At 40.3% G+C, this 61352-nt stretch overlaps 1 long non-coding RNA gene across 1 annotated transcript; it reads right to left on the bottom strand.

Annotated features, from left to right (window-relative positions):
* Nucleotides 1-10356: 10356 nt before the first annotated feature.
* Nucleotides 10357-17975, bottom strand: LOC124231281 (uncharacterized). Its single transcript, XR_006886477.1, has 3 exons — nt 17840-17975; nt 11685-11773; nt 10357-10535 (listed from the first exon to the last, which is right to left on the bottom strand). It is a non-coding gene; the product is annotated as an uncharacterized LOC124231281 (long non-coding RNA).
* Between the last annotated feature and the right edge of the window lie 43377 nt (nt 17976-61352).

Raw genomic sequence — 61352 nt, 5'->3', positions numbered from 1 at the left:
GGAGTTAGGCCCTGGGGTGGTCTTGCCGTAGTTCCAATCCTCCCTCCACCACTTACTAATTGTGTGACTGTAGGAAAGTTACTCTTTCGGCCTGGGTTTTCTTGTCTGAAAAATGGCAACAACAATAGTACTCACCTTGTAGGGTCACTGGCATAGCTCAGAGACAAGATAGCTGAAGTTGTTAGTCAAATGTGTGCTACGGAGCAAGCGCTCAATAAATGTTAGTTGTAAGTATGTTGTCACTATTATAAATTGCTAAATCATACTACTCTAAAAATATTCATGCTTGTCGATCTAGTAATTCTGCATTTTAGAATCTGTGCTGAGGAAATAATCAGACATGGATATACAGACAAATTTATATTTAAGGCAGTTCCTTGAACTTCTATAAAAGTGAGATTTTAAGGGGCTGGCACAGTGGTGAATTGGTTAATTTGGTGCTCTCTGCTTCAGCAGCCTGGGGTTTGCAGGTTCAGATCCAGAGCACGGACCTAGCACTACTTGTCAAGCCACACTGTGGCAGCATCCCACATAAAACAGAGGAAGATTGGCACAGATGTTAGCTCAGCGACAATCTTCCTCACACACACACACACAAAAGTGAGATTTTAGAAAATTAACTGTGCAAGAAGAGGGAAATAATTAAATAAAGCCTCCATATGATGGACTTTTAGCAGACCTGAAATGTTTGAGAAAAATATTTAGTCAGGTGGGGAATAGTTTATTATATGAAATAAGTGTATAAAGGGAAACACAAATCCATAACTACTACATTATCTCAACTTAAAACCATTTGTTAATCAGTGTAAGAAGTGTTAGTTGAGTGCAAGATCTGTGCAGGTGCTGTTCTGGGCATGGAAGATACAGCAGGGAACAAATAGTCACTGTGCTTTTCAAGGAGGACGTTCATCCTCGTGGATTATATATATGATACTGGCCCTGATATCTGTTTCCCTACATTAAACCCAGCATATATGGATTTAAAACCAAAGCACTCATTCCCAGCTTACTCCCTGGCTTCCTGGCTCCAGAATCTACTACCTGCCATGGAGCCATGGAGACAAATGGCCAAGGACAACCACCTGGATTCGTTATCTCTTCCTCCTCTCTGAAAGCAGCTACAGGCTGGTGGGGAAGCTGCTGACCAGCAAGGTCAAGGGCTCCCTGCTTTCTGCAAGGAGTCTCAAGGCCAAACACAGGCTGGTGGAAAAGCTCTGACCAGCAAGGCCATATGCTCCTCCTTCTCTACCTAAAACCCCAAATAAAAACCCTTACTTTAAGGTTTTTTGGGAGTTTGAGATTTCAGCATTAGCTGCCCTTTCTCCTTGCTCAGTGCTGTGCAATAATAAAATTCCTACTTTCTTCCACTACACCCAGTGTCAGAGATTGGCTTGCTGCACAACAGGTGAGCAAACTCACTTCAGGTTCGATATCATATACAATGAGAAACCAGAAGGAAATGCTTATTCACAGGACCCACCACTGTGTACTGAAATATAGACCATTGTGATTGTTTACATCTTTTCTTTACATTAAAAAAATTTTTTTACATATTTACATTTTATATCATTTATATTTTTTTAAGAATGAGCATGTGTTGCTTCTATACTCAATGAAGCAATAAAATGTATGTAATAAAATAAATATATCAATAATTGCATGTATTTTATGGAAAATCTTTTGGAAACTTGTTGCTCTTTAAAAATTTTTTTGGTTTTTTTGGGTGAGGAAGATTAACCTTGAGCTAACATCTGTGCCAATCTTCCTCTATCTTTTGTATGTGGGATGCCTCAACAGTGTGGCTGATGAGTGGAGTAGGTTTGCGCCTGGGATCTGAACCCACAAACCTCAGCAGCTGAAACAGAGCATGTGGAATTTTAACCACTTGGCCATGGGCTGGCCCCTAAAAAAAAAATCATTTTTTATTCATTCACATCTTGAAATACAGAAAGGTACAAAGAAGAAAATCACAACCATACATATTCCCACCATCTAGAATAAATCACTAAACATATTGTCCTATTTGCTTTTAGTATTTTATCTTAATTACTATTAAAAATTACTCAATTATTATTATAAAATCAATATTTGCAGATGACAAAGAATTTATGCAATGCAGAAAAGTACAAAAACAAAAATGAAAAAATCATCAAATTCTAGCATTAAGAAATAATGCAGGGGCTGGCCCCGTCGCCGAGTGGTTAAGTTCACACACTCCGCTTTGACAGTCCAAGGTTTTGAGGGTTCGGATCCTGGGCTCAGACATGGCACTGCTCATCAGGCCATGGTGAGGCGGCATCCCACATGCCACAACCAGAAGGACCCACAACTAAATTATACAACTATTTACTGGGGGGATCTGGGGAGAAAAAAAGCAGAAAAAAAAAAAGAAAGAACACAGCAGTGAATCTCACTTGAGACATTTTCAGTGAAAGGAAGAGTGAAAGATAAGTTTCTCTACAAATGGGATAATAATACAAATCCAATTTCTAACTACAATTTAATTCAAATATATAATATAAGAAAAGAAACAAGTGAGGGGCTGGCCCCGTGGCCGAGTGGTTAAGTTTGCGCGCTCCGCTGCAGGCGGCCCAGTGTTTCGTTGGTTCGAATCCTGGGCGCGGACATGGCACTGCTCATTGAACCACACTGAGGCGGCATCCCACATGCCACAACTAGAAGGACCCACAACGAAGAATATACAACTGTGTACCGGGGGGCTTTGGGGAGAAAAAAAGGAAAAAAATAAAATCTTAAAAAATAAAAATAAAAAAAAAAAATAAAAGAAACAAGTGAAACTAAAGAAACTAAAGGAATTGTTGAAATTCAAAATCAGGAGATAGTTCTTCACCACAGATAATATTTTCTAAAAGGTTCCTCTTAACAAAGAATTTATGAAAAATACAAAGAGGTTGGAGTTGTGTTTATTTTTTAATAAAATATTTACATCTTAGCTGGTAGTAATTAACATCTTGCTAGGAAAAGATGAAAGACAATTCCTCCCCCTGTGGTTTGTTATTTACATTATTATTATAGTTTATTATTGTATGATTTTTAACATTTATTTTCCAGTCCAGAGCAAAATTTTCATAGTAACTTGGTGTCATTTCTCCATTTTAACAGAGTCAATACTCACTGTCAGTTTTTTCACCACAATTTCTGTTTTTGAATTCTTTAATCTTTTAATTGGCTGATTTTTCTTAACAAGTAGTGCTTTTAGTGGATCTTGCATTGCCTAACATTTTTCCTTTATGAAAGTAGCTACTTGTTACTTTTATTCTTGGATAACATCTTGTGTGAATCTATTATTCTTGGGTTACACTGTGTATTATTCTTGGGTCACATTCTATTTCCCTTTTTGAAGATTGTTTTAATTATCTATTGCTGGGTAACAAACTACTCGAAATTTTAGCCACTTACAACAAAGCTTTGTTATCATACACAGCTTCTGAGGGTCAGGAATCTGGGAGCGGCTCAGCTGTGTGCTTCTGGCTCAAGCTCTCTCATGCTATTGCCTCAAGCTGTGGGCTAGGGTTGTAGTCATCTCAGGGGTTGACACAGCCTGGAGGATTTACTTCCGCAATGGCTCACTCGTGTTTCTGGCTGGGAACCTCTTCCTCACTGTCATTGGCAAAAAACTTTGGTTCCTCATAGAGCTGGCCTTTGTACAGCCGCTGGCTTACCCCAGAATGCATGATCCAAGAGAGAATGCAACCAGGACAGGCGCTGCAGTGCCTTTTGGAACCAAATCTTGGAAGTTTCATAGCATCACTTCTGCAGGAGTCTATTGGTCACACAGACCAACCCTGTTGAAATGAGCAGGAGACCACACAAGTGTGTGCACACTAGGAGGCAAGATCATTGAAGATCACCTTGGAGGCTGGCTACTGTTGCTCTTTTTCTCTCTGGTGCTGAGTATTGCCATGGAGAAGTCAGAAGCCAGCCTCAATTCTCTCCCTTGCAAGTATTTTACCTATAAAACCTAGGCATCTGAAAAAGAAACAAACTTTATTTCTGAAGCTCATTCGTTTGCGAATCGAATGTTCTATATCAAATTTTCTTGGAGATGATATTTTGTTCTGCAGATTCAGTTTTTGATTTATTTCAGGGATATTTCTTGAATTATGTCTTTAAATAAAACTTTTCTTGCATTTTTGGATTCTCTTCTTCAAGAAAATCAGTTATACTTAGATTCTCTTTATCTTCCTTATCTGTTAGCTCCTCTCTAATTGCTCCAATGTTTGGCTTTTTCCTTGTGTTTCATTGTGGTTATCTCTTTTAGTAATGTAGTTTCTACCCGCATTATCACATCCTGTACCACTTATTATCAATTTGTTAGTTGTGTTTTAATATTGTTTTGATCCTCATTTTTTCCTTTAGGACTGCAATATTTCTCTCTTTTCAAAATATCATTGTGTTATTTGATCATTTTATCTGAGAGTTCTTGATTTATTCCATTCAGGTTTTTATTAAGCTATTTTATGGTATAAAATAATTGTAAGACATTTTATTCTGTTCCATTTTTTTATAACATGTGACCCTAAATATCTCCCAGTATGATTTGGTCAGACCAACAAAAGTGAGAGAATATAGAAATAATATGAAATACCTCATTGCAGCTTTTAGTTCTCTCAGGTTGGAGGCATCACGCATGAGTGATTTTTTTCTCTGCTCAGGTGAACATGAAGAGCGAATGGAAGATGCTGAAATAACTATGTGGCCCTACCAGTTCTGAGATGTCAGTAAGGATCCAGAAAATTCAACCTGAGTGCAGGTTTAGTAAAAGAAAATTGCCGGGTGTGTACACCACTTTTTTCTCCCTAAAATTATATGATCATTGATCCTTCTTACAACAAACTCCTAAAGCTCGTCCAAACTCTTTCACTGGAATTCTGCCGTAGTAAATCTTGTTTAAAATAAGGAAACCATCGGAAGGGAGGGGTTTGGGGTATCATTTTGACTCCTAAGCATTATAGATGTAATTAATTTGTCCTTTGTCCATTTTATGTCCATTCACAATTTTATGAAAATCGAAGTTAGCAGTGTGTTTAGTCAAAACACTTGAAACAGCTGTTGCCATCCACCCCCATCAGTAATTTATAATATGTATTTCCAGAATTGTTTTGTGTATATAACCCAAATATGTATATATCTTTTAAAACTCACTTGCACATAAATGAAGACATGCTAAAGAATTTTTTTTTTTTTTTTTTTGCTGAGGAAGATTTGTCCTGAGCTAACATCTCTGCCAGTCTTCCTCTATCTTGTATGTGGGTTGCCACAAAAGCATAGCTGCTGAAAGTGGTGTAGGTCCGTGGGTGGAACTGAACCCAGGCCACCAAAACAAAGCATGCCAAACTTAACCACTAGGCCACAGGACTGGCCCCCCCCAAATTTTTGGCACCTACTTTTTTTACTTATTGATATTGGAAATTTTTTCATAACAGAATATAGAGATTTAATTCAATTTTTTTGAAAAGTGCCATGATTTAGTTACCCTCTTTTCTGCAGATAAATATTTATTTCCTTTTATGCATTTATAAACACTGCTGCAATAAGCATCTTTGTTCATGTACCTATGTGCGTATATATGAAAGTATGTTCATGGGAAAAATTCCCAGGAAGAATTAATGAAATTCCTAATGTAGGTTAGATATGACCTACTAGGCCCCATTCTGTAAGAGATACTTCTCTTTACCTGTATCTTTTGAGCCTGAGCAACTCAAATTTTAGAGGAGTTTATCATATTTGAGGTCCTCCTTAACAAAGTCTGAAACTCCCTGAAAATTGTGGGTTTTTTCGCCTTTTTATCTGATAATTTTTAATTGGTACTTTAAACAGAAACAAAAATTATCATTGTATTGGAATTATGAAATTAATGAACTAGGTACAATTTATGAAAGCTCCTGGATACTTGGGTCCCCCGAGAGAGAGTCACATCTGGGCCTGTGCTGAGGCTGTTTCTGAGTGTAGCTCCGTGTCTGCCATTCGTGGTGTTCCAGGCCAGCCTAGTTTCTAAAGTGAGGGGCTGTAATGAATACTAGGTTAAAATGGGCAGAGCTATTTATCGCGTGGAATATGGAGAGTGGCATCTTCCTCTTGCTTCTTACCAATAATAGCAACGTTAGGACATTGCTTAGCTCATGCTGTGGACTGAGTGCTTGTGTCCTCTCAAAATTCCTATGGTGAAACCTTAACCTCCAATGTGATGGTTTTAGGAGGCTGGCCCTCTGAGCAGAGATTAGATCATGAGGGTGGAGCCCTCACGAATGGGACTAATGCCCTTATAGAAGAGACCCCAGAGAGCCCCCACACCTCTCTTACCCCATGAGAACACAGCGAGAAGATGGCTCTCTATGAACCAGGAAGCAGGCTCTCACCCAACACTGAATCTGCCAGCATCTTGATCTTGGTCTTCTCAGCCTTGAGAACTGTGAGAAATAAATTCACGTTGTTGCCTCTCAGTCTGTGGTATTCTGTTATAGCAGCCTGAATAAGACAGGTCATAATAAGCCCTCGATACATATTAACTAAGTACTTTTTTTCTTTTCATTTTGGTGGGGAAGATTGGACCTGAGCTAACATCCGTTGCCAATCTTCCTCTATTTTGTATGTGGGACACAGCCACAGCATGGCTTGATGAGTGGTATGTAGGTCCATGCCCAGGGTCCAAACCAGTGAATCCTGGACCACCAAAGCAGAGTGTGCAAACTTTACCACTATGCCAGCAGGCTAACCCAACTAAGTGCTTTATATGCATTATGTCGTGTGGTATGAATCATTACCACAATCGTATCAAGGAAGGGCTATTAAAAGTCCCATTTGATAAATGCACAACTGTATGTCAGTGTTGACATACCTAGTTAATGGTAAAGTTGGAACTTGAACTCAGGCCATCTGACTTCATAGATTAGACAAAAGAGATGTCGCCTTCTACATCATACATGGACCCCCAAGTGGCACACCTCTGCATGTTCAACGGTGGTAGCAGCAACTTCAGCAAACGTTGGCATCCCAGTTGCTACTCAGCAGATTGGGAGCGACCAGAGTCTTCTCTAATAACTGCAGTGAGTTGGAGTAGGAGAAAGAAAAATGGTTCCAAGCACTAGACCAAGTTGCTCATGTTCTGGAGGAACATGAGAAAACTGGAGTTCCCAAAGGAAAGAAGGAGCAAATCTCGGGAGACACAAATTTGTGGCTGACTCTGTGCATCCTTTTACCCTAGGCCCAGCTTACCTAAATGTAAATACATATACATGCACAGTTCCTGATACACGTGAGAACCAAGGTGTTTAGACCAGATATGACAACAAGGATGTTGACTCTCAACACTTTCTCAGTAGAGTGTTGGAAAAACCTGTAACTGGAAGTAAGCTAAACAGCTCTGTACTTGTTCTCCTGCTTGTTCTGGCTCTGATTCACCTGCTGATCCTTTCGAAACTTCATACCAGTCTTTATCCTAGGTTGTCCCATACAGATTCACGCCAGCTGGGAACTTCCTGGTATGGGGCTACATGTGGAGCTGTCTGGAATTCTCAGTCTCTGTCTACAGTTGTTCAAAGTTCACACTGAAATGCTCAGACTTTTCATCTACGTCATGCTAATTTTTCTAGATATTTCTGTTTCTGTTTGCTACAGTCAGCTCTGGGTATGTGGTATGATTCTCCTTTTACACTCCACAAAATGGCTTTCTTTTTGCTTCCAGTGCTGTGGTGGGAGGGTTTGATTGATGGGCTGCTTTTGGAGGGAAGTTCCAAGTGGAGCGCTTTATGAGGACTCTCCCACTATTTACAGGCAATTTACTTTGGTTATTTGGGGCATTACTCAATGCCATTGCCTTACTCCCATCCCTACCCCCTTATTTATGGTTATTACACAGCCTGAAGCAAGAAATACATTTGCATAGGAAGAGCAAATTGTTAACAGGGAGGGTTTGGAGTCTGATTGCTTTAGAGGCTGGTCTGGACTTTGTTCTTCCAAACTGGACCTTGGGCAAGATACTTAACCTCTCTAATCCTCAATTTCCTTGGCTGTAAAATGGCAATTAAATGACATCTAGCAATAATTCAAAAGCTCCCCCTGCCCTTTCTTTTGCATGTTTTAAACACTTACAAAGAGGTAGTTCTCCTTCTGTTATTTATTTTTAAAGATCTTTTAAAAAAATTATATTATTGGGGCCATGTTGGCTTATAATATTGTGTAAATTTCAGGTGTACATTATTACATATCAGTTTCTGTATAGACTGCATCGTGTTCACCACCAATAGTCTAGTTTTCATCCGTCACCATACATATGTGCCCCTTTACACCTTTCACCCTCCCCCTACTCTCTTTTCCTCTGGTAACTGCCAATCTGTTCTCCTTATCCATGTGTTTGTCATCCACATATGAGTGAAATCATTCGATATTTGTCTGTCTTTGTCTCACTTATTTTGCTTAGCATAATACCCTCAAGGGCCATCTTTGTTGCTGCTAATGGCATGATTTTGCCTTTTTTATGGCTGAGTAGTATTCCATTGTGTGTATATATATATATATATATATATATATATATATATATATATGTATATATATATACCACATCTTTTTTATCCATTCATCTGTTGATGGGCACTTGGGTTGCTTCCACATCTTGGCTGTTGTGAATAATGCTGCAGTGAACAACGAGTGCATAAATCTTAAAGATCTTTTATATTTTGAGAAAGTAGTGTTGGGAACTAACATTTTTATTTGGGATTGTGAGAAAACTTTAGCTTCTCTGAAATTTAAAGTTCTTTTTGTTCTGTGTTTACCAACTGCTTCTGACAAAGTTAAAAACAATTAAATTTGCTCAGAGATTTCACGGTCTGTCAAGTGATCTTCAGTCTGGTAATGATTTTCTCAAACTAGAATTCTTGAATTTTTTTGGAGATTTTTTTTTAACAATGAGAATGAGAAATCTATTCAAAAGGGAGAAGATGTTAGTGAATTAAGAACTAATGGCAGATTTTTCTTTTGTATTGTGGTAAAATATACATAACATGAAGTTCACCATTTTTAACCATTTTTAAGTGTACAGTGCAGGGACAGTAAGTACATTCACAGTGTCATGCAACCATCACCATCATCCATCTCTAGAACTTTTTCATCTTCCCCAACTAAAACTGTACTGGTTAAACTATAATTTCCATTCTCCCCTCCCCCAGCTCCTGGCAACCACCATTCTATTTTGTAATGGGAGATTTTTTTTTTATCCTTTTGTGAGGAAGATTGTCACTGAACTAACATCTGTGCCAATCTTCCTCTGTTTTACGTGGGATGCTGCCACAGCATGGTTTGACAAGCGATGCTAGATCTGTGCCAGGATCTGAACCCGTGAACCCTGGGTTGCCGAAGCAGAGCGTGTGAACTCAATTACTACGCCACCAAGCTGGCCCGGAAGGCAGATATTTTTAGGGAGAAAGGAAGCAGGGTGGTGCTTCCATCACCTGTGGCAGGCATTGAATTTCTGCTGCAGGTTTGTGTCATTTCTAAACTATCCCATTGAGATTTGAAACCAGCTGCTCCCCATGGACGTCGAAGAGGAACGCCCGGTTTGACCCGAGCACCTGGCTCTATGGAGCCCCAAGTCCTGGCGTCTGACAGCAGCCCCATCCTCTCCTACTGCTTTAGAAAGATGAGTCCTAGTCTCGATATCCTGTCTTAGGCCCTGCTCAGCCTCTGACTCTTCCTTCCAAGCCTTGAATTTCAGGCCAGAGACTCCAGCTGGTTTGACACCTGCCTGCCAACACCAGCTCAGTTTCCACCCCACCAGGAATTTGCCATTCAGCAACCCAACCCTGTTTCCTCCAGCCCCAATACCTGACCTAGTAAAGGCACGCTAGGCCTCCCTCGGGTGCTTATCTGTAAATTGAACAGGGTGAATTAGGTAATCTCAAAGGTATTTCGCCACTCTAAAGTTGTTACTCTCTGTTTAAGACAAACAAAAAGTAGTCCTGACTAATAGGCTAGATAAATTTCTCCCATAGAAATTCCCTCGCCTTTTGGTGTCTGCTTTATTTTGATATAAACACAAATCTTGAAAGCATTATGTTTCCTTTGAAAGTTAGGCCAATGGTCAGCAAGGGGTCAATGAATTTAAGAGAAAGGATAATCTGTTAGTCAGTACAAAGCATTTCATATCCTGAATATAATCCTGAAAATATTGGAGATCTCCTAGGGGCCTCTGGAGGGACTACGTTGTCCTTGCATAAAATGGTTTTGACTTTCAGGCTAATAGAGCCTCCATCCAGGCGAAGGCAAGGACCCTGCTATTTGATAGGGCTATTTGCATTTCAAAGCTAATCAGTATTAAATAATCGGCTGGTAAGAGAAGAGTAAGAGGGTCATTGTGTGTATTTTATTATTGTGTAAACTTGGGAAAACAAGCTGAGAGGCTGAGAGAGCTCACTCAAATTCCAGCTGATAAGAAAGGAGCTTCTGTAGAAGGTCTCTTAATGGGTGAGTTTCTCATTTCTTCCAGCAGAGACAGCCGGGAGGGTCACATGACTGCCAGGCTTTAAAAGGAAGCAACAACGAACTGTGGAGAGGACTGTATTTATTTCCAATATGGACGTCACACTTAAGGTAAAAGCACTTTTTAAATCTTCAGTTTTCATTTCCCTGTAACTGGATGGTTACTTTTCAGGATTTAACAGTTTGAATGAATAATTATAGTGTTTCATTGGTCAGTTCAGATCAAACTTGATTGTAACTCTAATTCAGTGGTTCCTAACCCGGCACATTAGAATCACCAAGGGAAAAGAAAAATACTGTTGCTGATTCCCACCCCAGAGAGTTGATATCATGGATTTGGGGTGGGGCCGGGTCATCAATATTTTTTACTAGTTCCCAGGTGGTTCTCCTGGGTTGTAGTTTGAGAACCACTGTTCTAATTTCTATCCTGAGCGTGTCTTTCTTCTCTGCAAAAAAGACTTCCTTAACTTTCCCAGTGTCTCTAGCTGTGGTCTCAATTTTTGACTGCACGTCTATTAGTTAAAAAAAATTGCAGCGCATGCCAAAGTATCTGTGTATGTGTGTATGTGTTATTTTACTAATATATTATCTATATTATGAAATGGAGAAAAGGAGACATTTATAGAACTATGAATAATAATCAATATTTTCTTCCCGCACCCCTGAGCATCCTTTCAGCCACTCCACCTTTGGAAACTATTGTTTCACAGGATAAAGTCCACATTCCCTAGCATGGCATTCAAGGTTTTCTCCAAACAGAGTTTTATCTCTCTTATCATTGTTATATACCATACTCTCTCAGGAGTTAATTGATTGATTGATTGATTGTTAATTCCCTACTGTCTTCAGTCCACTTTCCTGGGAAATAGATTCTGAGAAGGAGACTTGCATGTTGAAAGTTTATCAAAGGGTGAAGAAAGTTGGATTGGGCAGAAGATGGAGGAGATGCAGTTGCAACAAAGAGTTTTGGAACTGGGTTGACCCTTCAGAGTTGCCCCACCTTGAGGCAAAGGGGTTAGGTCTCATCTCACATTTCCATCCTCTGTCCAGCATTAAGCGTTTATCTGTGTGGGCTGCCACTGGGTAAGGTGGTTCATTTTGAGAGCTAATCCCAGAGAGTGAACCAGTAATGCTGCCATGTGTTGGGGGAATGAATGCCTCAGTCCCGAGACGGGGTCTGGGATGCTTACCTCGGCATCCGCTCCATTCCCTGCATCACGACTTAGCACAGTTGTTCCTCACACTGGAGTATTTCACCGCAGTCTCTGCCCTCAGAAACCTGTCATTCCAAGGATGCTCAACATCATTAGCTATCAGGGAAATGCAAATCAAAACTACAATGAGATATCACCTCACTCCCATCAGAATGGCTATGACTAACAAGACAGGAAACAACAAATGTTGGAGAGGATATGGAGAGAAGGGAACCCTCATACACTGCTGGTGGGAGTGCAAACTGGTGCAGCCGCTATGGAAAACAGTATGGAGATTCCTCAGAAAATTAAGGACAGAAATGACGCGGGGTCAGTGAGCCGAGGAGTCGAAAGAAAGATTTCTTGGACTCTCAAGATCTGGCAGTAGTGCTCTTTTATTTAGGGAATAGTGTGGAATAGCATGGGGACAGGACCCATGGGCAGGCAGAGCTGGTGTGTGGGGACAGGACCCACGGGCAGGAGGAGCTGCTGCTGCTGCCGCTTCTGCTGCAAACATAGGTGGAGAGTAAGGCTAAATTTAAGGCATAGGCATGTGAGCCATCTCTTTACAAGACAAAGGAAAGAACATGTAAAAAAGTTAAAATGGTATCAATGCAGGTGGGGTCTGGCCATTGGGTGGCCCCACAACTTTTAGATAAGAATCAAATCGGATTAAGTAAAGCCCAGAAGCCACCACCCTAAATCAGTTACATGAGATTGCCAGACAGTAACCAGCTTAAGTCCTTGCCTTCCCCATTAAGAGTTTCCAGAGATAAGGCCATCCCCCCTTCCTCCTGGTGCAGAGGGGGAGGCATGGAGATTTCCTTCACAAATGCAAACGTCTCTCAAAGGGCAAGCAAATTCTGCTCGTCGGAGCCTGCTTCTCATCTGCAGTTTTAAAAGTAACCAGCCTAAAATCCTCATCAATATGATCTCAATCATAAGTAGAAGACAACAGCAGGCAAACACATGGAGACAGAGATTGGATTGGTGGTTACCAGAGGGGAAGGGAGGGAGGGGGAAGGGTGAAAGGGGTGATCAGGCATGTGTGTGAGGTGATGGATGGTAATTAGTCTTTGGGTGGTGACCATGATGTAATCTACACAAAATCAAAATATAATGATGTACACCTGAAATTTATATAATGCTATAAAACCAATGTTACTACAAAAACAGCAACAAAAAGAAACATATCATTCCCTGGAGGCCCAACACAAAATATCACCAGCTCCTAGAAGTTTCTCTATACTCTCCTGCTAGGAGTAGCACCAGGAGACACAGTGGGGAGAGCAAGGCCTGTGGTGTCACAGACACCTGAGTTTGAATACTGGGTTTTAGGGACCTTGCCCGGTGTATTATTTAACCTCTCTGACTGGAGCTATTAAGACCTACTCTACAGGATTCTTATAATGATTAATTGAAATAATCACTCAACCAATGATATTTTGACATTTTCTTTGTAGCTTTTACTTTCTCATCTCGAAATTTCTGTACTTTACTTCAATGATTTAAATGGCAAAATAAAAATAATTAGGATGCTGTGGTGATTTTTCATATAAGTTTATTCAGTTAAAAATCCTAGGCTTTATTCTGAGGTAATATTTTCTACTTTTATAAAAAATTGATTTTTTTTCAGCTTTATGAAAATCTGATAACAGATTAACAGATTTTTTGTATAACAAATTCGTGGTGGTGATGAGGATTTTAGGCTGGTTACTTTTAAAACTGCACATGAGAAGCGGGCTCTGAGGACTGGAATTTTGCTTGCCCTTTTGAGAGACATTTGTGTTTGTGAAGGAAGGGGGGATGACCTTGTAGGGACCTGAAATTGGCCACCCCAGGATATGTCTCTTTGGCATCGGGATTGTTTGGGGCTGATTGCTTTTGATAAACTGGGACAGGGAAGGAGGCTCTTGGGAATGGAACTTGCCCTTGTTGGGACACATTTACATGTGTAAGGTAAATCTCTATCTGTAAAAGGTGCCTCCCTCTCTGTACCAGGAAGAAGAGAGATGACCTTGTCCTTAGAAACTCTTAATGGGGAAGGCAAGAACTTAAGTTGGTTGCTGTCTGGCAATCTCATGAAACTGATTTAGGGGGTGGCTTCTAACCTTTTAACCTTTATTTAATCCAATTTGATTCTTGTCTAAAAGTCATGGGATCACCCAATGACCAGACCCCACCTGCACTGATACCATTTTAACTTTTTTTCCTTGTTCTTTCCTTTGTCTTGTAAAGAGATGACTCACATACCCATGCCTTATAAAATTAGCCCTAACCGTCAACTCGAGGCAGCAGCAGGAGCTCTGACTGCCTGTGGGTCTTGTCCCCATGCACCAGCTCTGCCTGCCCATGGGTCCTGTCCCCATGCCAGCGGGGGCAGCAGAAGCGGCAGCAGAAGCTCTGACTGCCCATGGGCCCTGTCCCCATGCTATTCCATACTATTCTCTAAATAAAAGAGCACTACTGCCAGATCTTGAGAGTCCAAGAAATCTTTCTTTCGACTCCTCAGCTCACCGACCCCGCATCAGTGGTATAATTTATGTAAAAATAGATTTTGAAGTAATTTTAATTAGGAAAATAAGCTTTTGTCATATATATATACATATATATATTATTAACTTTTTAAAAATTATCGGTTCATGAAATTAAAAAATGTGCACTGCATCTTAACACTGGCCCCTTATGCTAATATATATTCTTATGTATATTAGCATATATAATATATATGTTATTAATAATATATGCTATTAATAATAGCATAATATATATGCTAATATAATATGTATGTTCATTAACTTCTTTCATAAAGATCAGTTATTTCTTGGGCACCTATAATATAGAAAACATTTTTTTTTTTTTGAGGAAGACTAGCCTGGAGCTAACATCTGCCAATCCTCCTCTTTTTGCTGAGGAAGACTGGCCCTGAGCTAACATCCATGCTCATCTTCCTCTATTTTATATGTGGGACACCTGCCACAGCATGGCTTGGCGAGCAGTGCCATATCCACACCTGGGATTTGAGCCAGCAAACCCCAGGCTGCCGAAGTGGAATGTGCTCACTTAACCTCTGCACCACTGGGCCGGCCCCTAGAAAACATTTTAATCAGTGTTACTCTTAGCGCCGCTTAAATAGCTTAGATAAATACAGTGGTTAACATAGGTTAGCATAAGGGAAGCCATCTTGTAGAGGGGAACTATGCTGGGACTATAACAAGACACCCCCCTTTCCTTGTTAGCAAAGCTGTAGTTTGCATGTAGCTTAGAGAAGTACACGTCTACTTGCTCTGCTATTTTTGTAGCCTTGGCTTATACATAGACCTCCTTATTCCCATAAGGCAATAACTGTGTTCTTTCAGCCTTTCTAGGGATGTAACGACCTTCGGGAAAAACCTCTGCTGACATCTGTCACCGGTGAAGAGAGAAAGGGATGCTCTGTAGTCTCAAGGACTGCAGCTCCAGATGCTCAACATCCCGAGACCCCCTTTTCAGGCCATTTGCCCTATACAACTGCTTCACAATTTTGTAGTTTTAAGATGGTTCTTTAAGACACCAGTCCACCATCTTCCCCCTTGCTGGCAGGCTGTAATAAAAGGCCCCTTTCTCTCCTACCACCTTGCCTCCTGACTGTTGGCTTGTCTTGCCGCGAGTAGAAGACCCCCTAGAGAAACAAAGATAGATGAAATGGGATCCCTATTCTCGAGGAGCTTAAAATTATTTAACTGATGAATAACTAAACAATCATAAATATTTCAAATAACATTTAAAAGGAAAAATAGAGATCTGTAGGAAACAGTTTAGATCATTTATGTAATTGGTACTGACATTTCTGAATGTACCAAAGAATTTAACAGGCCCGGCTGGTCTAGAGAACGTCTCTCAAAGGATGGATAGGATTAGGGCTATAAACTCTCTGATTAGTAGAGACGGATCTGGTATAACTTCGTATCTCACACATTGCTTAATATATACTAGGCCCTCAGTTAAAAGAAGAGTGATACACCCACACATGTATATAATTTAAATATGTGCTGAGTGTATAGATTGGGTAGCTGGAGAAGAATGGGGAAGGCTCCCAGGCCAGTGCTAGGGTTTGAGGGAAACTGCAGAGGTGACAGAGTTCAAGACATGCTGGGAGGTCAGAGAGAAAGTATTTGGTGGGAGTGGAGCAATTTTACTGGAACAGAATGGGCGAGAGGATCGGCAACAGAAGGTAGATTGAGGGAGACTTTGTAGACCTTAAATAATACATCTTAGGTTTTCCCCTGTATGAAACAGGGAGGGTGCATGAGACCTTGTGAAGGGAACACAAATCTGAGCATGAGTAACTTCCACGTCCCAAGACTTACATGGGTTAAGTCTGAATTCCTCAACCAGACTTCCATTCTTCCATTCTTCAATGCTCAAGTGTCTCTTCCTTCCTTATTCTCCATGTTTTCCCATTCCTCTGACATTCCCGTGGTCACTATACATGCTTGCAAATCCCCCACTTGGAATTAATCTTCCCATAGTCTCAAAGCTCTCCATGTAATCCATGGTTAGAGCTGTTGCTAGTTTGCCATTTGAGTCAACGTGGTCTCAGGAACACGACTGTATGCATACACAAAGGAGCACAGATAACGCATTGTTCATCTTCGGATCTGCCTCCCTCTGGCACTCAGTACAGACTAGGACTGAAGGAAGGTTATTTGAAATAGTGATCTCTTATTATTGACTAGTGAAAATTCTAAATGTCGTTTCCTCTTACAAGCTGACATTAGTACACATTACAAGGAAGCCCAACATAAAAAGCTGCTTAATGGATGGTAAGAGGCACCGTGATATAAATTCCTCTACTGGAAGTATTATTTCTACCTGAATCACAAGGTCTTTTTGAACCAACTAACATAAGTAGTTATGTCAAGTCTCATGAATGTTTGCCAGAGGTGAAAAAGAATGAAGACACAGGTCAGTTACTATTAGGAACAAAGTTTTCTTACTGAAAGAACGTTTTCACAAATGTTAAGTAAATAAACCTCTCATGATTGGATTTTATGATCTCCCTGACTTGGTTGTATTAAAGAGAAGCAATTTTTCTGTTGTTATAGCTCGATAAAAACATTAGAAGAGGGGCTGGCCTGGTGGCACAGCGGTTAAGTTCTCAAGTTCCGCTTCTTGGTGGCCCGGGGTTCGCCGGTTCGGATCCCGGGTGCAGACATGGCACCGCTTGGCAAAAGCCATGCTGTGGTAGGCATCCCACATAGAAAGTAGAGGAAGATGGGCACGGATGTTAGCTCAGGGCCAGTCTTCCTCAGAAAAAAGAGGAGGATTGGCAGATGTTAGCTCAGGGCTACTCTTCCTCAAAATAAAAAAATCAAAGATATGGTCATGATCATTGAACTTGACTTTTTGTCATTTATGAAGGTTGGGTTGTCAGCTGTGTTAGGAACAGGGCTGGACTTTATTCCACTGGTTGATAAGCGTTATCAACATTTTACAAGATAGAAACTTTATCTGAAAGCCAGCATTTTTATTGCCTCGTTCATAGTTGGTTTTGAATCTCTGCCTGTTTTGTGTTTACGCTGATTACTAAGTGTACTTTCACGTCAGGGATAGAGAGAATCATTGGATGTTGAGAAAGCCACCAGACAGAGGCCAAGAAAAACAGAAACCCGGGCTATTCATTAACAAAAAACCAGCAGCTATGAATGAATAATACAATGAATGCACAATAATCTACTTGTTTTGAAAAATGTTTATTAATCATTCCCAGAGGCCCTGGGCTAGATGACTATGTCATAGATATTTTTTTATCCCCTTAGGCAAATATACACCCATGTGGAATGCCCTGCTAGAGCTCAACTCCAGAGAGTATAAAGAGAATAGTGCCCTCTGATGTTGGGCATCATGGCAGAACTGACCACCATAGAAGGTAGTCAATAATGACACTTGAATGAAGGAATGAACAAATCAAAAGTTTCATTCAGAATGCTAAGGCAGAAGACAGTTTGACAAAAGCCATTTTTGAAACCAGGGCTGTTATTAGATTAGTCTAAACAGTGACACCTGAATAAATATGACAGTGCCATATTAGCCATACCAGACACTTAAGAAAATGTGCCTCTCCAGGAAAATCAGTTAAAAAAAGAATAATTCCACATAAAATCACTTACAGATGTGCTTCCTGCTGGAAATACCGGGGACAAATTCGACATCAATGCGAAGTTTAGAGAATTCTTTCTGAATATCGGTGCTCTCTTCACACACTGCCCTCCTCCACACTCCCATCCTTGGGGCACAAGAGCTGCCCTTCAGTCTGAGTAAGTAAGGAGTGTTAGTGAGTCATATTAGCTATTTTTAATACACAGACATGTGACAGAGCTATCTGATAGAAGATTTACTTGCCAGCCTTTGGATTCAAGAAAGTCCAGGCTTTGAGCCAGATTCTGGAGTGAGGCAGAAATGGGGACTAGAAAGAAAAGCTTGTAGGCTTTTCAGACTAGAACAGAGAGAATGCAGATATAAAACTAGGGTTTAATTTGAGTAGTAATTTAGAGTACATGTTGATTTAGGAAGATCCAAAAGATAGAGAATTAATGAAAAGATTAATCATGGGCCTCTTTTTTTTTTTTTTTGTGAGGAAGATTAGAACAGCTTGATAAGTGGTGGGTAGGTCCACACTTAGGATCGGAACCAGTGAATCCAGGGCTGCTGAAGTGGAGCGCAAGAACTGAAGTGGAGCGCATGAACTTAACTGCTGGGCCACCAGGCCAGCCTTATGAACCTAATTTTAAAAGTAAAGAAAGTTTATTTTGGAGAGGATGTGGAGAAAAGGGAACCCTCATACACTGGTAATGGGAATTCAAACTGGTGCAGCCGCTATGGTGTACAGAGTTCATTGACTACCCCCACATCTTCCAAGGACACTGGGCCTGGGCCCCACACAAAGGAAGGTGTCTGGACTTGGGTCCAAAGATGGCCACTTCGGCCTTGACTCTAAGGCACAAGTTACAAAGAATATGTCCTGTGTCATGTTCCTTGTCTGGGCTGGCCACCCCAACGGGCACCTGACAGGACTTTAAAAACATCCCATCCATGTGAACAAAAAAGATAAAAACACCCCATGCATGGGAACAAGAAGAAATAACTCGAAATATCCAAATGTCTAAAACCCTGAGTCAGAACCCAGAGAAACCTTGGGATAAAAGGGAGTCACAGGCATAGAATAATTGGAAGTCTCGCTAAGGAAAGGACGCTTTGCCTCAGACCTCCCGCCCACCGTACAAACTATTGAGACTTCCCCGGCTGATTGTGGGGTGGGTGTTGTGAGTACCGATTTGTTGTTTCCCCTTTATCCCTGCTCCTTGTTGTGTTTCCCTTCATCAATAAACTTTGATTGCTTAAACAACCAAGTAGCCTTGGCGGTACCTGTCATTCCTTGCCCTTTGCTGCTGTGGGCAACACAGGGAAAACAGTATGGGTATTTCTCAAAAAATTCAAAATAGAAATACCATACAATCCAGCTATCCCACTACTGAGTATTTATCCAAAGAACATGAAATCAATGATCCAAAGAGATTTATGTACCCCATGTTCGTTGCAGCGTTATTCACAATAACCAAGATGTGGAAGCAACCCAAGTGCCCTGCTACAGATGATTTGATAAAGAAGATGTGGTATTATATATATATATATATATATATATATATACACACACACAGTGGAATACTACTCAGCCATAAAAAAAGACAGAATCGTCCCATTTGCAACAACGTGGGTGGACCTTGAGGGTATGATGTTTAGCGAAATAAGCCAAACAGAAAAAGACAAATACTGCACAATTCCACTCATATGTGGAAGATAAAAAAATACACGGATAAAGAGAAGAGATTAGTGGTTACCAGAAGGGAAAGGGGTTGAGGAGTGGGCAAAAGGGGTAAAGGGGCACATACGTATGGTGATGGATAAAAACTAGACTACTGAGGGTAAGCACAATGAAGTGTATTCAGAAACTGATAAATAATAATGTACATCCGAAATTACACAGCATTATAAACCACTATGACCTCAATAAAACTACTTGAAAAAAAAAGTAATGAAACTTTGTGCTAAGAAGCAAAGCCGTGAGACTATATTAATCCTTCAGTGTGTGAGTAGAGAAGTGCCTATGGAGACTGGATAACTATTATTTCTGTGCTTAGTTCTGGGAATTTATTTGTGTATTTGGTGCCTTGTTCCACTGACAATTTAGGCAGAAATGGTAGGTAACTTAGAACAACACCACCCTGATGCAAACGCACCCCCTCAGCCATCTCACACATCTAGAACCCAGATAGGAAGCTAGAAAAAACCCCAGGTTTCTCAGCATGTAAATAGATGTTACAAGATTCATGCGTTAAGTCAGCACTTTCAAAAAGCCACTCAGGCCCTCCCTCATTATTTATTTACGTTAGTTTTAGACATAATTATAATAAGCTCGGCTTTATGGGTTTATCTAGCCCACAGGAGACCAGAGTGGCACACTGCTGCACATTTCTTTGGCATGAACAAGTATACAAAGGGCTTTCATATCCATTATTAGCCGCTCGAGGGAGAAACAGCAATAACATCAAGAAGTGGCAGTTGACTGCCTGACAGCTCCAAGCCGACAGAGGAATTCTAAATGGCAGGCACGTAAACCACAAGAATACACTAGTCTGCAGCCGTGATTAGAGAGAGAGAAAAAGGCAGGCATCACACTTCCCAGGAGGAATCGCCATAGTCCAGACTCGGAGCCCCAAACGAATACAGAGGTCATACAGCCCAGCCTCCCAGTCAGCACACGGCTCACCCTCGTCGTTTTCCTCTTAGGTAGTCGGATGGCCTCTGCTTATGTGTTGCCAGTGATGAGATTCACTCTAGTTAACAAGGAATCTGTTGATGATTAATCTCATGTGTCAGCTTGGCTGGGTCATGGTACACAGATATGTGGTCAAACATTATTCTGGATGTTTCTGTCAGGGTTTTTATGGATGTATTGACATGTAAATTGGTGGACTTTGAGGAAAGCAGATTGCCCTCCACAATGTGGGTGGGCCTCATCTGATCAGTTGAAGGCCTGAACTGAACAAAAGACTCACCTCCCTTGAGCAAAAAGGGATTCCACAGCCAATGGCGTTCACACTTGAACTGCAACACTGGCTCTTCTCTGAGTCTCTAGCCTGCTGGCCCGCTGCAGATTTTGGAGTTGCCAGCCTCCCTAATCACGTGAACCAATTTGTTACAATAAATCTGTTTCTATCTGTCTATCTATCTATCTATCTATCTATCTATCTATCTATCTATCTCCTCTTGGTTCTGTTTATTTAGAGACTCCTGAAGACAAATCTCTTTTAAAATTAGGACACTATACATTGCGTAGCTCTGATTGTGTCATTACTTTGTTAAAACTTCTTTTTTTAGAAAAAAATAGGCTATATTTTGGGGGGGGGAAAATTTGCTCTGAGCTAACATCTTGCCAGTCTTGCTTTCTCTCTCTCTCTTTTTCCTCCCCAAAGCCCAGGGCATAGTTGTATGTTCTAGGTGTAAGTTCTTCTATTTGAGCCTCCACAACAGTGTGGCTACTGACAGAGGAGTCATGTGGTTCTGCTCCTGGGAGCTGAACCCCGTCTGCTGAAGTGGAGCACACTGAACTTTAACCACTAGGCCAGCAGGGATGGCTCAAAAATTCTCGATAGAAAATGCATTTTTTATATAGCATTATTTAAACCAGGCCACCAAAGCAGAGTACACAAACTTAACAGCTATTCCACTGGGCCAGTCCCCCCAATTGCCTGTTTAAAACAACCTAATATCCTGAGCATAGCTCTCCAGGTCTGCCATTGTCAGGTTCCATTTGCTGTTCCACCTCTCTTTGCTTCCCACCTCACACACTCTACATTCCAGCTGCAGTCAGTTAATATCTCTTTTGGGAGGCCTGTGCTTCGGTTTGCTCATCTTTCTATTACCTGTGAAACTAAAGAGGATCTTGCACGTAAATTGTGAACCAAAGTGAATTATAGAGACGAGTTCCTTTTGTATTGAACCAAAATCTGCTTCCCTATAACAATTTTTACCCATTGGTCCTGGTTCTTTGCTCTAGGTATTCATAATTTATATCTAAGGCGTCTTACCAAGAGAACACTACCAACATTTAACTATTTATCTTCTCTAAGTTTTCTCTTTGTAAGTAGAGCCTCTCTAATTCACTCAGTCACTTCCCTGACTGGACCTTATTTCAAGACTATTTACCGTCCTAGCTGTCCTGGAATGCTCTGCTTTGCCAATATTCTTCCTAAAGTGGGGCGTGCAGTGGTACATCAGAGTTCGGGAATGAGATGAGTAGTCAGAAAGCAAGCAGCCTCGTACTCTGTGTCTTTTCTGAGTTTTGTATTTGCATGTGGCCCTTCATTGCCTTCACTTCCTCGGTGGTTGAGTCACAGCTCATCGTGATAATGAGAGGTATTTATCATGGTGCCGAGTCATCAATAAGGCATTGCGTCATATTCAGCACACCCTGCTTAAGAGGACAGGGAAGCATTTAATGAAATTTATATTTTTATGTAAAATAGGTACAAATTCTTTCTAAAATGGATGTTTCTTAAAGAGGTGCTCACACAAGAATCTGGAGCACTAAATTCCAGGAAAAAAACCCCAATTCCCCCAAAGATCTGGTGAGACAACGTTTCTTTGTGCTATGAATCAGAATGAATCCAGAGAAAGCTTTTTAGAGCACAGCAGAAATCCTGAAGATGAGAGATAGACTGTGTGTGCCAGTGATTTCAAAGCTTGTTTTTGAAATACCCTGGAAGATTTAGAATAAAAAACATTGTGTGGTTTGCCAAAGGTCATTCAAGAAGTCAGTGACACAGTCTCAAATCCCAGGGCAGGGTCTGAAATGCTCAAAATACAATGAAATTTAAGTATTTTACCTCTAAAAAATTGTGCATTTAGGAGACGGTGTGTTTGTGTGAACAAATGATTGGTGTGTACTGAGTTTGGTGTTATGTCTCTGCAAATTCTTTTTTATTTCTTTAGTTGACTTACCTATGTAACAATTCGTTTTCTATTTCCTACCAGAAGCTGTTCTTTCTACAACAATTTGAAATAAACAATAGCTACCAGTGAGCACCTTTAGCAGTAGTTCAAGTGACCACAATTTTATCCTTTACCTTCTCGGTCATCTGTTCTCTTCCAAGCAACAAGGCTGCTCTCTTCTAGTAGTATTCTGATCGCGTTACTGCCCTTCTCAAAAGCCTCAGGAACTCCCAAATGTTTCTGAAATTAAATGAAGATTTGAGTAATGGACTTTGAGACCCGCTTCCTAATTGACCTCCCTTTGTCACACAGGGTTCTAATTTTCCTCTGGTGTGGTGTTTCCACCCCAGTCAACAGAGGCTGTCTACTTTCCCCCAACAAGACTCACCACCTCTAGAGTTTGAGGACGTGCTGCTTTCTAAGAGCTCTCTCTGGGGCTATGAATTTTCCCAAATGGATTAAGTTTGATAGCTGAAGTGGGCTCATTTACTTGATTGCACTGCATTCCACTAAAAATGCAGTGGAATCAAGCTTCAGAGAAGATGGCTTGAGGACCCTGCTTTATTAGGAAGCAAGTTCTGGAATGAACACCTACGTTTTTGACTACTTTTATCAATCTATTTTTATTATTTGTTACTTCATTCTTCATTATGTCCTCCTTCTGAACCTCTTCCTGCAAGAGACAGAATAAAGAGGACATAAGAGAAAATAGTACAAATAATCGTTAACACTTGATGAGTGCTTCAGATATGTTGGGCTCTTTACCTACTTTATCCCTAATGTTCACAACAGTTGTACAAAGCAGAGATGGACACACTTATTCTAAAGTTGTAAAATTAGCTGAGAGAAGTTTAGTGATTGCTCAGGATTCCACAAGTACTAAGTGCTTAAAAGGGGAAACAAAATAAAATTTGTGACTCATTATACATTATTGTGCACCTTGTGGGGTGGGTGGAAGAGGGAGATTGGTGGGGAGATTGTGTAAAACAATCCAAGAGTCATCCATAGATTCTGTTAGGATAAGATGGAAGGATTATGGACTAAGGTGCAGAGGTGAAGGAGTGGGTGTTGGGGGTGAGTTTCCCTGACGAACACAGAGCCAGAGTTACTTTGAAATGGGAACCATTTGCATTTTTGAAACAAACTTATAGGAAAGGGAGTGGTTGGTAGACAGAGAGCTAGAAAGTCTTTTATACTTTTATTTTCTCATGGGCTTACCTTTAAGGATTATGGGAAGTCACATTTGGGTGGGGGTTTTTCTATGTGGCCGACGTTTAAACCAGAAACACATGGTTCAATAAAATAAAATACAGTGATTTGAATATTTCAGCCAACTCACAACTTTCCATTGTGAGAACATGGATGAATAATATCTACAGGTAATTTCTAAGTCTCAGGTCATTTAGTTGTCCTTCATCCAAATCTCCAACAATATCTATCAAAACTACTAATAGGAATTAGTAGGAACCAATACTCAATAGGAACCAATTGAGATGGGTTGAAGATTTACTTTCTCTTCTTTTCCAGATCTCTGGTGTTTTCTCATGGAGCAACTGGAAGGAGTTAGATACAGAAGATTATTCACAACCTACGTATTGACCAATCAGCCTTTGAAATAACTAGAAGTTACTTTAATACGGTGAAAATAAAGGTTACAGCTTATCCGTGATGTATGTCACATTTGCCAATAACAGTCCTTATTTTACAGTGTTTTATTTTTCTATTTGTCATATCTAACTATCAGCCTTAACACCAGTTTAGTGCACATGATAAGAAACCAATGGCATTTCTCCCCTTGCTATCCTTTCTGGACTTTAGCCACATTTTTAAAGAGTTTCCTGATAGCAACACTAATCCGGGCCTTTTACCATGTATCCTTAGGCACAAAATTCAACTTGAAATGAAAAATGGAAATTCATGTGTATGTGTGTGTGTTAAAAAATGAAGCTAAGACAAATATTCTGAAAGTTAGTATGAGTTGCAAAATTATGTTACTTGCTGTATGATCAGGATCATAAACTAAGACAGGATGACTATATATTGAAAGATGAATCTATATGTTAAAAAAAGTTGAGAAGTAGTATAAAACGACTATTATATAAAAATAAAAGTCAAATAACAAGGGAAGCAGTTTTTATCTTAGATAAGACTGTATTTCTTTAAGTCTTGGAAACTAAAGACCATCTGGAAAGAGTTGACTCGGAGGGAGGATGAAGAGATTGGAGCTGTTGGTAAAACAGAACGACAGAAAATTCTTCCTTCGTCCCTAGTTCCTCTGTCAATGATTATTGATTGACCTACTACGTTGACCTTCCTCATTGTTATCCCCAATTTAATTTTTTAAGTATTCTGAATTTGCAAGATAAATCTGAGAAAAATTTTACCTCTTGCACCGGGGTAATTTCCATCCTCAGTGCCTGTGAACTGTCCTCTCTTGTAGTCTCTTTCTCAGGGATAAGGCTTGAAGAGGGTCTTAAATGCGTGCTCATCGCCAGTGTTTATGCATCTCGGAAATTATCAGTAGATAGTTTTGCTACATTGTCCAGCTTTGTCTGACTTAGAGATAAATCTCATGTTTGAATAATCTAGTCTTAGCTAGTTCTGTTTATTCAGTCAAGTTATTTCCTGCACAAATCCTTCCTTGCTGGCAATTGGAATCATTTTTTTTTTTTTTTTGGTTCACCTTGCTTCTCACTATGCCTATTTGGAAGTGCGGCTGCACGCAGCTTGTGGTTGCTTTACTTTCTGCCCGTAGTGGTCATCTCATCCGTGGTGGTCATCTTAAGTAAGGTTCTTCCAAATTCATTGATTTCTTGATCATTCTGTCTATAATGAAGCACACATTTCATTAGACTTTACAAAATTTCTCTCCTCACCTTTACAGAAATAATTTGTTCTTAGTTGAGTGTGATTTGACAAAAAGAGAACTACAAAGTATGTCGAAGAACCTTGGTTATTCTCAGTGTGTCTCCTATCCACCCACCCAAGTGACTTCACCTCCCAGGTTTGCTTCATTAGCAACACGAGGGAGAAAGATTATATTAGTTTCAATTCTGGGTGCATATTAGAAGCATCAAGGGAACTTTGAAAAATACTATTGCTTGGTCATACCATACAAGCTAAATCAGATTCACTTGAGGTAAGACCTGGGTATCGGCATTTTATTAAAAGCTCATCAGGGTTGGAACCACTGGATAAACGATTTCCATGGGCCTTTCCAACTTTATGATTCCCTTATTCTTATACTTACTCACTTGGACTGCTTCTTCTCCCTAATCTTTATAGACAATGAAGGAGGAAGGCTTCCTTGATTTGACTAATTAATATGAGCTGTGCAGTCATGATATGACGTTTTAACCACACTGGGTTGAGAAAAATAAGTACAGTAGAGAGAAGAGTTTGTGTCCCAAATCTCTTAAGACTTTCTTAAAAGGGTTCATTTTGATTTCCATAATTTTTAAAAATACCCCCATATGATAAATGCTAAATGTACAATTCAGATGCCTTCCATGGTGTCTCTACTGAGGGAGACGGTCAAGAAAAGCAGGGATTCAGAGAAGTGAGCCTGAGCTGCAGTGGGAGCCAAGAGAAAGGCTTCCTGTCCCAGACTGGGGTACAGGGGAGACTTCCGTACCATCCTGTGTCTGAAGCTGTGAGTACAAATATCTAGAGGAAAAGGAGGTGGACATCGGAGGGCGGGGTGACAGGGAAGATGTGACGTCTTCTGAGAAGTCAAGGAGTTCAATGTAATGTGGGCAGTTTGGGATAACAAGGATAGAAAGGTTATGGGGAAGCATATTGTGAAGACCTTATTTGAACTTTGTCCCTATAATTCTCTTGCCTCACTTGCCTAGAGCTTAATGGAATCCCTCAACTTCTTTCCACAACTATGACGTTAATTCAATGCTTTCAGAAATACTAGTTTATCTTCTTATCTTAAATTATAAATTCTGTTTATAATTATAATTATATATATATTTTATTATTATATACTATATATTATATTATATATAAATATAATTATAAATATAATTATAAATTATAATTCCTGTTCTAGTAACTATTTGGCTAAATGGTAAATTGTTTTTCTTCACCCAAATAATTCTTAGAAGTAGAATAAGGGTGCTTGCCTACATATATATATTTCAGCCTAAATTAAATAACCCTTAATCAGAATGCCTTCTTCATCATTCTGTAATTTCTCTCCCCCTTCTCATATCCTCTTCTTTAGCTGGAAAAAATAAATCTTCTATGAAATGTTCCATCACTCATAAAGCACATATTGATTTCTGCCTCCCCTGAATTTGTGGTATTTGATTTATTTTTAAATCAAAGTACCCCAAATTATTTTGAGTTATTTCTATTTTATTAATTTTGACTATCTACATGATAGCAGTATAAGTAATGATTAGGATGCTGAGCCACATTAGCCAAGAAAAATCTTAAAAATTAGGGAAATAAAGACACTTGTATCACTAGCTATTATAATACGTCAAAATGCTCAATAAATTAATCTGCATGGTACTGGCATTGGAAATGACTTATAGATCAGTGCAATAGAATTAACAGCCCATAAATATGTCTAAGAATATTTAAGTGTTTAAAAAAGATGATAATTCAAATTGAGCATGGATTAATGGACTGATATCTAAAAGGCCTTTGACAAATCCTGGACTGGTATCTAAAACAGCTTGACACATCCAAAATTCTTTTCTAATTAAAAAAAAGCAAAAGAAAACAAACGTACCAATAAGAAACCCAAACCATGAGTGTAATAGGAAAAGATGTAAACTTCTTTGACATTAAAACTTTATATATGTGTGTGTGTGTATACACCATATACCAAAGCCAGCATTATTTTTATTTTATTTTATTATTTTTTTTTGAGGAAGATTAGCCCTGAGTTAACATCTGCTGCCAATCCTCCTCTTTTTGCTGAGGAAGGCTGGCCCTGAGCTAACATCCGTGCCCATCTTCCTCTACTTTCTATGTGGGACGCCTACCACAGCATGGCTTGCCAAGCGCTGCCATGTCCACACCCGGGATCCAAACCGGCGAACCCCGGGCCGCCGAAGCGGAACGCGTGCACTTAACCGCTGCGCCACCGGGCCGGCCCCCAGCATTATTTTTAAAGGAAGTTTTAGAGGTTTTTGTAATGAACAATGAAGAACCCCATCATCACTACTAACACGCTTAGTTTAGAAGTACTGACCAATGTAATTAGATGTGAGAAAGTACCAAAAGATGTGAATATTGGAAAGAAGGAGATACGATTGTCATTATTTGCATAAGATGATCATACATTAAGAAAAACAGAGAAGTACAAAACTATTATTAGAAATATTTAATTCTATTAAATGAAATGAGATAAATCAGTAACGTGGTTGATTTCACACACACAAAAAGGTATCCAAATCAATAGTTTTCCTATATATAAAGAATAGTTGGTTAGATAATACAGTGGAGCAAAGTTACTAATTGCAGCAGCAACCAAAGAAGAAAAGATACCTAAAAATAAAATGGACAAGAAATGGGCAGAAACTAGGTGAAGATAAGTTAACACTCTTGAGAGATTTAACAGAAAAAAATAAGAAGAAATACTCTGATAAACTGTTGGAGTTAGGCAGGATATCCCAAGGGGCATGTTCAAAATCAGTTAAGGTGATTGTTCCAGTGTTTTCTAAGGAGGACAATTTTGGTAACTGCAGGGCCCTTTGTCTGGCTGAGCAGCAAGACAAGTTTGAAGAAGCAAGTTGAGGAGAACTGGCCTGTTTGTAAGCCACTCCTTATTTCAGTCCCAGATGTAGCTGATAATAAGAACAGACATGTCCACTAGATATTTTTCTGTAGGGTGTGTTTTGCAAAACCTGTTCTCCATCTGCCCTATGAAAACTCCAGTTATGTTTACATGTTCACTAAGGTTTTTGCATGAGAAGATCTTTTAAGAGCATCAGAGACATGCTGAGTTCACGTATCCTGGTAGTCTCGGGCATGGGACTGACACAAAGGCAGCCATGTGGACACTGTGTCCCCTCCCCATCTCAAATTAGGGGACATCTGAAATCTGGGTTATCGTGGAAAAACGTCTGCAATAGTTTTGACAAAGTTCTAATAATCTATATACTAGGAATTCAGTTAGGAAGAGACAAATCAAAAAATAAAAGGGCAAAGGCAATTCGGAAAATAAAAGATGCAAATGGTCAATGAGTATAAAGAAAGCATACAACTCTGCTAATAATCAAAGTAAAGCACCTCGAGAGTAACAGAGATATAAATTATCACCTAGCAGATTGAAAACACCTATGCATCTATTTTTCATCTATCTGAAAATGATCTTCAAAGATGGCAAAGTTGCGAGAAAAAGAGTTATTATACATTGATGGTGGGATATGAATTGGTACTATTCTACAGGGTAATTAAGACTTTTACTTATTTAAAAAGCAAAATAAATAAATAATAATGCATCATTTTTAACCTATCAATGACAATTCTGAGAATTTACCTTAAAATATAATCAGACACATGCACAAAAACGTATGTAAAATGATGTTTATTGCAGAATTGTTTATACTTATAAAAGTTGGAACGAATTTAAACAATTAACCATAGGGAATTTGTTACATAACTTATGGTACAGCCATGTGAAAGAATACTATACACCCGTTAACAATGATGTGGTAGATATTTATTGACATGGTTGGTTTTCCAGATCTGTTGTTTGGTACGAAAGCAATTTATACAATAAAATACAATTTATAGTATCATTTGGCTATGAAAAATTTCTTGATTTGCTTGTATCAGAATCCATATTGTATATGTCTGCAAACACACACACATGCACGGTCTACATGTCTAGGAGGTAGAATTGGGGAGGATCTTAATGATTTCTGTGCTTCCCTGGATTTTCTATTTTTTTATGAAATAAACATGATTAACTTGTATGATGATGATAAAGATTTATGTCCCCATCAGATCTCTTAGTCTTTTAGTGTTCCCTGAAAAATATTTGTTTTGTGTTCATTTTCACTGTAGTTTGTAACTTTAAACCCTACTCATTTAAAGTGAAGCAACAGCTTCTCTCTCTCCCTCTCAGGGAGCTACAGCTTTCCCTGTGTGTGCCGGCACGAAAGAGCTGGGAGGAGGGTGCGTCAGTGTCTTCTCACTAGCCCAGGCAGTGTTTACAGGTAAGAACGTTACTATTTTGGCACCTGTTCCAACACAATCACCCTAGGCGATTCTACTGGACCAGGAACTATCTATTTCTGTGCGTGTGTGTTTAACATTCCAAGAAATGAGCTAGTAAAATAATCAAAGAAGAGCTAGTGAGAGCTGCTGGGAATGTGTGCGGATACACTTTCAGACAGAAGACCCGGAACGAAGCCAGTACCAGACCACAGGGACAACCGGACCATTTTTCTTGTCACTTTTTTCTACGCATTTCATAAACCAAACTAATGTTGGCAGACTCTCTTGTGTTTAAACCCAAGGAAGATACCTTTCAACGTGCCTGCTGAAAAGACAGAATCAATGCTGCTGGGCATATGGGGATGGAGGAAGGTAGAGCCCTTGGGTCAGTTAGGCCAGTTCTCCAGCCACGTAATTGGATGTGTTAAATGTTAACACATCTTTTTTCTTTTTAAAGATTGGTACCTGAGCTAACAACTGTTGCCAATCTTCTCCTTCTTTTTTTTATTCTTCTCCCCAAAGCCATAGTCGTATATTCTGCTTCTAAGTGCCTCTGGCCGTGCTATGTTGGATGCCGCCTCAACATGGTCTGATGAGTGGTGCCATGTCCGCACCTGGGATCCAAACCAGTGAAACCCTGGGCCGCTCAAGTGGACTGTGTGAACTTCACCACTCGGCCATGGGGCCAGCCCCTGTGATATCTTTTAACCAGCAAAGAAGTTATGGGCTAGCTTAGGAAGAAAAATCACTCAAATCTTAAGTGTAGGATACAGAAAGGAGGACAGAATCTTACCAGTGAGCTATCTTAGCAGCATCTGGGCCTTTGAGCTACTTTTAGTGTACGGTAGAATTTATACTATAAAGAATGTAACCCGTCATAACTGTCTGTTCTCTCATGTGTGAAACTTGTGCAGATGATGATGGAACAAAGGTGTATTTGCTCCAATATGTGTTCCTTTGAATCAGACTGTTTTTAGTAACATTAACCCAAAACTGCTAATAAACCTCACCTACTTTCCTGATTTGCTAGTAAATTATTAGGCTAAAAATTTACTTAAAAAAAAAGTCTAGGGGCTGGCCTAGAGGCGTAGTGGTTAAGTTTGCTCACTCTACTTTTGTGGCCCGGGGTTCACAGGTTCGGATCCTGGGCACGGACCTGCTGTGCTGTGGCGGCATCCCACATATAAAATAGAAGAGGACTGGCACAGATGTTAGCTCAGGGACATTCTTCCTCAAGCAAAAAGAGGGAGATTGACAATGGATGTTAGCTCAGGGCCAATCTTCTTCACCAAAACCAAAAAAGTCGACAGAAAGATAGTTAATAAACTGCTTGAGTCAGCCCAGCAGATCAAGTAATTTGACATATCGAGTGGTTATTAGGTTCAGAGTAGGATTTCTGGAGAGGGAGTTATGGGGAAGGCAGGAATGGAGGATGATAAATTCCTTTATTTAGGCCTTTTACCTCCACTAAGAAAAATGCTGGTTACTGCAAAAGTGTCTGGATATTTTAATATTTTTCTGTGAGTTTTATATTGCTTTTCACTGTGTACTTCCCATTTCCTATGGAGGAAGGAAGGGACAGAACTGAGTGATAAAGCAGACAATGGGAGTGGGTTAGTGGGCCACAGTGTCTTCCTCTCGTGTTTCCAGCGTTGCCTATGCTGAGGAAATCGTTCTATGTGCCATATAAGTGGGGCGAGGAGTTCAGTACTCAGCACTTCAGTCCATGAGTCACCATTATTGGCATCACTGTGGCAGCTGAAAGAAAACTCCGGAAGATTTACTGTGAAGGAGACGAGCTGGACGCGCTGACTCTCAGCTGGAATTTCTGATTTTGTCCACCCTCTGAGGGCTATTCAAATGACTTTTTTAAGACGCTCTCAGACCATCCCAGTTTCCGTAATGACTCTTGCTCTCTACAACTAGCGAAACTTATTTCCTTATGATTTATCAAAGGTTAACTGAGAGAAGGAATAGTCAAGAACAAAGAAAATAGGTATAAAATGAAAGAGAAGAAACAAATCATATATTTTGAATGAATGCAATTAGTGGCCTAACCAGGAAGCAACATGGCTCTAGAGTGGAATGAAGAGGATAAAAATAGGAACATAGCTGCGTGGAGCAGAGAACACATGAGCAGCTAAAACAGATCAATGCGAATATGGCTCTCGAGGCCATTATGTTTCTAAAATTGAGAGTGATAAACATATTGAATGTCCTTTATTCTAGGGCCCTTCTTTCAAGAGACAGAATTCAGAAGCTCATGGAGTGAGCAAACTGTCTTTAGAGTTTGTCCCAGTCTTTTTCACACAGTGTCAGAAGGATGCATCCAAAGCTGATGGTGCCTGTGACTCCCTACATGGCAGTAGTAAAGTCAGATCTTGCTGACCAGAGCAATTCACTTCCAGAGAACTGCCATCTTCTCATAAAACAGCTGGCGTGGCCTGAAAGCCAGGTATTGTCGGTAGGCAAGCCAACGGCCTCGGGGGTGGCACTTAGCCAGCATCTCATATAACAAGCACGCTGCTGATCCACTTTTGTTTGTTTTCCCAGAAAAAAATGATTGCAGCACATTTCAGGGCCAAGGAAAAAACTTTGCTTTGGTAATGTATTAACTTGTTCCTAATGTGAGATGTTCTCAATTGCTAAACTAGACAATATCCGATTAAAAAAATACAAAACCCAGTTAAAAACTCAGTTGGCCAAGTGGTCACATATATCACTTTTGTAAAGCAATCTCCAATTTTGTTGTTGTTGTTGTTGGAGGAAGACTTGGGGTGTTGCCAAAAAAGAAAAAAAATCCATATTTCTGTAAATATTTTCTTCACTTCTTTTCACCACGCGGCTCTGGTTTAGTGGGCCACATAGTAGGTTAAGTTTCAAAACACTTGGATACTAACTTTATGCCTTACTACTTTGGGCAAGTCATATCGTCCTCTTGAGTCTCAGTTCATTCATTTGTAAAATGAGGATAATAATACTTCCATGACTACTGCGCAGAATGATTCAAATGATTAAATGAGATATCATACATGGAAGCATTTATCAACTGCAAGACGTGGGACTGGTGAAGACTTAAGGGTCATCTTTGTTTTCCTTGGAGCGATGCTGGTGCCGGGGCCCCGGAGAAGCAGGGGAAACTCCATCCCAGTTCTGTCTCGTTTCCCCAGTTTGGGAAGGCTGGAAGAAGAAGGAGTGGATCCTGAGTTGGCAACCCCCATTTCTCCATTAATATGCACAGAAAGACAATTTTCAAGTTTTTGCCAACCATGGTATGAGAGGCCCTTCCTCTAAATGTTAGAGAAACTCATTAACTATCTAGGCTTTTCCCAATTCTGGTTCTTTGTCTGGACTTGTGTTGTCCAATCCAGCAGCCACAAGCAACTTGTGGTTACTGAACTCACAAAATATGACTAGTCAGAACCGAGATGAGTTGTAAGTGGAAGCTACATGCTAAAGATGGAAGATGACAGTCAAAAAAAAAGTAAAAATATCTAGTTAATATTTTTCACATTGATTACATGTTGTAATGATAATATTTTGGATATATTAGGTTAAATAAAATATATTGTTAAAGTAAATTTTTTCTGTTTCTCTTGACTTTTAAAAATGTGGCTACTAGAAAATTAATAATTACATATACGGCTCCCTTTGTATTTCTCTTGGATGACATTGCTCTAGACAGTCAGAGGGAAGGAAAGACATGAGTCCTCATGGCCTTGTTGACCTGCCTGTTGTGTTTCTCAGTCTCCATCCACCGTAGGGCAGGGCTGTCTTTCCTTATCAGTCCAGTTCTTGGGCAGCCAGTTCATGTGTGAAGTACATGAAGAAACCAAAGAAAGATCAGTAGGAAGGTGTTGTCCGCAGCCACAAAGGGCAAAGAATGACAGGTACCGCCAAGGCTACTTGGTTGCTTAAGGAATCAAAATTTATTGATAAAGGGAAACAGAATGAGGAGCAGGGATAAAGGGGAACAACAAATCGGTACTTACAACATCCATACCACAATCATCCGGGGAAGTCTCAATAGTTTGTACGGCGGGCTAGAGTGCCGATTGTCTGGGTCTGTGGCAAAGCGTCCTCTCCTCAGTGAGGCTCCCAATTATTCTATGCCTGTGACTCCCTTTTATACTAAGGCTTCTCTAGGTTCTGACTCAGGGTTTCAGACATTTGGATACTTTGAGTTATTTCTTCTTGTTCCCACGGATGGGATGTTTTCATCTTTTTGTTCCCACGGATGGGATGTTTCTAAAGTCCAGTCAGGTGCCCGTCGGGGTGGCCAGCCCAGACAAGGAACATGACGCAAGACATATTCTTTGTAACTTGTGCCTTAGAGTCAAGGCCGAAGTGTCTATCTTTGGCCCTGAGCCCAGACACATTCGTTCGTGTAGGGCCCAGGCCTGGTGTCCTTGGAAGGCAGGGAGGTCAATGAACTCCATACAGAAGGCCATTCTACTGCCCTCCCAGCACATGGCACAAAGTGTATGTGTATTCACTTGTTCATTCATTCAATCATGCATTTAATTAAAATGGGGAATGGAGAAATTTGGCAATCTCATATTTGAAAAGACAGAACAGGAACGAATGATATCTTTCTTTGCACTCGTGAATTCTGTAAAGAGAGATGCTACAATTGGGTTTTGTACTGTATTGTGTGCAAGTCACTTATTAAAATCTTCTTTTACAATATGGTTGTTTGCATGCATTTCTTCTCTCTCTCCTGAAGGCCTAGATGTCTCGAAGTCAGGGGATATGTTTTACATATCTTGCTTTGTACCTGCTTTAGGTGCTCAGTAAATGTTGAATATTGTGGGTAAAATAAATAATATAATCAGTCTATTAATTTATCTTTCTGACCAAAACTAAAATTTGAACCTAAAATGCTGTACAATTGATTTGATGATGATATACGCTTTTGAAAAAATGTGGCTTGTGGCTTAAGATACATTGCGGTGTCTTTTATCTGTCAAAAACCATCTTATTTTTAAATCACCTCCAGAAGTACTTCATTTGAGAGCGGGTAAATCCTTCCCAGAGTAAATCCTGGCTGATGAAGAAACATTTATTCCTAATATACAATCCTCACTCACTTTTGTCATCTCAGCAACAAACTAAAAATTGTCCCAGGAACAAAGTGATAGGCCCTGTATGAAATACCGGAGGAACAATAAGAGAAGAACAATAATCCCATTAACCTGGCAGATCCGGAGTGAAAGCTCAGCGGGGGAGTGGAGCAGGTTGGAGGTGGGGACAGGGAAATAGCTCAGTAAACCTCCGCAGGCTCCCGGCCCAGCAAACCCCCAGAGTCTGAACAACCCAACCAGTGTAGGGGGCAGGGCTTGGGGGGAGGGCCCAGCGGGCTCCGGGGATCAAAGAGAAGCGGGGGAAACAGCCAGAGCTGTGTCTGCTCTTTGAGCAAAGATAATGGAGTCCTCTCTGGGGTGAAGAGAATGAACACACAGAGAGATTTAAAAACACAACAAACCCTGAGCTGATCAGATTCCTTTATTCCATACCTCAAGCTCATCAGGCTTGCCCTCAATTCAAAATCGCTCTATATTGAATTACAGGGTTAGAAAAAAATAAAAGGGCATCCTGTTGAGAGTTTTTCAAACCGTGGGCTGCAACTCTTAGTGTGTAAAATCAATTCAGTGGGTGGAGATTTGCATTTAAAAAATGAAATGAAATAGAATGGAGAGTAGAAGGATTTGCAAGAACTAGGGATAAATATTGTTTTACAAAATTTTTGTTGTGTGTGTTCGTGTGTGTGTATGTGTGTGTGTGTGTGTGTGTGTGTTTGGTTGGGTAAAATGTATTTCTTATTACCGGTCACAGTTAAACTGACACTCAGTGAAAACTGATCTAGTTTATGCCCCTGCCTTATTATTGAGGTATACTAAAATCAGTTCTAGAAAATGAAACCTTTGGGAACAGGGATTTTGTTTTCATAACCTCTGGAACTCATCCTCAGTCGAGGTCTTCCTCCTGCATTCTACAAACATAGAGAATGTCACAGATTCGATGCAGCCCCTCAACAAAGCAGCCAGGTCTTCAGGAAAGGGTCCAGGATCAGACATTTCATTCTGATGAAGCTAATGCTGTTTGTCAGAAACTGTGGGCTACCTCCCTTTAAAACCCCTAATTAAGGAGAGAGAATAAAAAAAAAATGGTAATAGCATACCTCAAACGTGAGGCTGCCACTTGGCCACTATTCATTAGAGAGCCCACAAACTGTGGGCTGTATTTAAGGAAAGTCTGAGATGGTTTGAGGGAACAATGAAACAGAACCATTCAAATGCATCTCTCCTTACTCCCAACCCTGCTCAGCTTACTTATCTCTCTTGATTTATTTCTGGAAATTTTAGTCAAATTCAGTTTCCAATTTGCTTTATGATTTAAAAAGCAGCCAAGAGGGGAGAGAGAGAGGACCAGACAGAGAAGAGGGCAGCAGAAACTGTATGAAAGATTCTGGCAAAATGCGAGAACATCCTTCAACCCACTCTGGATAATCACCTGTGACACAACAACGGATTGATTTCCATTTCTGCATCTCAAGGAATTAAACATAACATTTGAAGTCAACTAGATGAAGGAATGACCGTTAACGACAGGCTTTGTTATTTTCTGCAAAGCATGAAAGACGAGGAGAGAATTGTGGGGGAAAAAATTCCCCAAAAGGAGTCAAGTAAAGTTGTGTAACAATAAAAAAGCAGATCTCTTCCCACCCAGACACGGAAAAATGTGTTAAGGATTTTATGATGATGGGGCCACTACGAATACCATTTAAAGATGAGCAAACTTCTTTTATCGCCCCCAGAAATCAAAGTAAACCATCTGAAGCCCAGGCTGTAGGAAATCCCGCTGCTCAGATCAAGTGTTCAACGTGAAACTGAAAGGGCACTATCGTTTTCAGAGAGCAGGAGGCTGCCCGGCTCAACCTTGAGCGAGACCTTCCCTTGGAGTTCAGTTCAGTGAAACAGACGTTCTCTCAGCTGTATCAGAGACATGGATTGCAACTGTAATTATGGCCTGCTCATCTGGCGTGGCCTTAGTTAAACAAACAGAATCAGCACATTATCATTAGGGTGGTAACACAGTTTCTCTCCCTTGCACAGGGCATTGGTCTGGGAGAGAGGAGACCGTGGAAAACTTTGGCTGCTGTTGCCAGCTTCACCTCTATCTAATCTTTTAGGAGCTCGGTTTCTCCACATGAAGAAATGTGTGCCACCCTCCCATCTCCCAGAGTTGCTGAAAAAACACAAAAAGGCAGTGTTGAAACATGTCATAACTGGGCACTGAATTGCTGCTGATGAGTTTGTAACATTCCACCCTCCCTCTCCCACCCACCCTGGGAAACTGGCACGGAATAGGTCTCCTTCTCTGTTTTCCTGTCCTTTCTTCCCAGGCCCTTCTCCCCTCTCAGTTAACCTAGTCTGAAGCCTTGGGGACATGCTGTCATATTTTAGATGTACAGGAGTATTTCAGTTTAAATGGTTACTTTCTCCTAATCCTTAACCTGAAAAATGAATCTCTAATGGTGGGAATTTCAGATTAGATGAAAGCTGATGTTAGAGATAATTTTGAGCAAAGAGCTCAAGTCTTTGATTTCCTTCAAATCATACCATAACTGCAACACTTGCCTCACTTATAGCCCCTTAATATGCACTTGTCTTCTTCCTTTCTTTCCTCCCTCCCTCCCCCTCCACCATCATCCTTCCTTCCTTCCTTTTTTTTTTTTAAAAAAAAAAACTAGTTTTTTAGAGCAGTTTTAGGTTTACAACAAAATTGAGAGGAATATAACCCCTGCCCCCACACATGCATAGCCTCCCCTTTATCAACATCACTCATCAGACTGGTACCTTTTTTTTTTTCAAGGATGAAGCTGTGTTGACACATCATAATCACCCCAAATCCACGGTTTACCTTAGGATTCACTCTTGGTGTTATATATTCTATAGGTTTGGACAAATGTATAATGACATGTATCCATCATTATAGTATCATACAGAAGATTTTCACGGCCCCAAAAATCCTCTGTGCTCTGCCTGTTCATCTCTCCCCTGCCCCCACCCCTGGAAACCTCTGATCTTTTTATTGTCTTCATTTTTGCCTTTTCCAGAATGTCATATAGTTGGAATCATACAGTATGTAGCCTTTTCAGATTGGCGTCTTTCACTTAGTCATATGAGTTAAAGCTTCCTCCGTGTCTTTTCACGGCTTGATAGCTCATTTCTTTTTAGCCCTGAATAACATTCCATTGTTTGGATGTACCACAGTTTATTTATCCATTTACCTTCCTTCTTTATCAAATATTTCTGAGTGTCTACCACGTGCTAGGCAGTCTCTAGCACCATCCCTCCTCTAGGAGCTCAGAGCTTAGTGAGCAAAGTAGATAAATACCTATAAAAATTGAAAACATATGTTATTGTAAGGGATGTACGAACGAGGTCCTCCTAACCGGGCTTTGGTGGCCAAGGAAAGGCTTTTCGGAGAAGTGTGAAGTGAGTCTTAAAAGATGAGCCTTACATGGGGTGAAGGAACAAGCACATTGTAGACGAAAGAAGACAGAAGGAGAAACAGATGAGCAGCAAGATGGCTTTTCAGGGCTCCATAAGTGACTGAAGAGCAAGAGACGGGGGTGAGGAGGTGAGCGGGGTCATGCTATTGTGTCCCTCATTAAGGACCTTGCTTTTTTTGTTCTACCGATCAATGATTTTTTTAAAGTGGTTTTAGCAGCAGAATTTTTTTCCAAATTAAATCTTGTATGATACACCAATATAAAAATTATACTGGAAATTTAATTAGGGTGTATTTATTTTATAAATTAAAACAATGAAACTACCGACATTTGTTTGAATATAAAATTGATAGCAGAGATTGTGGATGACGGTTGTGTCTTCTATTAGCCTCAGCTATGCAATTCTTTTATGCCTAGTTTTGTTTGTTGTACCGTGGCAACATAATTTTGCTTCACAGAGATAAGTAGTTGCAAATGGTGACAGTTTAAAAATGTTATCTGGAAATCTCAGGATGCTGTTCTATGGAAAGCGATGGAAGAGTGGTTTTGGTTCTTACGTCTATTCAAAAATGAAAATTTAGTTTGGATGATTATGAGGATGATGGTACCAACAACTAAAACTGAATATACCGAAGGGTAATTTCTAGAAAAAAGAATGAGTCCAGCTTTTGACCTTCGGTGTTCAAAGTATTTTATATCAGAACATGGGAAGCTTCCTATAACCATGGAAATAATTGGTTCATTAAAAATCAAACATGAAATATATATATATTTTTAGAGTTGTATAACCTCATTTTCATCCGACCTCCTATGGCCTGCTTTTGATAAAATTTTAATGGTTCATTTAGGAAACTCTTCCCTTTTGGAAATTCATGTAGCTGCTCAGCCTGTGGTTCAGAATTCTGCTGCTTCATCATTTCAGATGTCTTGACTTAGTTACAGATGCCTCCAGACCAATGTCATTTTATATTTAGCAAAGCTGGACTAGTTCACAGAGACTCTTGTGTCCTTTTTGTTCCTACACATATCTAAGCTAGGTTCTCTGCCACTCTTCTCCCTCAGTCAAGCTGAATTAAAACGTATTTATTTAATGAATGGCTTGTTATGGAGCAAAATGTTCTTTATGTTTCCCAGCACAATGGCACCATTACCACTCATTTATTCCTCTACATAGTTACTCATCCAGTGGAAATAGATGCTAGAGTCTCCCTTGATTTTGAAGGAAAAAGATTGTATTAATTTGCTAGGGCTGCCAGAACAAAATACCATAGGCTGGGTGGCTTAAATAGCAGAAATTTATTTCTCACAGTTCTGGAGGTTGGAAGTCCAAGATCGAGGTGTCTTGGTTTGGTTTCCTCTGAGGCCAGTCTCTTCGGATTGCAGATGGCTGCTCTCTTGCTGCCCCTTCATATGGTCTTTCCTCTGTGAGTGCATCTCCCTGGTCTCTCTTTGTGCCTCCAAATTTCATCTCCTTCTAAGGACACCAGTTAAACTGGATTGGAGCCACCCTAATGACCTTATTTTAACTTGATCATCTCTTTAAAGACCTTATCTCCAAATATAGCTACATTCTGAGGCATTGGGGGTTAGGGCTTCAACATATGGGTTTTGGGGGGCACCTTTTAGCCTATAACAGTGATTAAATATTTTGCCTTGGGTCTTATAAAAAAGATGAAACTCACCTCAATAGATTCAAGTTTTCTCCAGAGCTTCACGATTTCTATTTTCATTTGTATTTTGATGGGACTCAGAACCAGTCTTTCCCTCCATCATGGGAAAAAAGATAGGTAAATTTCTTCTGGAAGGTGTCATAGATAAAGCAATATTTCTCAGCCTGTTTACTGCCCCAAGACACAGGAAGGACGTCACTCATCCACAACAAATGAATGGCTTACTAAGAGCTTGGGCTGTGGAATCTTTTATTCAAAAGCTGTGTGGCTTTGTCCAAAGTCTTTTCCTCCCTGAGGATACTGTCTCAGCTACTTTAACAGAGATCTCAAAAATACCATGGCTTAAGAAGAGAGAAGTTTGTTTATTTTTCCTGTAACAGCCCAGAGTGCAGCAGTATAGGGTGGCATGGAAGCTCAGTCCATCCTCAAAATACAGCTTCTGTCTCTGGGTCCATGATGGCTGCTCTAGCTCTTGCCATCACATCTACATCTCACCTGTCATAAACAGAAAAAATAATTTAAAAAAATGCACTCTTATTTCTTTTAAAGGTAAGGTTTGGCATATAAGATCAATTATAATTATATCCATCCCATTGGTAGAAACTCATGTAGATATACCTAGTTGGAAAGATGGTAGAGAAATGGAACTTAATGAGTAAATGGCTATAGATGCAGCTAAAACATGGGATTTTATCATTAAAGGAAGAGAAGAATAATGAATGTTGTTGTATGTCTTAGTTTGGGTTCCTGCAAAAGCAGAGCCTAAAGTAAAGAATTGGATGCAGGTAGATTATTGCATTTACCTAACGCCTGGTGATATTGAGCCTAGGAAGCACAAGTGAGGAAGTAGGTAAAGTGAGACAAGGAAAAGAGAAGGCCATTAAAGAGTATGCTATCCAGGTGGAAACTATTGTGGAAGAATGAGGCCCATTTACTCTGGGGATCCTCTGTAGAATCACATGGAATGTGGCTCAGAAATGTCTCAGTGAGGGACAAGGAGGCTGGGGCATTGATCCACTCACACACATCCCCCATCATTTATTAACTCCTTTGTCCTTCCAGGCTGTGCCCCAACGAAGACTGTGTAAGTTTCCATGGTGTAGGAGGATACCCCAAGGGACACCGCAGGACTCCCTGAAGGCAGAGCACTTGCAACATGCGTGAAACTGTTCACATTAGTGGCCCCAATGTCAGGTGGGCCAAGGGGATGTGGCACAGGGCATCTTAGGCATCTCAGAGCAGCTGAGAGAGTCAGAGACTGGGTAAGACAGAGCAGTCTTCTTGAAAACTGATATTGGAAGTGGCACCAGCACTTTTGCTGTATTCTATTTATTGGAACTGAGTCAGCAGATCCAGTCCACAATCTGGGGGAGGGGACTACGAAAGGGTATGAATATCAAGGGGCAGGGATCATTTGGGGCCATTTTAGAGGCTACCATGGTCTTCTTTATTCTGTAGCGACTTTTCTTTATCTTTCATTACACTGGAGAGTACAGGTCAGTTATTTTGTAGAATACAAATATGTTTGTCTTGTGTTTCCTCAGGATTAAATTCAGTTTATGCATTTTTGGCAGAAATATTATGAAATAAATGCCGTGTCCTTCTCAGTGCATCTTACCAGAAGTCACTTGGGACCAGGTTATCCCATTATTTGGGATGTAAAATTTGACCACTTCATTTGGATGGTGAATATCAAGTGTCTCAATAGCAAATTTCCTATTTTTCTCTTCATAATTTCTGATACTGTTTTTCAGTTCTAAAATTTCCACTTAGTTTTTAAAAACTATTTACTATTTCTCAGTTGAGATTTCCTTTCCTTTCCTCCATTTAGAGTATTTTTCCTTTACTTCTTGGAGTATAGTTAGAATAGCTGTTTAAGTTTTTGTCTGATAATTTCAACATCTTGGTCATTTTAGAGTTGAGGCTGTTGATTTTTTTCCGCTTGGGAATTTTCCTGGTTCTTCATATGTTAAAATTTTGAACTGTTTCTCGACATTCACGATTGTGGTTGTGAAGTTTTTGGATTCAGCTATATTCATTCTAAGAGTGTTGATATTTTGTTTTAGTAGGGTATTAGTTTGATTAGACTCAAACTACAAATTCTGTCTCACTTGTGAGGGTTGGAAGTTAAAATCTTCAACTATTTTTTTTTATTCTTTATTTTTTTTTAGCCTTAGCTTCTAGCTTCTTGGAGTCTGAACCAAGACGTCAGCCCTGTATTTGGATAAGGATAATATCAGAATTGCCTTGCCACTTCCCTCGCTTTCTCCGCTTTGGAATGTCCCTGTCACTCTCCCTGGGTTATCCTGGGCTTCACCATCGGATCTTCAGGCCAGAAATGCACTCTGTGGGCAGATAGTTTGAAAAGATGCAAATAATTGCTTTCTCTTCAAGTTCTACTCAAATTCTTATTCATCGATGATCCCTTGGTCTCCATCGGTGATTCTTTTTTTTTGAGGAAGATTAGCCCTGAGCTAACTCCTGCTGCCAATCCTCCTCTTTTTGCTGAGGAAGACTGGCCTTGAGCTAACATCTGTGCCCATCTTCCTCTACTTTATATGTGGGACGCCTACTACAGCACGGCTTGTCAAGCAGTGCCATGTCCGCACCTGGGATCCGAACCGGCAAACCCCGGGCCACAGAAGTGGAATGTGTGAACTTAACCGCTGCCCCACGGGGCCGACCCCTCCATTGATGATTCTTGCATGAATCAAGTATTATTGTGATGGTCACAATATCTATCTTTATTATTCCTTCTATGTCTATCTTTCTTATTCCATCAATATTTATTAGTTGTCATTTAGGTTAAGGAATGGCTTCCCTTTCACCCTCATTTATTTATTTGCTTTTTATTACCAATAAGAATTCATAGATTAAACTGTGTGTTGAGTGATTTTATTCACGAAACTATCTTATTCTGTAATTTGACATCTTCATTGAATTTAGTTCTGTAATCTATCTTAAATGATTTTGAAGAGGTGAAAGGATTAATCATGTAACCTAAGGTTCCTAAGATTATAAGAGAATACAATCAGTAATGTTTAGGTTTTTTATTCTTTCTTATTCTCTGCATTTATTATTTAATAACTGGCTGTCCCCACAAAATAAACTCTCATGAGTTTTCCATTGAGTCGAGCATGATATAACTTAGCAAGTTTTCTCTGTAACAGTTGTACTTTTGAACTAAAAACTTATTCTGAGAGTTGATAATTTTAATACTAGACAATAAGGTGACATAATCTATAATAAGAGAATCATGTGGTTTACCTAGTCTTTTTATTGTATTTAAATGCTCACTAAAATGATCTTAGGTTATGCTAATTATGAACTACTGTTTTCAAAGTAGCATTTACTAAATATTGACCACATCATACTTCTACACTGATGTGATTTATAAACCACAAACTATGGTTTCGAAAGTATTATTATAAAAGGGTCACAGTCAATTCTATAGTCACCCACACACGTCTTTGGGTATGATTTATAGAAATGAGCCTTCTTGTACAGCTGCTAAAACATATATAAAAAGCAATTCTAGAAAATGTTTTGAGTAAGGTCACTATTATTAGGACAAATATATAGCTTCTGTGGCAGGATAATTTATTGAGATATTAATTTATTTGTTCTTCTTGCTGCAGGTATTTTATCCCCAGCCTCCGAAGACGGTAACCCAACTGGAGTTTGCGTTGCTGGGTCAACAGCCAAAGTTGCCTGTCATCCAGAAGACAATTCCCTTCCAGGTTAGTTTGTTGCAAGTTGGGCTTGGAGCTGGATTGTGCCAGTGGTGAAGTTACCAGGGTTAGGAGAGGTGGTGACGGGCTGATCTAGGGAGGCAATTGGAAATTTGGCCGGTTCTGTGAATAGACCTCTCCCACTGGTGCTCCCAGGTGGTGGCAAGACTGCTGATAGCAAGGTGTGCTGATGCTTCTGGGAGACTGGACCCTACGTGAGGCTCTCAGGCTCATCACAGAGCTGCCCCCCTCAAGGGACTGGGGGATTTAGACAATGGCCTTATCAACTGTGACTACAGAGATTTAAAAGATGAGAAAAATGTCCCCTGAATCTGGATTATACCAGATCCTCTGGGATTTTCACAGAACCCAAAGGATAATAGAGAACTTTGACCACAAGATAAGGAATTAGATTTTATTAGGTTGGAAGAATATAGTTATGTTACGATCTTACACCTGAGGGCCTTGTAGCAAAATTAACTGTTATACCTTCGCGATAACTATATGGAAGTTCTAACAGTTATTTACTTGCACCTATTATTCAAGACCATTTCCTTCAAGTTCCGAGGCTTATGACACAGTGATATAAAAAGGAGCTGGATACACTACCGACGAGGTGAGAAGAATCGCTCTGTCTGTCTGTAGCTTCAGGTCTATGATTTACTGAGATTGCTGTAATCTTGTAATAACATGTAACCTTAGTTAACTGGTTAGTAAATTCTTCCCTAGTGGGCAGGAAGCTTCAGTTAACTGCGGAGCTTTAGTCTTTGGAAGCCTTGAAGTGAATTATAGAAATTTTTTTTTTTAAAGATTTTATTTTTTTCCTTTTTCTCCCCAAAACCCCCCGGTACATAGTTGTATATTCTTCATTGTGGGTCCTTCTAGTTGCGGTATGTGGGATGCCACCTCAGCATGGTTTGATGAGCAGTGCCATGTCCATGCCCAGGATTCAAACCAACGAAACACTGGGCCACCTGCAGCTGAGCGCGTGAGCTTAACCACTTGGCCATGGGGCCAGCCCCCGAATTATAGAAATTTTAAGAGACTGAAAGCCATAGTATTAATATTTTGTATGAAAAGGAGTCCAATATTTGTTATTTTTTGTTTTATTTAAAAAATTTATTGTGCATTTATAACATTTCAGAGAACTTGAGAATCACACCATTAATAAACTTATTAGATTAATAAGAATACCAATTAATAGTTAGGAAGGTTTTGCTTGTTAAGTCAGACTATTGAAATATTTTTAAAAGATAGAGAATATATTAATATTTTTTTTGAAGATTGGCACCTGAGCTAACATTTGTTGCCAATCCAATCTTCTTTTTTTTTTTCTTCTTCTTCTTCTTCTTCTCCCCAAAGCCACCCAGTATATAATTGTATATTCTGGTTGTGAGTGCCTCTGGTTGTGCTATTAAATTTATTAATGCTGTTCAACATGTTTGAAGCTATTTGCTTATTCAAGAGTGTCTGTGAGATCAAACATAACTCAAAGAACTCTTAAAAGTTCCTGTTAAAACTTGCTAGACTTATAAATAGGGAAATAATATACATATATATTTTTAAAGATTTTATTTTTTTCCTTTTTCTCCCCAAAGTCCCCTGGTACATAGTTGTATATTTTTAGTTGTGGGTCCTTCTAGCTGTGGCATGTGGGATGCTGCCTCAGCATGGCCTGATGAGCAATGCCATGTCCGTGACCAGGATCTGAACTGGTGAAACCCTGGGCCGCCGAAGCGGAGTGCGCGAACTTAACCACTTGGCCACTGGGCTGGCTCTCGGGAAATAATATTTGCAAGCTGAACTTAAAAGTCTTATAAAGAAGCAGGCTTTTGGGGCCAGCCTGGTGGCTGAGTGGTTAAGTTTGTACACTCTGCTTTGGTGGCCCCGGGTTTGCAGGTTCGGATCCTGGGCACGGACCTACACACCCTCATGAAGACATGCTGTGGCAGCGTCCCACAGAGAAGAACTAGAAGGACTTACAACTAGGATATACAACTATGTACTGGGGCTTTGGGGGGAAAAAAAAAGAAGTAGGCTTTTGAATTTGTAGCTTTACTAGATTGGATTAATTTCAGTAAATAACCATTTAAATAATTTTTTTAATATACAAAATTCACTCTAGAATACCAAAAAACTCAAGTCAACACAGAGGAAGCATTTTGGAAGGCTCATTGCTGGGCGAATAAATTCTTTCTATGGAAGAGAAAGCTTGGTTTAATGACTTGTGGAAGGTTCTTCAGTCCTTATCTACACTCCCCTTTGAAACTCATCCATAAACATGCTACTATCTTTGGAAATGTCACTAAGCAAGATAATTAAAACAGGCCAAATAACATCCTTGATAGCTGTTTCTTCTCTCCACCCTTGGAAGTTTTTACATCATGTTCATATTTTCTCCACCTGTCAGAGTCATTTTTCAAGCTCTCTCCACCATATATGTAGGCATCCTTGTGTTTACCAGCAGTGGTACAGTACAGTTCTGCTAGGTGATGGGCACATGAGACCCTTCTCTGGAAGATCGAGAAGTTCCCTGAATCTGTCTTGTCCCTCGGGTTTCTCAGCATTCGCTGGTATAACCCTCTGTCCCTTCATCTCCTGGTGTCCCCGACCTGTGTTGTTTACTTATGGAAATCCCAATCACCCACTTGACACCTGTCATCCGAGGGAGAAGCTATGGGCTGTCTACTCACCCTTGGCTTCCCATGAACAACACAGGACTGTAAAGAATAAAGCATTTTTTTAAATCAATAGAAATTGTGGTAGTTCAGAGTTTCCTAAACTGTTTCGGTTTGTGGTACCACTAGTGTCTTAAATATTTTTTCCACAACACCCATGGACCAAAAGAAATGCCTAGTAGTTCCGTTTATTAAGCTATTAGGTTCAGACACCTTAATAAGTGTGTGTGTTTTAGCAACCACCTAGCTATTTGTAAAGCAAATATATACACATAAAGAAAAAGTAATATTTAGTTTGATTCTCGAGTAAACACATTCTTGAATAAAAACAATATATATTCATAAAGAAAAAGTAATATTTAGTTTTGTTCTTGAATAAACTGGGCTGTGCGTTCCTCTTGGGCACTGTCCAACTTCACCAACTTCAACTGTCTGGACACTGCCACTGTCATTTCCTGTTCCACATTGATTTTCATGTGGTTCTTGCTTTTTATTGCAGCAACCACTGAAAGCCTAGCTTTGCAAAGGAAGGAATGTCATTGAGAGGAATATGGCATGATCTAATGAAGCTGTGAGTCGCCTCGAGGTGGCTGTGGTGTCTGACAAGTGCTGCTGTGCTGTCCTTGGAAATTTAAAATTTTGCTGGGTCTCCTGAGTTCTCTGTGGCACCCAGGACATCTCAGGGCACAGTTTGGGAACTGCAGTGAAAGGTGAAGGAACATGAAAGAGACATATTCCATGTAAGACTCCCAACTATAGTGCGATATATTGATATGTGGTAAACTAGGTATTCCATAAGGCAATCAAGATGCAGTGGACATTTTTTTGTCTGTTTAGAATCTGAAACCTGGACCTACAATTAGGGCATCTGTACTGTACGGTTCTTGCGTGGCAGAGCTCATCTTCCGCTATAGAATCTGAATAGACCTGAAACCTGGTTTCCAACCTCCTTTGAATGAAAGCCTTGGTTCTCTTTTTTTTAAAAGATTGGCACCTGAGCTAACAAGTGTTGCCAATCTTTTTTTTTCTGGTTTTTCTCCCCCAATCCCCCGAGTATATAGTTGTGTATTTTAGTTGTGGGTCCTTCTAGTTGTGGCATGTGGGATGCCGCCTCAGCATGGCCTGAATGAGTGGTGTCCACGCCAGGATCCAAACTGGCGAAACCCTGGGCCGCAGAAGCAGAGTGCGCAAACTTAACCACTCAGCCACGGGGCCGGCCCCAGCCTTGGTTCTTAAAATCGACAATTAAACCCAAGTGTCTCAGGTTTCAAGTCAGAAGCTATTGATGCAAAGAGTCAGGAACATTGGGGAGATCTTTCTGGCTGTATGGTGTTAGCGTGCATACTGGCAACCAAAGCAATGGGAGGGCCAATGTTGAGCTGGCAGGGGGGACGGTCTTGGCAGTGGCCCTGATATGTGGTTGCGTCCCCACTGGACTTGTTCTGTGGCATGATTTTGGCTGTGGTTTTGGTGGGGTAGCCTCTCTTTTTATTTGCCCTTTCTGAACATATTTTCCTAGTCTTCCCGAGGATGTGGACAAGCAGATGTCCTTCCAATAAATTTCTTTCTCTGTTTAGATAGCCCAACTACTCTTAAAGATGGGACAAATGAAAAGGAATGTGACCACAGATTTCCAATACCAGAAGAGAGGCAAGATTCTAGAGAGCATATTGCACTGACCTCACCAGGTAGAACAAGGATCCAAGGAAGTACAGATCGTCCTTGACTTACAAGGGGCTTGCATCCTGATAAACCCATCACAAGTTGAAAATATCATGAGTTGAAAATGCATTTAATACATCGAACCTACCGAACATTATAGTTTATCCCAGCCCTCCTTAAATGTCCTCAGAACACTTACATTAGCCTACAGTTGGGCAAAGTCATCTAACACAAAGCCTATTTTATAATAAAGTGTTGACTGTCTCATGTAATTTATTGAATACTGTACTGAAAGTAAAAACAGAATGACTTATGAGTACAGATGGTTGTAAGTGTATCGGTTGTTTACTCTCGTGATCGAATGGCTGACTGGGAGCTGTGGCTTGCTGCTGCTGCCCAGTATCATGAGAGAGGATGGTACTGCATGTTGCTATCCTGGGGAAAAGATCAAAATTCAAAATACAAATTCAAAGTTCTACTGAATTCATATCGCTTTCACGCCATTATAAAGTCAAAAAATCATACGTCGAACCATGGTAAGTTGGGGACCATCTGAATTGAGATGCGCCTTCTGAAAGCTCTGGCTAGTAAATGATAACCATAGGAGAACCAGCCCCCAAAGGCTGAAAAAGCTATATATGAGGAGGGTTTAGATAATGTGGACAGATTTGAGAGAGGGGGAGACTTAGAAATTTAGCACAAAAAGCATCAAGCCCTATTAGGAGAGTTTCAAAACGACACATTTGTGGTCAGTAGGGATGTTTGTAAGGTACATGTCATTAGAGATTTTGCTCAGAAAATGTGCAGAGCCCCCGGAAAGGTAGACAATGCATGCTGAAGGGGAGCTGGCCAGGACAACAATAAATAGAAATCAGGTCTAAGGTAAATGTTAGGCTGGCGAGAGGATGGATTTTAGGTAGAATGATCCAAGTAGGAGGAGTAAGGGTGGAAAAGATTTGTTGGGATGGGGGACGCTTTTGGCAAACCCAGAAATCGTTAAAATTTATGTCTCACTAGCAGACACTCCGTAAGGCCAAAATAGAGGAGTGTGCTAGGAAACAGAATATCTGGCTCCGAAAGCAAAGGAAAAGGGGAGCAGAGTCTACCTGCATCCACTGAGGAAGCAGGTGAAGCGTTTGAAACGCAGGCGGACCTGCCTTAACGGGGAAAGGAACACCACCAGGCAATGGAATCCTGGAAGCATATCCATGACTGAAGAAAAACTTGTAGCAGAAAGAATCGTTTTGCTGTTTTGAAGTAACACAGTTTCCTCCAGATGCAGAAGCAGGTTTGGAGGTACACTCGGCAGAAGCCATGAGTCTTTTCTTGCTTCAGTAGATTAGAATAGGACATGCATTTTGAGCCTATGAACTCTCTGCAAAATAAACTGAGTCCATATTTTTGAAATTCACAGGTTGTTTGGCTTCCATGAGATGAAGCAATTTCAGATGTGACTCATTTTATCCCTTGAGAAGTGAAATCATGATGTCATGTACACATGCTGTTAGGTACACAGGCTCGTGGGACTTCCATTCTCTTAGGAGAGCTATGTGGTGGAAAGCTGTTTGGCACAAGAGCCTCTCAAACATTAGGCAACATTATAATTTATATCACTTATGCAAAAATAATTACAGATTATTTCAGTGCTCTTAAAGGCACATGAATATCCTTGATGTGAAATCTCACATCATTTCTCAAAACTCAGTTTAAAAACAATTGCTTAAGTTGTCTCAATTATGCTTTAGTGTTCTATCCACCCATCTTGTTGACCTACATGGTTTATGTAAACTGTCCCATATGTATTCTTTTAAATCAAGTCCCTGTGCACCAACTCTTTCTCTCTGTCATAGGAAGAAGGTAGTTTCATCCAGAAGAGGAAACTCTTACCTTCTTGCAACACTAGGGATCTATAGTGCTTTTATACTGTTGAAATTGTGAGTTGTGAGACAATTGGTTGTGATTTTGGATCAAGATTCAATTATTGGGGGGCTGGCCCCGTGGCCGAGTGAAGTTCGCGCGCTCCGCTGCAGGCGGCCCAGTGTTTCGTTGGTTCGAATCCTGGGCACGGACATGGCACTGCTCATCAAACCACGCTGAGGCAGCGTCCCACATGCCACAACTAGAAGGACCCACAACGAAGAATATACAGCTATGTAATGGGGGGCTTTGGGGAGAAAAAATAAAAAAATCTTGAAAAAAAAAAAAAGGATTCAATTATTGGACTAGTTTTCCTTCCGGAAGGTCAAATTCAGAGAAGGGAACCAGCAGATTGGGAAGGAATCCCTGGAAGTTAAAGGGAGATGCCATGGGTCAGCCAACACATACGAGGTTTCCTCTGGGTACTTGTCATGAAATGTGTCAGAGCATCATCCTTATCCTTTCAGCAACACACGTGTTTAGAACCCTTCAGGTCTGATAACAACCTGCATTTCCAACGTTATATCCCACCACTTCCTCCCACAGACTCTAAGCAACCCCCCTACAGAGTTTCTCATGATTCTCTTTCCACATCGGGACCTTTTGTGACTTTGTCCCTCGCTCCTGCTCTTGTTTCTTTAACAACATCCTTAGTCCTCTTTCTCTTTAGAGCAGAGTTATTTGTTCTGTCATTTGTGCTCCCACAGCACTTGGTTCGTAACTCTGTAAAAGCATAGGCTCTGCTTTATTGTACTATTTCTGTTTCTCTCTTTCATCTTCACCACATGCTGAGATTCTTAAGGGCAGATCTATTGCTTAGTCATCTTTGTTCCTGCCACATTGCAGCCATCCTCAAATGCTCTCAAAATGTCAGTCACATCCTATACATTCCCGTATGTATGGTCAAACTCATTGTCCAGAATGTTTTAAGCTTGAATGCGTATGTGTGTCTTGATTTTCACTTCTACAGCAATGTGTTGTATGAGACAGTCACTTAAATTCGCTGGACATTTTGTTTCATCTATCTTCAAAATTTGCATTTTTCTAGCTGACTTCTAAGATGCCTTTTAGTCTTACATCCTCAGTTTGTAATCTAGGACTTTCAATGTGATGTCGGGCAACTTACTTAATCTTTTTGTTAAATGAATAAAATATTTCCAAATTGTGAGGATTCTGAGGTTGTGAGGATTAAGTGAGATAACATCTGGAATGGATTGAGATTAGCTCAGTAAATAAATGCTTACTGAGCATCTGCCGAGGTTCCAGGAACCGTGTTAGGTACTGGGGCTATAGAGATGACTAAGACATTGTTTCAACCCTGGGGGAAGTCAGAATCTGGAAGCTTTGCCTGGTACCTAATATGGACTCAGTAACTGTTTGTTCCCTTCCTCCTTTCACTCCCTGGCCTGTCAGTTATTTAACGCTGGGATTCGGAATGGAATGGGGAGACAACTTTCCATTTTCCATTTATTTCTCGCATGATATTGAAACACAGTGATGACCCTCACTTCAAGACTAAACTAAAGCTCGTGTCATTCCTTAATGGCGAAAGGGGTGATGTAGCTAGGAAAGAACAAGGCCAGACAAGAACAGCCCTAGATCAGATGGGAGTTGTGTCCTCCCAGAAGAAGAATGTGGTGGGAGTAACTGGCCCAATGTTCTCTCAGCCTGGGAACAGCATTTAAAATTTCCTTATCTTATGAAGAAAAAAATCATTTGTTTCATTAGCAGAGGAACAAAGTAAACAGCATGACTAATTTTCTTAATGCAGCAGTTTTAGATATGTGGTACAGACAATAAAACAATTGCTTAAGAAGATTATGATGTTATTTTCAACACAAGCCACCCAGGGGGTTTGGCCTCCAGGAAAACTGCCTACACATTTTACAAATGTACACGGGCCCGTCAGTTTTGACACTTCCATCCTGCCCTGTTGGTTTGCTTCACTTCACCTCATTTAGCACCGTGTGTCTATGTCAATCGTCTACATATTTCTAAAGTTGGGTCCTCACGACACCCGACTTCTTGATGAAAATGAGCAATCCAATGATTTATTCCAAAGTTATACTTAACTACTTACAATTTTTTAAGTGCCAAGATAATAAAATCAGAAAATGCTGGACTTTTGTTTTAAGTATCAACTATTTGGCTGTTGTTGTGGAATTTGCTAAGTATGTTAATATAGTGAGTTATAGCCATAATGAATGATAGACAATTAACGATCAAAGTAGGGGTTGGAATACTTGGCAGAGGAAAAAGAATCTTCAAAAGCATAGAGATAAAAAGGAGGGTTCAGGGATGTGAAGAATGTATTTGGAATGCCAGGTGGGCAACGAAGCTGGTACATTGGCTGCTCCTGCTTGTAAATAGTCCTTTATGCAGTTCTAAGGAGTTGGGATGTTGTTCCGTGTGTGGGAGCTGCTGAATGTTTTTAAGCAGGATACTGGAAAGCTTGTATTTGCATTGACATTTGGTCAGTCTTCCCACGTGTCTCTATGCCCGCATTGCCTCTGTGCCTGCTACCGGAGTTCGTAAGGGCTTCTAGACTTCCAGGCCCAAGTACCATTCATGGTTTCCAGTTTCAGCACATAGGACGTGGAGACAATGTGACATTTAGGAGTGTAGTTGGGGGAGAATCTCTGTAGTCCTAATGCGAAGAGCATAAGGACTGTTCTGGAGCCTCAGCAAGAGACCACAAGTTTGTTGCAGTTTTGTAAGACAGAATGAATTTATCTAGCACTTATCTCCATTTGCAATTGTGAGGTTCTGTTCCCATGCAAATGTTATGAATTGAGTAATGTGTCAAGTGACACCAATGCAAACTTGATTCTTTAATAGAAAGTCAAAATTGTGTTTATTCTGAGAATTGAAGTCATTAGTTGTTACCCATTCTAGACCTACCACATTAAGGGAAGAAGCTGAGGAAATGTCACAGATGCAGGTGAGGGATGGAGGTTATGGTGGACTTCCCAACAGCTGCTCCCATTCTACTGAGAAACAACAACGTAATCTGGGTGGTTGATCTCAGCTCAAGAGCTGGGCATGTCTTGTCCAAATAAGTGCTATTGCCTTGCTGGTGATTGATTTAGAAATTGGTATGTGACCCACTTCTAGTCAATGAAATGCAAGAAGAGGTTTCCTGGAGGCATTTTAGAAAGTTCTCTCCTCCTTTTGAATGCGTTAGGTGAGAAACCAGTCTCTATCTCCTGCTGAATTTGAGCAGGGAGCACAGAGCTAGGATTGCTACTGAAAGCCATCTTAAGACTTCAAGGCTAACTTAGGTTAAAGCTCTGGGCTGAGAGTAAAGACAGAAAGAACCAAGGTCTTGATGTCATGGTTGAACCACCCTTGAAACCCAACACACCTCTGGTCGTCCAGTTATAATAATGAAAACATTTCTTGAAACTAAAATAATTTAAACATTTTTTGCACTCCTTTCTACTTCACTGTGATATGTCATCCATCCTTTTAGAACTATGCATCTCAGTTCTGCTGCTTTCTTCCACGCTCATCCCCTTGACTCTTAGGTCATTGTTCCACAGTCATTTAGGAAATTGACACCCGATACGTGTTTTCTCTAGTCAAATCCTGCCATCATCTTGGCTAACTTCAACATCCTTAGAACGTTGTGTGCAGCATCTTTACATCAGAGACAGTGAACTCCTACCCATATGACCTTTACCTCCACTCCTCCCTAGCTCTCATTTCCGAAGTCGTATTATCTTAAAGTCTGCTATTCCATTTTCTGACCACAAGCACAGTTCCTGTCACTTCTACCACCTGTCCAGCTTCCTTCCTGCCAACTACAGCTGTTTTTCCACCTCATCCTACCCTCTCAGCTCTGGCCCCTTCCTGGTTTTCCATTGGTTCAGTTCATCCCTAGTTTCACTTCCCTCCTTGAACTAGCCCAGAACCTGTGTTTCCACATTCGTATCACCCTCTTATCGGCACCCTCACTTCTCTCTCCCCTTTGGCCTGCTAGTTTTCTACAGTTCGTAGATTTTGAGTCATCTGACCATTATTTTATCTGCTAGTGCTTCTGGGCATGATGTTGCTGGAGAAAAAGCACATAATTAGATGGCATCCATTTAAGTTTGTTATTTTCAATTCATCTGGACCTAAGTACCATTCGGTGTTCTTTACATTCATACTTTTCCCTGATATTGACCATCCAAAACGTTTTTCTGCTCTTCAGACCTCTGTCCATTCTCTCACTCCCTCATTCTTAGCAGATGTCCTGCCCTCCTGCTTCATGTAGAAAATAGGGGCCACTAATAAACAAATGAGACTACACCAAACTAAAAAACTTCTTCACAGCAAAGGAAACCATCAACATAACAAAAAGACAACCTAAAAATTGGGGGAAGATATTTGCAAATCATATATCTATAAGAGGTTAATATCCAAAATGAATAAAGAACTCATACAACTCAACAACAACAAAATGAACAACTTGATCAAAAAATGGGCAAAGGATCTGAACAGACATTTTTTCAAAGAAGATATACAGATGGCCAACAGGCACATGAAAAGATGTTTAACGTCACTAATTATTAGGGAAATGCAAATCAAAATTATAATGAGATATCATCTCACACCCATCAGAATGGCTATTATGAAAAAGATAAGAAATAGCAAGTGTTAGAGAGGATGAGGAGAAAAGGGAACCCTCATACACTGCTGGTGGGAATGTAAATTGGTGCAGCCACTATGGAAAATAGTTTGGAGATTTCTCCAAAATTTAAAAATAGAGCGATGATATGATCCAGCTATTCCATTTCTGGGTATTTATCCAAAGAACATGAAAACACTAATTTGAAGATTTTTGCGCCCTTGTGTTCACTGCAGCATTATTCATGATAGCCAAAACTTGGAAACAACCCAAGTGCCCATTGATGGATGAATAGATAAAGAAGATGTGGTGTATATGTACAATGGAATGCTACTCAGCCATAAAAAAGATGAAATCTTGGCATTTGCAACAACACAGACCTTGAGGGTATTATGTTCAGTGAAATAAGTCAGACAAAGACAGCCAAATACTACATGATTTTACTCACATGTGGAAGACAAAAACAATAACAGCAAGGCCAGCCCTGGTGGCCTAGAGGTTAAGTTCAGCATGCTCTGCTTCCACAGCCTGGGTTCAGTTCCCAGGCACAGACCTACACTATTCTGTTAGCAGCCATGCTGTGCTGGTGACCCACATACTAAAAAAAAGAAAAAAAAATAGAGGAAAATTGGCATGGGTGTTAACTCAGGGCAAACCTTCCTCAGCAAAAAACAAACAAGCAAACAACAATAACAAAGAAACACATAGACCCAGAGATTAAATTGGTGGTTACCAGAGGGAAAGGGGGAGGGTGAAAGCAGTAAAAAGGCCTTTATGTACAGTGATGGCAATTCGGCTTTGGGTGGTGAACATGATGTAGTCTACACAGAAATTGATATAATGATGTACACTTGAAATTTACATATTGTTATAAACCAATGTTACCATAATAAAAATAATAAAATGGAAAACAGAAGCCACTAATATAACTGACTGCACATATTCTTATCTCTAACCTTGTTGCCTCTTTCCCCATCTTTCCAAGTTCTGCTTCTGTCTCAAGGAAGAAGTACCTCCTTACTTAGTGGAGAAAGACCCTTCCATGGGTCTTCTTGACTTTATCAAGTTTCGCCAGCTCTTCAGTTCTAACCAATGGTTGGCCAGATGCACGCATGTTCCCTATGCTCACAGCCTCTCAGGCCTGCTTTCTCTGGTTCTGTTCCCATGGAGACTGGCACATGCAGGCTTAGTCCTGGCACATTCAGTAGCAGCTATTTTCTGTGATGCACTTGACAGAGCAGGGGGTACATGAGGACCCCATCCTCGCCAGCTGATGGCATGGGAATTAGCTGAGCTGTTGAAGCGTTAGTATTCAGCTGCCTGGGGAGAGCCCCAAGCAACTTGTCTGCCCATTGACCTTTATTTTCCTTTCACTCTCTGTGACTGAACTTTGAGCTCAGGTTCCTGTTTAGCTCCCTGACCTCCACTGGGATTAGAATTTCTGCATGACTTTGTTTGCTGGGCTGGTGTCTTCAGTTAGGTTGACTTTTATTGCAAAACTGCTTTTGTAGTAATCTTAAGCAAAAAAGACATCTCGTTAGAAGGATGTTGAGAGCTCTAAGTATCAGTGGGAGACTGCAGGAACAGTTTGATGAACGGACAAGAAGCAGGGAGGTTCAAAATGTCAGGAGGAAGGCAGCACAACAGGTGTTTGAGTAGGAAGCTATGGTGCTACAGACTCTGTCACTACTACTATAGCTGTGAACAGGTTCTAACTGTCCTGTTTTCTTTGTCTTATTCATTCAGAATTCAAAGTCCTGAATGAGAGCATCAGATGAGGGGACGTGTGTGTCATGACTGTCACGGTGGGAGTGAAGATGACGGCAGGGAGGGAAGGATAGGTTTCCTTCGTGTTCTGCAGTGGGAGGTGCGATTATTCTAATCCAATCAGGACTATTCTAGTAGCTGCCCTTCTGGCTTTCCAACAGCCACACACACCCTTCTTCCCATACTTACAGTTATGAAAAAGATGTTCATGCTTAAGGTAATACCTGGAAATGACCTCATCCTCTCCCTAATGGGACAAGAATCTGAATTTGTTTCACTTGATTACAAATTCAGTGGTTCAATTTTTTACTTCATTTACCTGAAAAGGGAAATGCTGCCATCTTATTTGTAACACAGGTAATAACATTTTAAAATGGTAGTGCCTCCATTGCCTCTGAAAACGAACTGAAGGAATTTAGAAGCATTACTTTGGAACCATTACTTTGGAATATGGTAAAGTACCTCTGACCTAGTTTGCAACTAATTTGCCTCTTTTTATTTCACCAAGCTTTTTGCCCACAGGAAAAGAGGCACAGTTGGGAGTTCAATGTTGAGGTAAGACCATTTCCTCTATTAAACCATGGGATAACTCAAATATTAGTAAGTCTCTGTGAATATAAATAATGAAGTACAAGGCCACCAACACACAGACACCAGTTCTCTCAATTCCCTCCACTCTTGACCTCATTTATGTGTTGACAGTTTCTAATCTACTCTTAAGGGTGAGTCCTAAACAGCACAATCACGGTATGAGAAACCCAGTGAGGAGATACAATATTTCAGAGAAACTTTCTAAATGGTAGACGTGATGCCTCCTCTCTTCCCACTCGAGCAAAGGGGCTGGTAACCCCTGGAAAGGTTGTTCACACTAGTAGTTTTCTTCACATCCTATCATCACCATTAAATCATGCAGGATTGGGTCAGTAGCTTGTTTACTTTCTGTCACAGTCTGGCAAGCTCAAGTTAAATGCCGTTAATTAAAAGTCACATTTCTCTAGACTGTTCAGACTCTAGACCAGAGCACCAATAAAGACTACACTTCCCCTCTTGCTGGGATTTTCTCTATCATCTTGGTTATCAGTGTTGAAAGACAAGGCCAACCGTTCTTAACAGAAATGGTCAACAGGCTTCTTGGGGCTTTAGGAATAGAAATCGCTTCGTTTCTTAGCTGTTACCCTCAGTATACCTCCCTGGATGTGGAATCTTGTTTCCCTAGTCTTTCGTATAGAGTAATAGTGCTCCATACCATTTCGTAGATATTCAAGGATTTACTGATTAGAAAGATCACAAAACTTATTAGTGTATCAATTATTCATATTAACATCATAAGTTAGTAATTCTGCAATTTGGATTGTTTTGTGTCTTATTTTATTGGCATGGTTGTGTTGGAGTTTTCACAATTACATCTGCTCTAGTAGACGCAGCAGCCATGGAGATGTGCCGCCTAGGTCTCCTGCTGTGGAGAGTGTAATTGGCGGACAGCCCCAGCTGCTCGCCTCTGAATTTATTATTGTGTTTCCCCAAAGGACATGCTTCCCACAAGCTGCTCTCAGGCAGTGACTGAGATGGCAGGCACACTACGGCAGGTCAATTCCTGCGAGAAGCAGGTTTCCACTGCAGGGCGACTGACTTGAGGACGCCCCACTGCCCTGGCTGAAGCATCTTAGAACGGTCCTGCAGCCCAAGACTCTATTTATCCAGTCCTTCTTCATTTCCTCTCTCCTTCACACAGGCCTGCATTGTGCTCTGAAGGCTTGCCTCACCTCCTTGATCTCTCCTGTTTCTTCTCTAACAGGCATTTCAAATACATGTCTTGAGTGTATAATCCCATATTGGTGTCCACTTTTTGAGGACCTGAACTAATGCAAGTGATACTGACAGTTGTTCAAGAAAGCTGTGGTGTCATAACATTGCATGGTAAACTACCTACCTACGGCCTTCATGTCACATAAGATAATGAAATCTCTTTGTTATTTTTTCTTTAAACATTTTTATTGTGAATTATAACACACCTATAGGAACGTACAGAAAATAAAATTGTGCAGCATAATGAATTATCATTAAGTGAATGATCATGAAACCACTAGCAAGGTCATGAAATAGGACATTTCTAGATTCTAGAAGGCCCCTAAATGCTTGCTCCTAAACATTACTCCCTGTCTCCCACATGAAGGAAACTACTATTATGGTCACATCCTCCTTATGTTTGTTTATCCTGGCAAGATTTTTCCTCTTACTTTGGTTAGTTGGATTATTTTCCTGGATTCATTTTTTCATAAATTAGGAAGCTCTCTGTGGTTCTGACTAGTAAGTAGGGGCTTGATTCTAGCTCTTCCAACTCTAACCCCCCTGCAGCCACACCTTCCATTCTCTCAGGGGTATTAAAACCTCAGCCTTAGATTCCAACAGCAGATTTATTTTTGGTTTCTGGAAATACCTATTTTCTTCTTTGGAGCAGAGCTCTTTAAAACAAATTAATTTTATTTTGTCCATCATTTCTATGTGTTTGTATCCATGTTTGTTTCCATCTGTGTCAGATCATCTGTCTTGTTTCTGGATGCCTGGGTAGGATTCTGCAGCATTGATTACTATCTGCTCAGTAATTGCTACAAATTCAGTACACATTCAGTATCGCTCCTTTTCTGTCTATTAGCCTCATTCAACTTTTTCAGTTATCTGTCTTATCCTGTCTCCCCTGACTAGTTGATGAACTCCTGGGGGAAGTCATCATGTTTTGTTCTTTTTGTGTTCTGCCTGTCTTCTAAAAGAACTCGCATAATAACTGGTCAATGAATGTTTTTAAAATTCACTTTTAAAGTGTGTAATTCAAAAATAGTCTGTGAGGCGGCTCCAAGGGAAGTTTTAAAAATATGCATTAACTGTCAAAAGAACACTCTCTCTCACCAAAACAGGGTTTAGGAATGGAAGTGATGAGGTTTTGTTTACAGTTTGTGAGAGCTGATAAAAATATTGAAGAATATCTTATTAATGTGAATCATGCCATTGAGATCCCATGAGCATCACCTCTGTGCCCTGCTTCACATTTTCTTAGAGTAAATATTTTTACTCCAGTCATTGCTATGACGACCAGCCATGGCCGGTGAAACCAGACTGTACCTTGTCTTAGGTGCACTGTGAAGCTGTTACTTGCTGTCTGGGCTTCTCTGTCACAGCCCTGCAGAGATGTCTCTGAAAACCTGGTCAGACATTCTGCTTCATGGAAAACCCAAAAGCGAGAAAAGGTTAACATTTCAAGGGGGCAACCTTTGACTGGTGGAGGATGGGAGACTGCACGAATCATCTACTCTTCAACCCTCAGGTGAACAACTCTGAGTCACTTTCTACATGGCTTCTTAGAGAGTTTCTAGCAAGATCAAGGCCCGGTGGCCCACAGTCATGGCCAGTTTGATAAAAAAAAAACCTTGGTTTATCTTTCTCTTTCCAATTTCACTGTACTGAGCCCCTTACTCTTGTTCCTTAGGATTACCTACCCCCAAATTACTTTCACCTTGTCATAGGGTCTACTCTTCATTGGGGAACCTCAGACTAAGACAACTAAACTGACACATCATAGAACAGTTGGTGAAGAGGCCTAACCTCCTTGAAAGGGAGGTTCATCTTTATCAACTAAGATGCCAATCTTATTTAGAAACCAATGTCTGGTTGAGAACATATTGACCAAGATCAAGAGTAGGGTTTTTAGGATCCCAGAGCCTTGGAGAGATCTCCAGAAGGACGACTTCACTGCTAGTGTGGGAACCTTTAAGCCACAGATGCCAAGGAGGGTTGAACTGGTAGGGAGAGGTGGGGAAGTGGACTAGCATGCAGGGCCAGGAAAGCAGAACTTAGGATTTGAAAAGAAACTGCACGTTGTTCTTCTACATTTTGAGCTCCGTGTTCTCAACTATCTTCTTTTTCTTCTCAATTTTAAAAGAAAGCATTTTCCATTGCCTAAAGATGTGTTGTAACCATGTGGATCCAACTGATAACTGAATCAAGATTCTGGTGTCCACAGTGTACAGACTAGATAACTAACAGGTCCTGCAAAATGCTACTTGAATAGATCCCATTTTTCTTTGACTGATAAAGCAGCATGTGACAATAAGATGCTCAGGAGGTCAGGCCAAAGAGAACAAAATGTTCTCTAGGCATTTTAATGCTGGTTGTTTTTTCTGCCTTGACCAAATTGCTAACAGTGCATATCTCCATAAGCTGGGGAAATTTTTGTGTGTCCCTTTTACAGTGCCCCTGATAAGCCTTACTCATAGTGGAGGACACTGGTTTGATTTTCAACCAGAACATTTTTTTTGGTGAGGAAGATTGTCCCTGAGCTAACATCTGTGCCAATCTTCCTCTATTTTATGTGAGATGGTGCCACGGCATGGCATGATGAGCCGTGATAGCTCTGTGCCCGGGGATCTGAACCTGTGAACCCCAGGCCACTGAAGCGGAGCACAAGAACTTAACCACTATGCCACCGGTCTGGAACCTTCAGCCACAACTTTTTGAAGAGTTATATCTAAGGGAGCTTGAATAGGGATTTTGAAAAAGAGAAATCTTGTATACTCTTGAGTATAAATTTATCATATCAGGAAGAGCCAACCTTTATATGAAATATGACTTCTTTCAAGTTGAAATAGATTGTAATATAAATAATAGATAGTAGTGTAAACAATAAGAACGACAAATTATCAAGAATCTACCTGTGCTAGGCTAGATACTAAGGCTAGGTACTTTCCACATACCATTTCTGGTCCTCAAAACATCCCTGTGAGCTAAATATTATTCTCCTTATCTTCCAGTGGAAAAAAATGAGGCTCAGAATTCCTCACCCAAGGACATATAATTGGTAAATGGCAGTGTCTGGATTAGAATAATCATCATCAGCATC

The sequence above is a fragment of the Equus quagga genome, chromosome 21 (genome assembly GCF_021613505.1).
Source record: "Equus quagga isolate Etosha38 chromosome 21, UCLA_HA_Equagga_1.0, whole genome shotgun sequence".
Lineage (NCBI taxonomy): Eukaryota > Metazoa > Chordata > Mammalia > Perissodactyla > Equidae > Equus > Equus quagga.
The sequence above is the reverse complement of the archived record's forward strand: the minus strand, read 5'-3'. Positions and strand labels throughout refer to the sequence as shown.